Raw genomic sequence first — 60,948 nt, forward strand, 5'->3', positions numbered from 1 at the left:
CAGGAATTTCCTAAAGCAAACAGTAAAATTGTTTATTAGTTTATATCTTTATCCTCCTGAGCAAGAATTTCCTGGAACAAGTATTAAGTCAAATTGATATGGGGAATCTCAGCTATATGAATACAAAGGATCTAAACTAAATTCTTAAGTTTTAATTCCGATAAATGATTTGCTAAGTTGTAGTATGTACACTTAACCAAGTGATTCACTAATTTAAAATACAAAAACAAGTATATGTGACTAGAGAGTTTTACATGTGTATTCAGGAGTTTTGCCAATGTGCTGAACAGTATATGATACTTCTACATTCCCCTTCCAGTTTTCACTATGAAATATAAATTAGCTAATTTGACTGAAAAGTTATCATCCATACAGGTATTCAAAGGCCAGACCAAAGCAATTGTCACAGAAAACTACAACAGTGAATACAATATAATGGAAAGTGCTTTTGTTTTCAAGGAAAGGAGAGTAGCTTTGTATTAAAAAGTCTGGTTCCTCCACAATGTAAAAGAGGACTGTAAGAGACAAATATTTAGTAGATCTAGAAAGTTATAGTCGGGCAGAAAAAAACAAACTATATTTGTCTCAAACTGTAAGCAACAAATCTGAAAAGAAATAAAATGTATTCAAGTTTTGACAAAGTTCACTCAGTTTTGGTAGATTTATTTGTAAGATAATCTAAAAGCTAGAGCAGGGAGCTCATGAATCCTTTATTGCTAAATATAATGTTGATGCAAAACTAGAATCTGGTTTTCTATATACTAAACTGACAATTTATCTTGAACTATTTGGCCTCCTCTTAACAAGAGATAGTAAATAGTTATTCTTTCACATTCTCTGTGACCTGTCTGCACGGAAATTCTACATCTCATCAAAATAGTCTTCTATGTTTTGTGCTGACTTTGTCAAGCCCTTGATTAAAAAGCAACAAAAATACAAAGTTCCTCATTTCTGAAAGATCTAAAATTCCTCTCGATTGTGTCACCTTCTTCTCATTTAGAATATTGTATTGTCGCTTTGCCTTAATAGGTAGCCAATGTATTGTTTCTCAGGCACACCTGATCCTGTCATAATAGGTGATCTAAAGTATTCTGATAACTCTTTGTTTTTGCTTTCCCATAATCATATCCAAGATTCAGAAAAAAATAAAATTTCAGGATTTTTCTTTATATGTAACATTTCTTTAAAAATTTTTAACAAGGGCCCTGGAAGTTCGTGAAGATTTGGTCTTTTGCCTTATAAAAGAAATGATGCCCAAAATAGTTGTTTTCTTGACATATTCTATATTTATCGATTAGCTCAACACTACTGTGAGAACTGATCAAAAGAGTGGTCAAATTAAAGGTTAGTTTTATAGGTAAAATAATATTCATATACATGTTTCTGAGATTGTACACTAACAGAATGAATCAAAGGGCCCTGGAGATCTGTCAGTGCTCTCACTGTTCATAATACATTCTTACTCCTGGGAAAAATACTAATCATATTACTACAACAATTTTGTCCTGCACTCAAAAGAGATTGTACTCTCTTCAGTTTTGGCATTGCTCATTACCACAGTGAAATAACCATAATCACTTTGCCTGATGATTTCTATTACCCTCTGATGCTTGCCAAAAGGCACAAAGATTAAAATTTGTGTCTTCAGCAATGAAGGACAATCCCAGAATTTCACAGAAAGGACTGTATTGTATTCTTTTAATTGTTGATACTTCAACAAATAGGTTCATGAATTGCAACTCTAGAGCATAAAGATAACTTGGCCCACACAGTTATCAGATATACGTGGGAATGAGTTGGGGTTTCCAAGACCCTTTCTACCTCAGAAGCAGATGACTTCAAGAGAGTATACTGATGACCCAAGCTGGAGCAGAAGAAGAAATAAGTACATACTTGAACTAAATGAACTAAATTTCATTATAGATATTTGGTTTGGAATACAGATGGCAGTTATTTATCATCTATTTTCTGATAGTTGTATGAAGAAGTCTTTTCTTTGCTTGGTAATTTACCTCTAACTCTCTCTCAACATCGAGTGAAACATTTTTAAAATGGCTTCTAACTCTTGGTGCCTCCTTTAGATTTAAAGCCAAATACAGAGGCTCCTAGGTGGCTCAATCAGTTGAACGTCTACCTTCAGCTCATGTCATAATCTCAGGGTCCTGGGATTGAGCTTGGCATTTGGCTCCCTGCTCAGTGGGGAGTTTGCTTCTCCCTCTGCCCCTCCCCGTGTACTCATGTGCACATTCTCTCTCTCTCTCAAATAAACAAATAAACAAACAAACAAACAAACAAATAAATAAATAAATAAAATATTTAAAAATAAAATAGAGCCAAATATGTGTACTGCGTCTCTATACCTTCCATGAAAATAAACTTACCTGCATAGGGTCAATAAGAAGCTGTTTTCCTTTAACCAGGTATCAAATTCCTATAAAATATAATGTGTCACTCCAACAGAGAGTTTTTACTGTCTTTAATTGTGACACTGTCACACAAGGTCATAACTGAGAGTCACATTTAAAAATAAGTGACATTTAATCAGTTATAATAATTCCATTATTAAGGAGTAAATGTACTTTACGTGTAAAGCAAGAAACCATAAAGCATACCACCCAAGAACACTGATCTGGTGCCTGTTGTATGGTTAAAGCCTCATAGGTCACCGGCAGCATCAACCACCAGCTGGCCAGGAACTAAAGCACGTTTGGGACTTTGTGTAGGAGTTCTCCAGAATCTACACATAATGAAGATGAAATCTTGGTGGATTGATTTTCTGGGGTTTGGTTTCCTAATCTTGGGACAGAAAAAACAAAGGATGCTTTTTAATGATTGAATCCTATATTCCTTAATGAAGTTATTCAGCAGAATTTAATCATTTGGTCTATATACTTGCTCAATACTGAATGCTCAAGGAGGAACATGTGGTTAGTTAATACCTTTTGCTGAACTATATAAACAAACATAATGAAACCAGACTTCTGTATGTGTAGATCAAAAATAATCTCTAGAGGTTATTTATGATCAAAAGAGTGGACTGTTAAGCAAAATTATTTAAAACTTGGAAATAAAGCAAAAAGATGGGTAGCAGGACCTTTTAACATACTGGGGTACTGCTTAACAGACTAAAGGAATGTATCTGTGCTGGACTATTTTCTATTAAACACCTAGTCTCTGTGACATATATCTTAACTTGTAGATATTGACTGGTAGAGAGCAAATTGAAGAACAATTGCTTGTGAATTTACCAGTGACAATGAACTTTGAAGGAAGAAAGAATCTTTTATTGAGCATCCCCTAAGTGTCAAAAACTATACATTACTCATTTAGTCATAAAAACAACCTTGAGTGATAGGTATTATTATCTTCATTTTACAAGTAAGAAAGTTGAAGTTCAACAGGCAAAATGATTTGCTACATTATTTAGCTAGTAAATGGTGAAGCCAGGTGTCAAACTCTGAACATTCTTTCAAAACCTACGCTCTTTTTACATTATTCTACCCCCGTACTATAAACTTTTTTCCTAACGGCCACAAAGTTATACCTGCCACTTCTGCAAACCAAAAATGATACCTAAATGTCACCAAAAAGAAAAATATGCTAGTTAAAAAGGCAGAATTTCATGATGGGAAATATAAGTATATGTTCTGTGTGCATAGAGTAAAAGATCTATGAGTCATCTCCTGCAACCCACTAAGTGTTTAGTTGAAGATTGCTCTTTATCATCTAGCTAGATGGCAATTAGAAGCGTGTGAGACAAAGTATCCCTTAGGAAAAACTGGCTCAAGAATAAATCATTTAAAGTGCTTTACAGACGTTACCTAATACATTTTCACACATCCCTGTGAGCTACACAGCCCCACACAAAAAGCGATTCTAATTTGTTTACAGACCTTCAAAGGTGATATAGCGTAAAGTGGAAGGCCAAGATGCTACTAACAACATTAGACTTACCTGAGGCCTAGGGCAGTTTCGGCCATTTCAGCTGAAACACCACTAAGTTAATTAACCTCTATTGTTTTTCTTAACCTGCTTAATGAAAATGTCAGTACCATTTGGGCCAGAAGGCTGTGAAACCAGGCAGGTCGTTTAGAATTTTTTTCTCCCCTTCAAGCTGCTCCATTCTGATTTGATCAATGGTTAACACCCTTCACCTTAGAAACAGTGGGAGATATTCATATTCTCCTTCCCTAAGGGACAGGGTGCCTTTTAAAAAGCAGTGAACTGTGAATTTCCAGCTAATTTAAACAACTCTTCTACAGAAAGAAGAATTTGTCTTAGCCTCTGAGGAAGACCTAGGGCAAAATAATTGTTACATTCCCATCCCTCTCCCCCTTTATCTTTAAAAACTGTTTACGAAAAAAATGTTGATTCCGCCTGGAAAAAAAAGGTGTGCAACTTGGAACAAAGTGGGAGATGCATTTTTCTGTTTTAGAGAAAGAATATTGAGGGTGGTGGATGAAGCAAATTTTCACACATGAAAATTTAGTACGTACTATATTTTCTGGGTTTTAATTCTTAAACATGCTTTAGTGTAAACAAGAAGACACTGAGAACGATGTTATGATAATCTTTCCCAAGCTTGTTGCCACTTGTCTCCCCATGTCAGTAAATGGTCCCTGAAGCCACAAGTTGCTCAAGCCAGAAACAGAAGTCACCCTTGGTTCTCCCTCCTCATCTTCCACATACAATCCATCAGCAAGTGCTGTCTACTTCTAAAGTCTGTCTCCAATCTGTCCACTTTTTTTCTCATTTCCTTTGATTTCACCTTTGTCCAAACCAGTAAAGTGAGTGAGGCTCCAAGGGAGTGAAGAAGAGCTTTCTCAGAAGTACGGATATTTGAGAACACTACAATCAGAGCAGAAGGAAAGGAGATAGAAGAGAAGCTGGAAAAGTGGGAGAAAGAGAATACAAATGGGATATGAAGAGAATTTAGTCCAAAAAACCCAGAGACCTGAGGATGACTCTCACACATTTCCTAATCTGAAGACAAGGACAGATGTGAACATAAGGTGCATTAGGGATGTGTTTTGTATATTTAAATTTATTATATCATGTGAAACTTTTACTTTATACAACTTCCAAATGATTACTGAGAAGATTTTTGTATAATTTTTTTCAAGGTGAAATCTTCCAGACTAACAAGGGAAAAAAAGGCAACTAAAACATATAATAAAATAATTGAGTAATACTTTAGAATTCTTATTATTTTTTGTATCAGTTTTTGAATACTTGAGTAAACATGAATTGGATATTTGGGTTTTGTTTTGGGTACACTCAACTTGATCAAAGAATCCAAAGGCCAATACTCAAATTCACTGTGATGAAAACAAGTTTTAAATCTACCATAGGAAATTATTCACTTGTTCAGACAAGCCAAAAGTCAGTTTGGAAAATATTTATCTATTCCATAGTCTCAAAAATTCTTATTAGAAAAGTATCTCAATTTTCTCCAGTGTTCTTCATTAAATGGCCTTTAACTTGGATTTAAGAAACATTAATATTTATTAAGTTCAAGGCATATTCATGTATTAAAAGATAATTTTTTAAGAGGATATAGTATAACTTTCATACAGATATAAAATGAACATGTGTCAAAGCTTTTATTTAATTCATTATTAATGAAGGAACCAGAAGATATTACAATTGGTTCAAAGGAGAATTAAAAGAACCACACATATATGACATTAGGAATGGCGAAATAAATTTGGTTAACAAATGTAAAACTTCAAAACTGCTCAATATCCACAGAGCAATAATCAACTGAATCCCAATGAGATGCAATTTGCATTTCTATGGACAAAAATCATTTGCATTACTATAAGTATTATATAACTTAGAGCAATGTAAAATAACTCAAAGACAATAAAAGATTCAGAGACCCGATAGAATCAGATAATCTGGACAATGCCTACTTTTCCATTGAAGACAACCACAATATCTTGGATTTCTAAGTCTTTCACAAGTTTTCTCTACAAATAACACAAAAAGTACTAACTCCCTGTGCCCCAATGCATAAAGTCTAGAAGGAGGTGAATGAAGAAGACAAAGATAAACATAATAACTGAATAGATTATAAAGCACAGTGGGATATATCCCAAAAGACTGGGCTGATAATTTCCCAATACACACAATATGCACAAGTAAAGAAGATATCTGTTCTGATTGGATAGTGCCAGTGCTTGATGCATACTTAAACACAGACAGAAACAAAGTACTATGAAAAATCAGAGAAAGGAAAGAGTTATATTCCCATAAGGAGCCATGGGCTTACTTCACAGAGGAGGCAAAATGGAACAGACTTTAAAGAGGAAAATTCTTCTGATTCTGTTAATCATTTCACAGACTGCATAGATCAAATCATCACATTGAACATTAGAAATATAAACAGTTGTATCTGTCAATCATACCTCAGTAAAGCTGAAGTGGGGAAAAAAGAAGACAGGTTTTAAACAAGTAGAATGTGAGGTACAGGGAAAGAAGTATTTTAAGCAAAAGGAAGAGTAGGAGAAAAGTTCCTGGCTTGTAGGTTGTTAGCATGGTTGAAGGAAATGAGAGCTAAATAGAAGACACAGCAGTTTAGGCCAAACCACAGACAGACAACCCTAAATACATGAAGACGCTGGGAATTCTTTGTGTCCAATTGGGAACCCCCAAAGTTTTTAAGCAGGGAAATGATAAAACCATATATAAGTCTCAGACAAATAACTCTATCAGCAATTGGCAAAAAAAAAGAGATTGAAAAAGTGAGACATTAGAAAACAGAGTCCAGTAGGAATCTATTACAACGGTTGGTTGGAGCCTGAACCAAAGCATTCTGGGGAGAAGGAAGGAGCTTTGAGGAAGCCAGAATAAACAGGATATGGTGATTCACTAAGTAAGTGATTTGGGGTTTTTGACTGTGCACTCAATATTAGTTAAAATTTGATCATGCACCCCTCCAACTAATGTATATTTATTTAGTTACAAAATATGTACTGCTCTACTAATAAATTAATATGATACTTATAATTTGAAAGATTCATATGTGGTTACAAACTGTTTTTGCTCTTAAAAAGAGTGGAGTTTTCATGTTTGGATACTTAATTTCCAAATGTCTTAATTTCCATGGCTTCAGATCAGTAGTAATTCACCTCCAAGCACCACAGATTTAACAGATTTACCACAAGATCTATGGTCTACAATGAGCAAATGTAAATTCTCATTTCAAGCAGTCTTGATAATTTCAAAATTGTCTATGATTTCTTACAGATTTAAGTTGTCCATGTCTGTGTATGTCACAGTGATATATATAATCTATGTATATATCTGATATATTTACATGTGTGTGTATATGATAGATATGTGTACTTTTAAAAAACTATGTAATGTAGTCGATGAAGAGCTACATTAGCAGAAGATTCCATTCCATACATTCTTGTTGGCCAGTGCTTTTATAATTAGAACCATCTTTAATTCCCATTCACAATAGGGATTTTTTTTATGTCACCTTCTATTTTGTGAGTTTAAGTAGATAATACAATCTGTGAACGCATTTGCTAGGCTCATAGGCATAATATGCCTAATGTCAACAAATAAGTGAGCCCCTGTTGATCTCTTCACAAATGTGAATTCCCAAGTGCACTTGACATTATTTTACATATAGACCAATTTAGACTACCAGGGAAGTATTTATATGAAATAATAATAAAACTTAATTTTATTGTAGTTAGGAATGTTGAAATAACTTCCTAGGCCCAAGATGAGCCATTCCTGCCCAGGGATGCCATATCAGCAAACCAAAACTTATCTATGCTTTATGTCTCTGTAAATGCCCCCCACTTAACCAGAAATGTGGTTACTGATCCCCAAATGCCAGGCTAGTTCTGGGCTGTATACTTATTTCCTTGTTTCTTCTCATTCCAAACAAAGTTGACTATGTGACTCCAGCCTATTAGATATTTTCTCTTTTTACCTTCCTTGGTTCTTTTTTTTTTTTTTAAGCCTATAAAAATTCCTTGCCTTCCATACCATTTTGCAGTTCTGTGAAAGGGGCTATCCATTCCATGCGGTGTTAAGTGAAGTTTGCTTTTATCATCTAATTATCTTTTTAAATCATTCTTAACAGGAATTCACTATAAATGGAAGTTTGAGTACTTTGCTCTGACTATCCAAAGGCTCATCTGTGATCATACCTGCAACTGAAAACCTGTACTTTAGATAAAGCAGTGGAGAAAGATGAGCCAAAGATTAGCAGGCATGACTTGAAGGACAGTAATGTCAATAAACTAAGTGGTAAACATAATAGGATGAATGGGATTATAAGGAAAATAAAACTGATCTCTGACACACTGAGTCTGAGGTTACATAAAGTACTCAATGAAGCTATCCCTGAGATATATGAAAGAGGTCTGGAGCTCATGAGAGGAATCTAAGTTGCATGCACGGATCCAGTGGGATAGTTGAAGCCAACCTGTAATGTAGGTTTGCCAAGAAACAAAGTAACCAAACAAGAAAACTCTGAAAAGTACTCACTTCCAAGAATTTTAAAAAGCAAGAGGATTCTTCTTGGAGATGCATGAGAAAAGAGAGAGAGAGAAGGCTGTAGTGTCACAGAAGTCAAAAAAGAGAAGATTTTAAGAAAGCAAATATTCCAAAAATGCTGTGCAGAGAAGAAGGATAAAGCTAAGATAAAGACACTGGATTTGGTAATTTAGGATGTAGTTGACATTTGAGCAGGCAGTTTAAGTAAAGTAATAGGAGTAGAGGTCAGTTTTCAAGTTTTTAAAAATCAGTAAGTAGTAAAAAAAAAAAGAAGAAGAAAGAAAGAAAGAAAGAAAGAAAGAAAGAAAGAAAGAAAGAAGAAAGAAAGGAAGGAAGGAAGAAAGAAAGGAAGGAAGAAAGAAAGAAAGAAAGGAAGAGTAACCACAGATTTTTCCTTCAAGAAGTTTGATAGGGAGAAAAGAGATTGTGTAGTGAATTAAGGAAGGTGTTTTAAACAGAAAACACTGAGCTTATGTGTAGGGCAAACAGTGAAGAGGGATAAACTAAAGGTAGAAATAAAGAAGGGAGACTTATGAGACCAGGTTCCCAAATGAAATAATATACCAAGACACAGATGAAATAGACAGCTTGGGGAAGAGGAAGAAGGAATTTTTCAAGTCAGAAGAGAACTATAGTTACTAATTCCATATTTCAAACTTGCTAAGAGAGATCTTAAAAAAAAAAACAAGCAAAATATCTTGTAACCATGTATGGTGACTGATGTTAACTAGACTCATTGTAGTGGTTATTTTTGTAATACTGTACATATAAACGTCCAATCATTACTTTGCTCAGCTGAGATTAACATATGTCAATTACACTATAATAAAAAATTAAATCGGTATAAACAGTAATGAATGAATACAGTGAAGCAGAAACAGTTTATACCAGAAGATTCTCACCTCAAAACTGCTCCTCCTACTATTATGGCTGCTCCATTGTGTCTCCTTTTCCCGTCCTCTTTATCTCTATTACCTCCTGTGGTATAATGGGAAGTAGATATTTGGTTAGAAGAAGAAGGAAGAGGAGGAGGAAAGGAGAGGGATAAATATGGTAGTTTCTGTTCTTGCTTCTGTTTTTAAGTAATGCACAGTTGCAAGTGTTCCTATCAGATGGTTTCTCTTTTTATCAGATTATTAGGGGGAAAGGTAACCTGCAAAACATTAGTAAGCCTTCTGGATGGTTGAGGGGCATGCAAATAAACACGGAGCCACTAGTTTTTAACATCACCAGATTTGAGTTTTGAAAAAGTTTAGTCCAGTTAGAGGTATGGCAGAGAGGCAGTCAGATTGGATTTTTGAGGTGGAGTTGAGGAAGATGTTAAAGGAATAGGAAATTTAGGCAAGAAGTCAGGGCTTAACCAAGGCAACAACAAGGAGATAGAGAGGAGGGAGCATATTTGAGAGTTTTTTAGAAGGGAGAATGGGAGTGGAGCCAGTGGAGACCTCAAAATCAACTACGCTTTCTAGACACTTGTCAGAGAAGAAAAGAGAGATGCAGAAGTAAACACACAGAAACACAGAGTCCATGGATGTATTTCACTAAAAAGAGAAACTTATTGGTGGAAGGGAAGCAGCCAGGAGAGAGGGAGTGTTTAAAGAAGACACGGATAGAGGACGATTGACATAGGGATGACTGATGGAGTCATCAACACCCCAAGAAAAGGGGATGGGAAGAGATTTAGAGCAGAGGAGAGGGATTAGCTTTAAACTAGAGGGAAGGAAGAATGAAGTCCACAAGCTATTTACAATATTTCAGAAAGCCTTCTGGAAATTGCAATTAAATAAAATGTCAAGTTTCTTTACTTTTGGCAGGCATTAAATCAACCCTGCGGGCTAACACTGGTTATCACACACTGATCAGAAATTCTAATTTGCTGTTGATGACATCATAGAAATTTCTAGGATGTTATTGGCGGACCATATGCTGTTAGCAGAGTTATTTATCTGGTTTTTACAATATCTGATTTAATTCCTTCAGCATGTGATCAACCCTGGACCAGAAGAGTGACAGCCAAAATTAAGCGACCATTTCCAGGGAACAGTGCCTAGTGTTTGTACACTTATTTAACTTTATTGCTTATTAGCATTACATCCATGACAGTGATGTATGTGATTTCATTTAAGTGACAAAATCTTTCAAGATATGGGGTCCACGGATGAAAACATAATAAAAAGAGTCCTTGGATGAAACGAATTGGGATGACAAGATCTCGATAGTCCCTTCAAATCTAACATTCTATAATTTTAAGAGGGGCTCATAGACACAAGTTCAGGAATGGCTAAATGGGAAAGTTTTAAAGAATACTTGAAAACACCCCACCTAACCAGTGGCTCACTTTAAACAAGGCAAGTAGATAGAAAAGCAATGTAAATAACCATTCCCATCTGCAGGGCAGCTCAGGAGAGATGAGGGGGAAAAAAAAAAAAGAGGGAGAGAGACAGCGAGAGAGCTGAGTGAGGGATAACAAGCGCTTAACAAAAGCAAAGACATGCTTGCTTTATGGATAACCACAAACATTAACCCACTTCAAGAGCAGGAATGATGGTCATGAGCACACTTTTTAATGTTTGGCGCATCCACCTAGCCAGCCCTCGCATAAACACAAAGGAAGGGTGGGGGATCTCCCCCCCCCAACACCTACACTAAGCTGGGCTCATTCTGTCCCTTCTGCTCTGTACTTTGGTGTACCTTCGCCTACTGGAATTGAAGTCTTTGTGGTTTTTTTTTTATTGTTTGTTTGTTTGTTTGAGTTTGAAGAGAAATGGGCCAAGAGAGTGAGTTTAAGAGTTAAGACTGGTCTTCTTCGTGGGTCGGTGCTAGGGCTAGCAGCAGTTTCAACACCTGGCGAGCAGCTAGGATCAGCAGACTGGACCCGACAGGGTGACCATAAGCCCCCCCGCCCCCCGCCCCGGGACATCACATCCAGCCGGGCAGGTTGGAGGGGGGAGAGAGCTCGGAAAGCGTGTGTTGGGGAGCGAGGGCGTGCAATAAAGTGTATTTGTCTCCGGAACCGCAGTTCTGCGGCCCCAACCTGGGCTCAGGTAGTGGCCAGTGGGAGAGGAGGAAGCCCCAGGGCTCGCCTGCGGGCCAGCTGCGACCCCTCGCCCCCTCTGCTCCCCGTCCCCATGTCCCTGCCGCTGCCGCCGCCCGCCAGCGCCCGTGACCCGGTGACCCCGGAGGGCCGCCCGGGGCCCGTGACCCCCGAGCGCTGGGCATCCGGACCCCCGTCGCAGGCGCAGCCGCTATTAAGGCAGGAGGCTAAAGGGGAGGAGGAGGAAGGGGAGGAGACAGGCGTCCAGGGCGCCTGGGGAACCGGCGCCGCCGGGCAGGGGTGGCGAGGCTGGGGTGAAGCCGCCCGGGCGGCCGCGGCCGAGGCCGAGGAGGGGCAGGTGGCGGCCCGGGGCGCCGCGGCGGCGGGCGCGGGTGGCGGGCGCGGGGGCTGGCGGCGGCTCCTCGCCTGGCTGCGGCGGCGGCGGCCCCAGTGCTGCCCCTGTGCGGCGCCCCTTCCCCGCTCCGCCGCGCACTGTTGTCATGGAGGAACCAAGATGGCGGCTGTGGCCTACAACCTGGGCAAGCGGGAGATCAACCACTACTTCAGCGTGAGGAGCGCCAAGGTGCTGGCGCTGGTGGCCGTGCTGCTCCTCGCGGCGTGCCACCTCGCCTCCCGCCGCTACCGAGGTGAGCGGGCCCTCCCCCTGCCGGGGCCGGCCGGGGGAGGAGGCGACGCGGCGGCTGGAGGCCGCCCCCCTCGCCCGACACACGCCCACGCTCACGCGGTAGCCGCCCGCCGCCGGCCGTCAGTCCGTCCGTCCGCGCGCCGGGCCGGCGGGGGAGGCGGCGCCCCCACGTGCCCCCCGGCGGCCCGGCGGTCCGGGCCGACCGCGCGGACCCCAGGGCGGGCCGCCCCCCTCCCCCCGCTCAGCCGCCCGCCGTGCGGTCGCGGCCGCGGCCCCCGGGCCTGGCGCGAGCTCCCGCCGGGGTCCGGGCTCCCGCGCGAGCTGGGCCGGGGGAGCCGCGCCGGGCCCGGGGCCCGGGGCCCGCGTGCACCAGGTCGGACCGCGGCCTCGGGGGCGGCCCGGGGCGCCGAAGAAGGAAGGCAGAGGCCGCTCTGCCCTGCCGCGGGCAGCTCTGCCAGGAGTTGGGGTCGTCTCTTCTGCGCCCTGGGGTCCGGCTCTTCAGCCTTGGTTCAAGGCGGCCTCCTGCCCTTGCCGCCGAGCCGAGCTGTTGTTGGACAGCGGCAGGGGCCGCCCCATTTTCCCCTCTGCCGCCTGGGCGACAGCTGGCGAAAGATGCCCTCGGCCAAATGGAGGAGGTGTCACCCAGCCTCTGTGGTTCAGAAACGTTTAAAGGGTTCTGGTGGCACACTTTTTTCTTTTCTTTTCTTTTCTTTTTTTTTTTTTTTTACAAAGTAAAGGCACTGACTGGGGCAGGTATTTGAAAAGAAGTTATGGGTTGACAGGAGATGAAGGTGGGCAAGGAAATCACGTTGCAAAGCCGTTTGAAAGGAGGCCTTCAGCGTGGGTTTTAAAATCGGTGTAAGGAGGAAAAGGAAATACGACCTCCTTACTTCAGGACGCATTATCTTTCAGTAATCAAGGGATATTTACTTGTCCTTGTTGATTGATTTTTTTTTTTTTTTAATTTTCTCTGTTAAAATGCCACTAGGAGAGAGGCTGCCAAGCTGAGGGAAATTAATAATGATAGGATCTTTTATTTTTGGCTCTTAGTATTATCGAAGCCATTATCCGGACAGATCTTGGTGACTGTGAGAGTAATTGGTCAAGATGTAACGTGTAATGGGCAGGTGCACGTTGAACGCGGTTCCCACTGAACTTCGGCACCCGCTTTGGCAAAATATCCAGTAAATGGGTACTGGAATCTGAGTTCTGTTCTCTTCCCAGGTGGTCTTTCAAAGTGTAGGACATTTTGAGCAGTTTTGCTGCTTTGTTTTCTCCGATTCTTGAGGATGAAAAAAATCTCCACTCTAGTACCATACTGGATGAATAGTTCTCTGTCTCTATAGATATACACACTAAATTGACTTCAAAAGATAAACTGTTTATACCCTTTTGGCCTTTCTCCTTCAGCCTCCCATAGGTCCCAGCCATATGATCTGGCAGGCCTGGCTTTGGCTCATCTGCAGTGGCTCCAACAGAAGTCAGCCACTTTCATGTGTGAAGGAGAACCAGCAGTATTGAAGCATTAATTTGTGGTCATTTTGAAGATGATTTTCTAACTATCATTAATCACTTTATGTTAGTTTGGTATAAGATGAGAGTAATCTAACTCGATTTTGTCTCTGTGAAGTAGCAAAGATAAATGTCATAACTGGTGCTATAGTGCTAAAGGTAAATAGCTGGTTCCCTCCCTTTTTTATATGGTGGGTTTTTTTTTTATCTTTTTATAAGCTTGGATACTAATTATTATGTTTAGGTTATGTATTTCATCCTTTCAAGATCTGTCATCAGCAGGGAAAACAGAATGTCAGATGGAACTGTATGAGTCAGTGTAGCAATCTGGGGTTGTTTGTAAAGCCTCCTCCAGAAGCTAGTCATCAGCTTCCGTAGGTGCTTCATGTCTTCAGTGTGAAGCAGTACACCTGGTGTGTGTACTTACCCAGACTGAATGTCAAGAACTTGACAAACAGAGACTGTTTGGGAAAAATAATGATCCTACCAGGAAGTTTTTAGACATCTTCATGCTTTGGCAGAGTCAACCTGAGTGAAATATAATGCTCTTCACACAAAGATGATGCTATAGTTGAACCACAATACAGTAAATCTTTAGAATAAGAAAGGACTTTAGATACAGAGGTTTATGCTTATATTAAAATCTTCAACGTGTAGGTGTGTGTACGCTTCAGGCAAGTAGAGTGAATGCAGTTTGAATACACATATTAAAGCATCTCTTGCTTTACAAACCATAGAAAGTAAAGAAAGAATACATAGTACAGAAAGTGAAGCTTGGCAGACACACATGCTACCTTAGAGCACTTATTATATGCCAGGTGCTATTCTACTAAGGGTTTTACAGGTTTGAACTCTTTTTGTCTTTACAGCATTCTGGGAGGTAGATAAAATTACCATATTTCATCCTCCATCCCAACCTCCATTTTCAACATTTCTGTAATCAGGATGAATTTTTTTAAAACTTTATTGCATGTCAAAGTTTAATTGATAACATTTTTTCTAGTGTTACATAAAATAATGATGTGTCTTATAATCAGTGGTCTTAGATCCAGCGAATTACGGTATTATTTACATTTTAAAGATGAGGCATGAGAGGTTAAGTTGCCTGAGGACACACAATTAGTCAGTGATTGAGCTAAGATTTACAACCCAGTTAGTCTGCCTCGTACCATTAGGTTATAGACTGCCTTTCTCAGAGCTTCTTAGACAGTTGGTGATGTATAGAAGATGGAGTAAGAAAGCATTTTCCAGAGAGACATGGATTAAATCACTTAAAAATAATAATTCAGCCTCACAGTACCAGCTAAGACTTTTCCTTTTCTTTTTCAAATAAAATGATTTTCTAAAAGTTACTTGTGTAAAACTTCAAAATCTGACCAGCTTACTTTTTATTACCTATGTTTATCTTTTTCCTTCTTTCTAAACTTCAGGCTCACAGTCTCAATATGCTTTGCCCTTTTACATATCTCACCGATACCTGACTTTCTCTGCCTGCAGTGACCTCTCTCCTTAAAAGAAAGACCAGATTTTTCTTTCAGGGTCCGATTCAAATGTCACCACCACCAAAAAGAAGAATTAGAAATTCAGTGTTTCTATAGCAATTAGTATGTGCTTAGGTTGTATTGTAATAATTTATATCCATCTTCCCCACACAAACTGTCAGCTTCCAAGGGTATTTTATTCATCTTTAAATCATCAGATGTAGTTGAGATTCCTACTCAACACAGAGTAGCAATTCCATAAATAATAATTGGATAACTAGATTTTCAAAGTCTTTATTTCCTTCTGTTTTTCTCCTTTCACTTGGTTCTTTTGGTTTTCATTGAATTCCAAATTCTAATAGTATGTTCTGATCTCAACTTTAGAAATTAGAGGGTTTTTTTTTTTATCATTGATATTACTTTCACATAAAATATTAGAACAACATTTTAAATAATAATCCTATTAACTATATTTTGTCTGAACTTTCTCAGTCTCCAATACTACCAGATCACAAAATGTCCATTAATATTGTGATTACAGATTGAAAACATCTTTTCTGTGACAAGAGGCCAGTATCTGTGGCCTTACGGATAGTTCCAATCTGGATACATTTTAATTTTTTAATTTGTAAAGTAAATGTGTCTTAATTTTGTTGAAATATAATTCCTTTCTGTCACTAGGCATACTAAATGCAGTTAAATATTATTGCATGTTTTGGAGAAAAGTGAGTTCAAAGCTTCAGAAATTGAAGAAAAAAAGAAGCAACTCTAGGTCTCTTAGCCTTTTCTCTCTTTGCCAGGAAGATCCTGATCTATATGACACCACTTGTCATGTAGGCACTCCTAGTTTGTCAAAAGAAAAATGTAAACGGTGATTCTTTTCAACATAGACCAAAGCGTAACCTTGCTGAATTTTAGCAAAATATTCTACAAATCATGTTAAAAACTTTATGATCTGATATTTTCACAGTTGGTGGTAAGAAACAGATAGCTTTGGTAGGATGATTCAGCCAGTCTAAGGGTGCAGTATGCCAGAGGTATTCTATTCAAAGGGAAATATAAGCTATGATTTATTTAGAACATTAGATGTTTTCTTTAGTTATATTTTGTTTTTTAGCTTTTTTTTTTTACACGTGTTTATCTTTTTACTTATTTTGTTTGCTTTTAGTACCTATTACAGAAAAAAATTATGCAGATAGCTTTGGTAGGATGATTCAGCCAGTCTAAGGGTGCAGTATGCCAGAGGTATTCTATTCAAAGGGAAATAAAAGCTATGATTTATTTAGAACATTAGATGTTTTCTTTAGTTATATTTTGTTTTTTAGCTTTTTTTTTTTACACGTGTTTATCTTTTTACTTATTTTGGTTGCTTTTAGTACCTATTACAGAAAAAAATTATGCATAAAAACCTGAGACTTTAGATTGACAAAACAAAATGCTTATGGTTAAGATAATAGAATGAAGAGGAAGACAGGTATTCATCTAGATAATCTTAGTATTGGAGATAGCCGAAGTAGATAATTGTATCCTTTTAGATGTTTTTTTTTGTTTTGTTTTGTGTGTGTGTGTGTGTGTGTGTGTGTGTTTGGTTTTTTTGTTTTGTTTTGTTTTTATTGTGTCCCTGGCTTGATTTATCTGAGCACTTGGCAACTTGCATCTCACATTGGTTGTTTTAAACTAGCTATCAAAATATATGAGGCAATTGAAAATAACAACTGGGATTTTTTGTTTTCTTTTTGTTTGGGGTTTTTCTAGGTAGATTTTGAAAGGGAAATATATGTGCCAGCAGACATTTATGTATGTTTAATATACATCATAAAGATACTAAAGATCATAAAGATGTGGGACTTTATCTTATTTTAACACGAATATTACATTTAGTGATTTTATCCAAAATTACTTCCTTCAAGGAAAAGAGAATTTGTTTTGTTTTGTTTTAGGTTTGTTTTATTTTAGGTTTTTATTTCTTCATTTGAGAGAGAGAGAGAGAGAATGCATGAGCAGGAAGGACAGAGGGTGAGGAAGAGGAAGAGGAAGAAGCAGACTCCCCACTGAGCCTGTCCAGGGTCTCATCCTAGGATCCTGAGGAGCCTAAGGGAGAGGCTTTAATCAAGGAAGCCACCCAGGTTCCCCCCCCTTCCCTCCTTTTAAAGAACTTGTTTTAGAGTATGGAATTTTCTGGGAGTTTTCTAGATTAGGTTAATTTATTTTCAATCAGATTATAACAGTAGTTGAAAAGATTATAATAGTAGTTATTGTCACCCCTATATTATTTTTCAGACAAGTATAAAAAAGTCTCTTGCCTTTTTGGTTGTCTAGTTAGCAGTTCTTTTACTTTCCTAACAGTTCTTTATGTTAGATTCTTGCTATTAAAATAGCTGATACAATTTCTATCTTCTGATGGAACCTTAACCAATATGATACAGAGGCTATCGGTTTCAGATACCAGGATTACCAAAAAAACTTTGCATCATAAAATACATTAAGAAGGATCGTCATCAACTAGCATTCATTAGCAAATTTAAAGTTTCTTTCCTGGAAAGACCAGTAGTTTCTAAATATGATGTTTATAGTGCCTTTTGGTTAGTGGCAATTCCAAACCTGTTTTGTTGGGGCGGAGGTCGAGGGTATGGGGTGAGGGTGTGGGGATTCTAATATGGATTCATCAGGTCAGAGCTTCGTTTCCCATTAGTTGAACTACTGAAGAACAATGTGTGAATAGTAGTATTGAGGAAAAAAAGAAGAAATTTGCACTTTTAAACACATTTTCTGGTGAAGAAAAGACAAGTTATTTTAAGATCTTGGTATTGTACTTCCATTTCCATAAAACCATATTGATAACCCTATAGACACTTAACAAATAACATAATCCCACATACTGAATATTGGTCAAGATGTGTTTCTATTTCAAGTTCTACTGAAAAGCAAAAATCAAGTAACGATAAAAGAAAGGGAGAAAGAAGAAAAGGAAGAAAAAAATCCACAGAATTAATACCTAGTTATTTGTAACTTGTAAGTTTTTTAGAAGGTAGATATTACTGACTTTTTGCTTGGTTTATAGATATGTTTATACAGAGGTGGAAATGCTATAAATAGGGAATTTTCATTCTAATTTTAAACGTTTACTGGATTTTTAATAGGATTTTACTATAGAACCATTATAAAAGAATGAAGCAGAAGGATTTTTTAGAAAAATAATTGTGTGTTCCTATAGTCCTTTCCTTACTCCTTCTTGATTATTTATGTAACTTAATTTTGTTTTTTTAGAACAAGAATTAGTTTTTAATAATTAGAAAGAATTAAGAACTGATTATTTATAGTTTCCTTAGAGAGATGTTATTAAAAAATCTTTGAAATACAAAAGAAAAAAAACCTGTGCAGGCTACATATATAATTGCAAAATTTTAATAATTGATATTCTGCTTTTCCTATCCAGTTTTCCTATCCAGTTACTGCACAACAATGCAGTATTTTCACTCTTCCTTCCTGTTCTATTTTAGAATTTATGACACTGAAATAACAGCACTTTCATTATTTATGCATACCTGTCTTGTATTTGTATCACGTTTTATTTGTATGTTGGCCAGATACATGGGTAACCAGCTGAGAAAAGAGATACGTTCTGCTTTAAATGTCTTTGGATTTTCTCTATCCCCTCCCTAAATGGTTCTGTACCATTTTTGTGCTTTAGTGTTCCTCTATCCTAACCTTACCTATTTGTGAAACAAATAGAGCTTGCTGTTGACTGTTAATAAAGAATTAGAGTAATTTAAATGATATGTATATTTTATTGTAACCCCATGGTTATTCTAAATATCTCATTATTCCCTTATCCATTTGACATATATGGATTTTCCTTTAATGCATCCAACTCCCTTTTAAACTCCTTGATCATTTAAGCTAATATCTGATAAAATGGCCAAAGGAAATAGAGGGACCATCTGTCCCGGTTTACAAAGGATTGAGGAGTTTCCCAGGTGTGGAACTTCCTGTATGAAACTGTGACAGCTCCACCCAAACTGGGAGGAGTTAATTGATCATAAACGAACACAAGAACATCAAGAGAATGTTCATAAGAGAATATTCAGAGACTGAATATTAATGACTGTGAAATCTGCATTTACTATTGATACTGATACCATGTACCTTCAGCCACTATGTAGCTAACATAGTTTTTAAGTCTTATCTTTGTAAATTATAAAAGGATGAGATTTTAGTAAACTCAATAGGAAGTTCTTGAATAAATCTTTTTCTCCGTTTGCACATTTACAGAATATGGATAACATACTTTCTCACAGGGAAGTTGTGAAAATCAGGGAGTAGGTTTATAAATATCTCCATTACTGCATTTCCAATTGTGCAAATTTATTATACATTATCATAGTTGAGTAAGAAGTAATTTCCAAAGTCTTTTCTCTTATTAAGGAATAAGAATTTCTTTCCCAACTAGGAATGGTAAACAGATATAAAGACTAGTTTAAGTTTGAGACGATGTTCCTAGGAAAAAAATCTTGAAGCAGAAGGAACTGCTAAGAGTGAATATAGCATTTAAGAATTAGGAGTCTCAAAAAAAAAAAAAAAGAATTAGGAGTCTCATTTATGGGAAGCATCTGTGATTAGTGGCTCTTAACTCTTGAATATTAATTTATTGAAATTTACAGTGCTTCTCATGGATGAGTCATATGCACCTAGAAGGTATAGTGAAGCATAGAAAACTTTGTGCTTTCTCATCTCAGAGTTTACATGAGGTCAGATAATCAATATATAAAAATATGACTTGTTGACAACACTTTGTTTAACTGTACAGGCAATGATTCATGTGAATACCTTCTCTCAAGTGGCAGATTTCTTGGAGAGAAAGTTTGGCAACCTCACAGTTGCATGATGCATAAATACAAAATCAGGTAAGGTTTCTTCATCTTGTTGTTTTCTTTTTTAGGATAGGTCTTCATATCTAGTGGAAAGGAGTTAGTGAAACAAAGAAAATACTATATGGTACTTCTCTATATGATGGTAGAGAATTGCTGATGGGAGGTGGAAGGAGGGTAGGAGGTGAGTACAAATGAAGATTCCTGCCAAACGCATTGGGGAAAGAGTTTTGTCCAAGCTTCTTCATTTCAGGTGAGAGAGAACCAGGCCCAAGGCAATAAGTAGCCCCTGAGTGAAGGACTCTAGCTTTAGGACTTGGAGAGCTACATCATGGAGTTATTCTGAGATAATGGCTATAAAGCACTTAATATACTTAGAGTACCTCTTGAACACTTAATAAATGAGGGCTGTAACTATTGATCATTGTAGTCAGTTGATCATCGATGGGCTGGTTGGTTAAACAAACCTGGCCATCTATTTCTAAAGTAACATAACTGTGTGTATGATAATCCTGTACTACTTTCTTCACAAACTGTGTGCTTTGAATTGCCAACGTGCTGATTTTACTTTTTAATTAATGTTTCTTTATTGATTTCAGTGAAGCAAAGAACTGTCTTGTAGATAAACATATCGCATTTGTTGGAGATTCCAGAATTCGTCAGTTGTTTTATTCTTTTGTAAAAATAATCAATCCCCAATTGAAAGAAGAAGGAAATAAGGTAAAACTTATCTATTCTCTTTATTGTTTTAGAAGTTAATCAACTGGTTAATTACAGGAGGATTATGCCTCCCTGCATTAACAAAGAGAACTATAAAAGTTTTACTTTGGTTTTGGGAAAGGTGGAGGGAAAAAAGAATGATAACCATAATGCGGAACATAAGAAAAAGAAGTGGTGGGTAAGGTATTGGTAAAGCTTTTATTACCTTAAACTTTGAGTTTCCGGAATAATAAGTTCTTTCGATAGAAAAACTTCTTAGAATTTCTTAGAAAGAAAACTAAGAGCAAATATCCCTTATGCTCCTTTTCATATTTTGCCATATTTCTTTTCAGCCTCTTTTAAAAAGTAAAAATAATCTTGTAATCTTATAATGTACAATTTTATATCTTCATCTCCCACCCCTTATCATAATTCACCATTTTATTATATAATCAATGTAAGTATCTTCATAATGGCAATGTATTATTGAGTACATGTATATATGTATTTTATATATGTAATTTTATATAATTCTTTCTTTCTTAGTTTTCTATTTTTTCTTAATTTTACAGTTTAAAAAAGGACATTCTTGATTACACCTTTGTGTGAAAACTTTGCTTTTTAGATTATTTCTGTAGAATAGAATCTCTGTAATGCAAATATTCAGTTAAAGAATACAAACACTTTAAAAACTACCGATTATATTGCTAAACTATTTTAACTTATACTGTTATTAGCAGTGTCCATCAGGACCTAATTTTCTGCAGTTTTTCTGGCACTGCACAATTATGCTGTATACTTAAAACAACAATTTTGTGCTCTTTTTATAGAAAATTCTGATTTTAAAGATATATCTTTCTTTGAAAACTAACAAGAATGTTTCACTGTCTATATATATATTTGTTAATTAATTTGTTGACTAGTTAATATTTTGTGAATTATCATATCTTTCCTTCTGTACATTTTTAAGTGATACAAAGTTCTTTTTTGTGTGTGTGTGTGATACAAAGTTCTAATCCCTGTCTTTAACTGCATATGATTGGGAGTGGGCAATAGCAAGGAGAGAAAAGTAAAATACAGGAAACTTAGAAGTGTAGAGAGAATGGGTCTTGATTTTATGATGAAAATCTGCCTGTTCCCCTCAACTTGTCCTGTGGTAAGGAGTTGAAAAATGAGGGACTTCACAGCTAAGTATCTAGTCACATAATCACTACATCCTCAGGAACTATTCCTTGTGAGAAGAGTCCGTCAAATACTAGCGATTTTGTCCACTAGGAAAGGCAAGTATAGATTTTAAATCTGAATAATGGAAAATGATAAAGTCTACTTTTCATTTAATTTGGTATCTGTAAATGTATTTTTAATTTGTATTTATACACACAAAATTATACAGAAGTGTCGGAATTGTTTAATGACAAGAGGTTGTCACTATTTACAGTAAAAGGCTTTGAATGAACTTGTAGAGAGATTTCTGATTTCAAAGAAACAGTTTTAATATTTCTACACTCAGAATAGTGTGAGTTTCTGAAAATTGGAATAATGGATTTGGCAGCAGTTAGTTGAAAAAAACTATAATGATTTAGTCCACAGCCAAAAGTAGGTAGAATGGAGTACATTGTTTCTGAGCCCTAGTTATAACACTATGTTTCTAATCTTTATTTTCTAGAGGTCCCTAGTTAACCCACAATTACCAAACAAGATACATTTAAATTTATGTGCATTTTCAAAAGAAATAAAGACAGTTTGTCATAGTCTAAAAGAGAAAGTTACTGAGAAACTAGTTCAAACTGCTAGTGGAACATTTGCCAAAATGTATTTTGCTTAGCTCTTTTGTCTGAACACCTTGAAGACAGAGATTATGTATTCTCATTATTATTTTTTAAATACATGTCTTGGGCTTCACACAGCCTGGTATCTTGTAGAAGCTGATTATTACTATTATTTTAGCATTGTTAGGGTTTGTTTGGGTAGGATAGGAGTATTGGTAATTCTTTATTTGAATTTTTTTCTTCTCTGTGTTAAAGCAAAAACCCCCCCAAATCTTAAAGAAGCTATAGAGCAGGACTCTTCTCAAATTCCATTTTGTAGAAGACTAATTCTGCAAGAAGCTCTGGTCATAGAAGTTTGGGCAGAGCTAGGTATCCTATCCCCCTTTTAGATGGTTTTAATTTAGGCTACGATATTAAAAAACTTGAGAAGTCTTGCAGAAACAACAACAACGAAATTTAAAAAAACAACAACACATGTTTGTGTTGCTTTCAGCCATAGAGCAAACTAGAGACTCTGGGGGTCCCTTCTATCTCAAACCAGCTAGATCCTATACTTGCTGATGTATTTCTAGACTTTGAGGAAATGAGAGATGCTCCCCCCAAAAAGGAACAAACCATGAGTTAAAACCAGAGATAAGGAACAATAATAGCAGACACTCAGTAGGTTTAGGCTGGCCTGAAGACAGATACCAATAGCTGCAGTACTCTGTGTATAGAAGACTAAGCTTTGGGCCAGCAGATTTCTCAGTGGTAATATTGAAAGCCAGAGGACACTAGAATAATAGCTTTAAGCTTCTGAGAGAAAGGACATTTCAACCTAGAATTATGTACCTAGCATACAAATGTCTATTCTTGAAATTTAGAACATTTTCAGATAAATAAAAGCAATAAGGGTTTACTGCTGGTTAGATTTATAATAAAGGATTTTCTAAAGGGTAAACAGGAAGAAGGGAAATAACTTAAGAAAAAAATGATCTGAAATATAAGGAGCAGTGGTTAAAGAAAATCCTAAACACGTACGTGTAAATCCAAACAAAGAGTGTGTATAAAATAAAAATGTCTTTTTACACGTATTGAAGAACTGGCCAAAAATAGCATGTAAGTCAGAGGGACGTGATTATGAAGTTTTCTAATATCCTCTTTATTCTTCAAGGTATTATTTTACTTTAGAACTTAAGTTAAAGATGATAGTAAAATATCAAAAGCAAGAACTAAAAGGATAGAATTAGGATGCGTGAATTCCAAACCAGAAGAAGAAAAATTAAAAAAAAAAAATCAAACCCATCTAATGCCAAGTACATGTCCCACACATACATAACCTGCACACACGTATATGCTCATACACGTACATTCATACATACATATACAAAAACATGTATATGTAAAAATCACTTTTATATATATTCCACATATATTTTTAAAAACCTATGTGTGAGGGAGCTAGAAATTAAAAAGTAAGATAGTAGAAACATTTATAGTCAAAATAAGTATGAGTAGTCTAAATTGTCAGCTAAGCACAGATTTTCAGGTTGGTTTTAAAAAGAACTTTCTGCTGCTTAAAAAAGATATCTAAAACAAAAGAATATGGAAGGTTTTAATTAAAAATGAGAAAAGATTTACTAGACAAATGCTTATTAGAGAAAGATAAGTCATATTAATATAAGACCGAATAGATTGTAACACTAAGATTTTTAAACTCGTGGGCGTGAAATAAATTAACCTTAAAATGTGTAAAGCAAAATTAATATGATTACAGTGAAGGGTTGACAAATCCTCCATCAAGGTGAGAGAATTGTTCACTGCTCATGCATTTAATGATAGGACAAGCAAAATTACTAAGCATATAGTTGACTATCAACATGCTAATTTTATGAACTTAAACTCAAAGAATACACTAAAAAATCAGAGAATATATTTTTCTCAAAGCACACTTGGAATCTTTTTTGACAAAGTATTAGGCCATTAAGCAAGCATCAATAACATCAGAGAATTGGTATCATTTCTTCTCTGTTAGATAAGTTCCTTTATATCTAACTTAACCTGATACAAATTCTAGAAGCCTATAGTAAATGTTCCTAATGGTGAAATGTTAGACATATTTATGTTAAGTTCAAAGAGATGACAAGGATGTTCACTATTGTTGCTTCTATTCAACATTGTATTAGAGATCCTTACCCAAGGAAAGATAAAGATGTAAAGACTGGAAGGATACAGACTCAGAATTTCATATGGTGCAATTATCTACAAAGAAAACTCCAAAGAATCTATAGATAATTACTAGATGTAATAAAAAGTTTAACAAGATAGTATCTATTGAGATATAACATACAAAAATGAATTGTAGTAACTCAATAAAGCTGTTAAAAATGAGTTGCTTATCTACACACCAGGAATATAGAGTTCAAACTCATTTAAAAAATACTGTGTAGAATAGTTAACAAAAACCATAGCATACATAGGAATAAGTCTAGCAAATGTGTGGAAGGTCTGTATGTAGAAAACCCATAAAACTTTATGTAAGCACCATTTAAAATGATAAAATTAAATGGGAGATATACACTATATTCTGGAATGGGAAGAATCAATATTGTAAGGATGTCAGTTATTCCTAAATTGATCCATAGGTTCGGTGTAATTCAAATAAAATCTCAGCAGGATTTGTTATGGAATTTTACCAGTTGATTCTAAAATTTATGTGGAAGGGCAGCGGACCAAGAATAACCACAACAGGTCTAAAAAACAAGGTGGAAAAGACTTATTTTCCATTATCAAGATTTATTTTAATTCTGTCGTAATTAAGACAGTATGGAATTGGTAGAGCTAAAACAAAGAAACCAATGGAACATGATAGCTTTAAAATTAACATGTGGGGCACTTGGGTGGCTCAAGCGTCTGGCTCTTGATTTTGGCTCAGGGTCATGAGACTGAACCCCACATGACAAAAAAAAAAGTGAAATTGGAACCCCTTATCTCACATCAAGTAAAATCGTTTCTAGATAAATTTGGACTTATATATGGAAGCTAAAATTTTTAAACCTTTAGCAAAACAAAGCAAAGCAAAGCAAAACAAAAAAATCTCAGGGAAATATCTTCATTACTTCAAGTAGGGAAAAGTTTCCTACATAAAGTGCTAACCATAAAATAAAAGATGGATAAATTCACATACCTTAATCTTAAGAGTAAGATAATCTGTTCATTAAAAGATACCTTACAGAAGAAGAGACAAGCTATGAACCAGAAGATACATACAAGAGATAAAAGGACTCACAAATTAATAAAATAAAAAAATAAAAAGAAAACCCAATAGAAAACAAGAGAGGAAAGGCATGACCAGGCATTTCACAGAAGAGGAAACATAAATCCCAGTATAAATCGGAAAGATGCTTAAATTCATTAGTAATCTGGGAAATTTAAATGAAGATGGTAGTAAGATACCATTATAGACTTAGTTTAGTGACAGAAATTAAATTTTACAATGGCAAAAAATATGGAGTCTGACAAGATTTATTAAAGACTGTATCTCAAACTATTGGTATGAGTATAAATTGTTACAAACAGTTCAGAAAATAACGTCTCATGTGAGGGTGAACCTTTATAGCCTGTGAACCTACAGAACTATTATTAGGGAAACTTATTATTACTCATTTATTAAGAAACAGATACAAAGGGTAACTTTCAGTGTTTATAATCTAGATTTGGTGCATTGTATCAACTGACCTAGAGTCTACAAAAATAATAAATACAATATTTTATATATATAAATAAAATAAATTGATGTAGGAAACTTTTAAAAGGTCAGAAGGCATTCTAGATTATAAGAGATTAAAAGACTTGATAACTAAATACCTGATTTTAATTGAATTCTAGATTAAAATAGAAGACCTATGGGGAGGATGTTATTAGGAAATGAGGGAAATTTGAACAAAGACTGTATATTAGATTAATAATGTTTTATCAATGTCATTTCTTAGGTGGGATTATAGTATTGCAGTTATATAAGAGAATGTTTATGTTCTTAGGAAATAACTTGCTTTGTGTGTTTAAAGGTGAAGTGTTATGTCTGCAGCTTATTTTCATATGGTTCAGTAAAGGAAAAACTATGTGTATGTCTGTGCAGAGAGAGACAAAAAAGCTAGTGTAGAAAACATAAACAATTGATAAAGGGTGGTTGGGGTGCTCATAATTTTGTCAGTTTTGCTCTAAGTTTGACATTTTTCTTTTCTTTTTTTTTAAGTTTGACATTTTTCAAAGTTGAAAGTTGGAGAGAAAGCCAATTACGTGAAACAATGTAACATTTAAGGATGCATATGCATGTGACGAAACTATATAATAAAAGAGAAAACAAAATATAAAAAAAAAATTCAATGTAGCTTTTCCTTTGGGTGAAGCAAGGAATTAAGGAGAGTTCCATACAGGTCACTCACTGTGTTGGTAGTGCTCTGATTTGTGCCATGGACTTGAGCGCTTATTTATTTTTACTGTGCTTTGTGACTTACATATGTGACATTCTTTTGTATATATCAAATGTTACATTAAAATGATGTAGAGAAAGAGTTGGGTGGCTCAGTTGGTTAAGTGTCTGCCTTTTGCTCAGGTCATGATCCAGGGTCCTGGGATGGAGCCCTGCATTGGGCTTCCTGCTCAGTGGGGAGCCTGCTTCTCCTTCTAGCTCTCCCTCTGCCTGCTTCTCCCCTGCTCTGTCAAATGAATAAATGAATGAATGAATGAATGAATGAATGAATGAATGAATAAATAAATAAATAAATAAAATCTGTAAAAAAATAAGTAAAATGGTAAAAGAAAAGAGAGAGATTGAGTTGAATTAACTGAGCTATGCAAAAGGAGCAAAAAGTTCATGATGCATTATTTCTCTGAAGAAGAATCTTAAGGAGATTGGGATGGGATAGGAGGAGGAAACACGTGTGTGATTTTGTTTGATCCAGTATTTCCAAGATTTATTTGACCAAAGGAAACTAATTCCATAGAACACACCTTAAGGTAATATTGGTCCCAAGAGTCCTTTTAGGAAATGATGCTTGAATTTTAAAAGTTAGCCTGCTGATTAAAGCAAGGCTTATTTCAGAGATATAAATATAAATACTGTTTGGTTAAATTAATGAAGACATTTCAACCTTGGTTTTAGGAAGAGAATTAGCTTCTTTATTTGACCACCTCCACCCCCCACCCCCCAGCCTTGATTTTTAACCCTGAAAGGATTTCTATTCTTTATATGGAACACTTGGTTACAAGAGGTTGTCTCCAAACTTCGTTTTTTTCTTCAGCTGGACCACATATGTACGGTTTCAAGGCGAAACTCAAAATAACCTAGAGGCATATATGTGCACTCCTGTTCAGACAGGACTGGTAACTAGTATGCTGGTGAGCACGGACTTGATGTTGCTGCAGCAACAAACCACTCTACAATCTTAACAGAAGTTTTTTCCTCACATAGTGCTGCATGTTGTAGGTGGACTGGCAAGAGGCTTTGCTCTATGTGGCCATTCAGGGATTCCTGTTTGTTGGAATTTCTAGTTGTATCATTTGGAACATTCTTCTTCTGCAGTCTGGCATTAGGTGAAGCCAGAGACTAGAAAATTGCCCTGGGAAGTGGGAGGTGACCCACATCACATTTAAATATGTAACATTGGCCAGAACTAGTTATGTGCTTCTGTCTAATAGTGAGGGCCAGGTTGGGGTGGGGGGGAGGGGTTAGGAGGACCAGAACTCAGGAATTGCAGAGGAGCAATCCATCCCTGCTATAGATAATGATACTAGGACTAAAGCGGAATGTGGGAACCTCGGCAAAAAGATAATTTATGTAGGCATGTTTACATATCTGCTTGTTTGAAGTTGAGGTTTTATCGTTGAACTATATCTTAGATATTAAAAATCACATATTAACAATGTAGTATCACTTATTTTTTGGTATTCTATGCAGGTCTTTTTCCCTTCAGGTTGAATATAGACAATTGAGGTGTGGAGCATAAATAAATCAACAAAAGCAGCTAAAGGGAGAATTATTGACATAAAATTAATTTATACATTAATATTTCTCTGTTCTCTCTTTAATGACAGCATGGAAACATTCCTTTTGAAGACAAGATTGCATCAGTTAAAGTGGTACGTTCATGTAATAGTAAGCTAAATGTTGTGTTGAAACTATATTCGTTGGCTAATTTATTTGTAGGTCAGCTAATGCTTTGTGTATACTAAATATATTTCAGTGTATTTAGAATAGGTAAGAATAGTTCAAACGATTGAATAAATGTTTGCACTGTTTTGTGTAGTAAAACGGAGAATTTGGTCTCATTTTTTTTTAGTCCAGAAAAAAAATAATCTTTATGTTAATTTGAAACTAGTAGGTGTTCAGGATTAATATTCATAAGAGAATACATGTGAATTTTCTGAATTCCTAGTTGCAGTGACTTCTAGATACTCAGAATACAGTGGGGATCAAGACAAAGATGTCCTAGACCTAATGGATTTTGCGAGTCATTATAATTCTCTACATGCATTAAATGTGGAATAAGGATGGTAAAAAGGAAAAAGTGGAGCATTAGGAATGTACAAAACAAGGAATTAAAAATAGTTTCCTTCTTGAGGAAGAAATATTTCAACTGAAGCTTCAAGGATCAGCAGGAGCAAGTTAGGCTCAGTGGAAGAGTTTTATGAGCATTTTAGACAGAACAGCATGTGCAAAGTCCTGGAGAAAAAGAAGCACATAGAACATTCCAGGAGCTGAACAAGAACCAAGAGGGTATTTAGAGTGAAGGAGAAAGTGGCAGGAGAAAACGCAGAAGAATGTCTTGGTAGAGGCCAGATCCTATACCTCTTTATTAGTGTTAAGGACTTTGGAATTTATTCTGAGGGCCATAGAAAGTCCTTGAATATTTAAGCAAGAATGTGGCAAGATCGGACTTAAATTTTTAAAAGATTACTACAGAGAGTAATTTAGAGGAAAGCAGAAGAGGATACAAGCAGAAGCATCTGAGATAAGAGTGGAGATGTTACAGACAAGTGGTGATGTGCTCTAGGTCCTCTGTAAGACAGAGCTTTGTGTTTATTTATTTTTATTTTGTGTGTGTGTGTGTTTATTTTGAATGGCAGATAGAAGTTTCTTTGACGTTTGATTTTCTTATGTTTCTTTTTTTAGGATTTTTTGTGGCATCCAGAAGTTAATGGTTCCATGAAACAGTGTATCAAAGTGTGGACCGAGGTCTGTATTTGAAAATATAGGCCTTTCTGGTTTTAAGCAACCAAACTTAAAAAGCTCATGAACATGCATTGTTTTTCTCTCACTTACTCACCTGCCCCACTCTTCTGTACTTTATGCCAACCTTCTTAATAGTGACTGAATTGTGCTGGATTGAACCTGTCACTTTACTGAGAAGAGGGAGTTTTGATCCAGTACCTTTGCTGCCACCACTCTGACCCTACAGCAGTTATGTTTATAGCATGCTTTCCAGACAGAATTTTCTGTTACTGCTGTAGCCCAGTTAATTCAAACCCAAGTCATCTTCCTAGCACAACATACATTATTTTGAGTGTTTTCCCATGTTGTCCTTCAGACTCATGCCCAACTTCTTCAGAAACCTTTTTTGTTGTTAAGTAGCCTGTTTTCTTCCCTTTATTCATTACATTTGGGACCGAAAAGTCAAGCCTGGTGTATTTTGGCTTGTAATGTTCAGAGATAAATTAGATATAAGGACTAGCATGCTATTAACCTTGAAAACCCCTAAGTCCTCACAAGTCTATATTCTAGAATCTCCATAGTAGTCTCCATATATATATAGCTCTTGGTCTGTCCTTTAATTAAACCTCTATTCTTTCCTAGAGGTGTTTGCGTTCAGGATGGATAAAACAATATTCAATTTTGTTCATCTGGTTTTTTTAAATACTTGTGCCACAATGGTATTTTTCTTTGCTTCTTTTCACATTACATGTTTAGTACTCAACCACTTCATAAGCTTCTATAGTCAACATTTCTAACTTTGTCTCTTTGACAAAATGTGTTTAAGTTTTCAAAAAACAAAACATGTAGACAACTTCTGGAATTCAACTTTCTGGAAAATTGCAGTCTCACGTAATTGTATTTTGTTTTTGTTATGTTCATTGCAGAAGTGTAGAATAATGTTACATGTGTATTTCAAATGATTTAAACATATGTTTTATATTTGTGCTGGACCTGAAAGTGTATCCATTAAGGTAGTAGAAATTCACAGTTAAATAAACATCAGTGTAGTATAATTTACAGGTCCTGCAAAATCACTGAAAGCCTTTATTATTTACTTACCTGGAGATATATTGCATATCCAGATTTTCGGTTCTTATAATTTGCTAAAACTAGTTTTTGGAGCTTAGCTTCTGTTGTAAAATTCCATAGGACTATTTAGGAGAAAGGAAAGATTCAACTTATTTAGGGAGATGGCCTTGTCATTACCTAAGATTGAATAGTTGATTGATGTATTTAAAGAGTAAGTATATGGGCAGCCCCGGTGGCTCAGCGGTTTAGCGCCACCTTCAGGGCGCTATCCTGGAGACCTGGGATCGAGTCCCACGTCAGGCTTCCTGCTTGGAGCCTGCTTCTCCTCTGCTCCCCCCACCCCCCAATAAATAAATAAAATCTTAAAAAAATAAAAATAAAGAGTAAGTATGTATACATGTAGTTATGTATTTATTTTTGACTTTTTTCGTAGTAAGCTGCTAGATCCAGAGATACAATGATCCATATTTTTATGATTTTTATGTAATATTGCTAGCTTTATACTGGGTATTAGGAGTGTGGCTAGAAATTAACCTCAGTCTCAAACCTCAAAAAATTTGTAATATCTAGTAGATAGTGACTTTCTGATGAATAATAAGATGGTAAAATGAAGAGTAACTACAGAATTGAGCACAAAAGACTATAAAAGCACCATGGATAGAGGCACCTAGCATGGGGCTTGGTTAGGTCATGGTTTAAGAGAGCTTTACAGAGGAGGTAATATTTCCAGAAGAACTGTGGGCTTAAAAAGATAAACTCATGAACTGAAATAGTATTATTGAAGCCTACAGGCATAAAAACAACATTGAATTAGACAACTCTACTGTGATTCAACAGATATTTATTAATCACCTGACATTTTCTAGGTACTAGTCTAAAAACTGCTGATACTCTGGTTAACTTAATAGAGTTCCTCTCCTCAAAAAACTTCCAGATGAGTAGCAGATTAATTAATTAAGAAAGTAAGATGACAAGTACCAAAATTGGGGGGAAGGATAGGGTATAGCAAGATTAGAGAGTAGACACTAACTAAGTTATCAAAACTAGTTTTGAGATAAAGTGATCTTAAGGGTGAGGGCCTGGTATGAGAAAGGAGGGTTGTTTCATGCACAGGAAATAGCATTTGCAAAGATACTGAAGATAGAGCATAGCCCATTCAGGGAATCTTACCAGCAGTTTTAGTGTGGCTGGAGCTTGAATTCAAAGTGCTCCTTTAATTATGTTTGGTTTTGACTGTTAACTCCATGTGCCTCATTTGGGGAAAGAGTTGATAAGAGGTGAGGTAAGCGGATACTAGATTATGAATAGTATCCTAAGCTCTCTTTGGTATGGTACAGATTTGCTCTATCTATCTATCTATCCATCCATCCATCATCTATCCATCCATTTTTATGTTACTTCTAAATACATCGCAGTTTATTTACTAAAAGTAAGAATATTGGATTGAATTTATCTTGAGGGTAATGAGAACCTCTGAAAGGTTTAAAAAGAGAATGATAACATATAGTGGGGTAGTCGTGGGAAATTAGGCTAAACTGTGAAGAAACCAACAATTTAGACTTAATTCTGTAAATGAGTAGTAGTCATGAAGAAGTCAGGGCCTCTCAGGTGGATTTGGAGAATCTGGGTATGGTGTGAAGTGATATGTGAAGTTACTGGAATAGAAGATATTGAATAAGCAAAGAGTTTAGAGACTAAGAGAAGAAGGCTCAGTAATGGAACAATTAAAAAAAAAAACTTGAGAAGGGGCAGCAAAAGGGGGAAGAGGAAAAGCAGGAGAATAACTAATGTAGCACACAGAGGAGGAAAGTGTCTTTAAAAAGTAGACAATCAGAAGTATCACTTTAGGAACTAGACAGGGTAGAATTAAGCTAACAGTGTGAGGGATCCAGAGTTCCTTCATGGGAACGTGAAGCCCCAAATCCAAACGCAATCAAATGAGGGATAAATGAAAGATAAAGGAAGTTATCATAGCGAGGGCAAAATGCTCTTCCAAGTAACCTGTTGGCTAACAGTGTGAGAGGGAAGGATTTGAGAGTGAGGCAGGATCGAAGGAACACTTTTTTGAGGATAAAGATGATTTAACATTTTATAGATGGGGTAAGGAAGGAGGCTAGAGCATGAAGACAAGATTAATGAGGGTTGGAGAGCAGTGATTCATGGGTATAGCCTTGGATGTAGAGTGAGGCAGCAGAAACACAGAGTAAGGATTAGCTACTAAGAGGAGTAGGGAGATAGTTCTTGACTCTGTGACTTAAGGAAGATAGGCTGGATGAGGTGGTAAAGATGGAAGAAGGAAGGCTAGAGCACACAAGCCATGTAAACTCTGTTTTCTCTATGAAGTTTGAGAATTAAAGGTTATATTGAAAGTGAGAAGGAAGACAAGAGGACCTATAGAAGGGAAATAAGTCTTGGGATAACCAGGGTGAAGAATGAGAAAAGGTGCCACCTAGAGATGCAGAAAAAGTTTCACTAAAATAACAGTGTAAAATGAAGCATGCTAGACTGAAAATGAGAATATCTATGAAGGAAATTATTGTTCTTTTTCTTCACTTTCATAATCTACACTAGCACGTATTACTTTTATAATGAGACAATATCTGTCATTTTTATAGATGAGTCAGATTTTTTCCTAATCAGATTTCTTGCTTATTTTTAATTGTTCCTTATGCACATGATTATAATATCAGGTGTTTGATGTTGTGGAAAGTACACTTCAGGGGTCATAAGGCTTAAGTTCTGGCTTTGTCCCGAAACAGCCTCAGCAATACCCTATAAACTTTTCTGAGTCTGTATGCTTAATTTTATAAGAGATGTATAATATCTTCTTGCCTGTGTCACAAGTGGCAAGAATCTATATTAAAATGAGCTAATTTAAGATAATTTAATAAATTACTAAGTACTATGTAATTGGTGGTATTAGTACAATTTGCATTTGGTGAGGATTTCTACCAAATTTCCTCTGGGGTTGTTTTGTTTTGTTTTGTTTGGACAGTGTAGTCTGTAATAATACTGGATTTTGCTTTCCCAAAGATGACATTCTTTGTATTTTCTTTAACATTTATACCATGTACCCTCTAGGTTTCCCTGAATATTTTTTAACTTACTGACATAATATGCTTGAGCTTTACTCTAAACAGTTTACTCAGAATTCAGAACAATATTAGGCCATATTAGATTTTAGTGATGTGTTTTCTTTTTTTTTAAGAACATCAAAGAATTAAACATAACCAGCTTCATGGCATCCTCTTAACCACATAACCATATAAGGCTTTAGGTACTAGATGTTCCATCTTGTTATAACAAGAATCCAGTAAGAAACTCTATAAAATTAAAATGCATTTAGAAGAAAAAACTTAAATTTAAGGCAAAAAGTAAGTCATGTCACTTATATTAATTCCCTTAACTGGATAGAACACTATTATAAAGATTTTTCTTTCTTTAGGATTCTGTTGCAAAACCCCATGTGATTGTAGCAGGAGCTGCCACAGTAAGTTATTATCTGTATTCTTACATAATGATTTTTGTTTCATACTTAAGGACATGCTAAGAAACAGTTAACTTATGTTAAATAGAATTCTTGATTGTACTTATATTTCAATTCCCATTTCTATTATAATTAATGAGGCTGATGAATTTTCATGAAGAAATCTGAGTGAACTTCGTAAACTTGGTGTTAAATGTCAATATTATTTTATATCTAAAATTACATTCTTTTAACTCAATGTTATACATTGAGTGTCTAATTTTACATTAGCTTTTTCTAATTGCCTTCATAGATTTCATGAAATAATTTGACCAATTTTTATTCTAATGTTGAATAAAAATGGGAATTATCTTAAAATAATAACTTCTGCTACAATAGAGCAAATTATAATTTTTCTGTGATAAATACTGAATTAATGCCTAATTTTTACTTCTTAGTGGTCTATCAAGATTCACAATGGTAGCAACGAAGCGCTTTCCCAATATAAAATGAACATTACCTCCATAGCCCCACTTTTAGAAAAACTGGCAAAGACTAGTGATGTTTATTGGGTCTTACAAGGTAAGGAATGAGTAATGAACAAATGTCATTTTGTATATATTTTGAGGCATGAGTTTTATTGTTTCCTGTTTCAAGAAGCAAAATTACTCCTTTATGAGAATAAATCTTGAAATACGGTTTGTAAAATTAGAATAAATTTGAGTTATTTGCTTTCCTTTTTTGAACTTTAGGAGTGGACAGACTAATAAATAAAATAAATAAAAATAAATAATAAATAAGAATATCCCTCAAGGTCGGGACGCCTGGGTGGCTCAGTGGTTGAGCGTCTGCATTTTGCTCAGGGCATGATCCCGGGGTCCGGGATCAAGTCCCACCTCAGGCTTCCTGTGAGGAGCCTGCTTCTCTCTCTGCCTATGTCTCTGCCTCTCTCTGTGTGTCTCTCATGAATACATAAATAAAATCTTAAAAAAAAAAAAAAGCCCTTAAGGAGCCTCCGCATACAAAATGGCTGCAGAATATAACAAAGAGAATAAGTTCTCAAAGGCAAATGAGATGTTTAGCTCTTTTTTTCTTTTTATTTCTTACAAAATATATTTATTGTAATTGGGGAAATATAAAATTATTAAGTCTGTTTCATAACATTAAACCTATTGGAAGTAAATGTACTTTGGAATTAACAATATATTTCTATCATACCATCTAGCTTATACTTGGTAATGAAATTCTTTAAGAGAAAGTTGACATTAGATCAAGTCATTTCAGGAGTTTATTAAATGTCCATTATTTAATGCCTAGCATAATATGATATCGCCTTGGATATTTTAGCAACTCAACCTGCTTGTTAGAAATTCTTATGATTATTTCCAAATTGAATGTCAAGTTGAATGGAACAACAGAGTGGTGATAATCTGTTCTGTATATTATTTACAGACTCATTGTTAACCTTTTTCTTACTAAAATGAGAAAAAATTAAATTATTTATGGTAAGTGATAAGGGACCTTGATCCTCAATAATATTACTTCCTAACTATGTCAAGAAAGCAGTGACAGTAGAAAAGAAAAGATTGACTGCTACTCTTAATTAGGCATTCTTCCCCAATCCAGTTTTAAATTCCCATTGCCCAGTAGAACTCAATATCCCCAAATTTTAAACTCTTAATACATACTAGAACATAAAAATGTTTCCTTAAAGCTGTGTATGTAAGAGAAAAAAAGGGATAAAAGTTCTTTAAATTTGAAGGAGATACTGATTCAAAGCATTGGAACCGTAAGAACAAAATATGAAATGCAATCAACTAACTTGCATGATCACAATTTCTACTGATAGGGACTTTTTAAATGTGTTTTAAAAAATATGTGTTTCATGTGCAGATCCTGTTTATGAAGACCTATTAAGTGAAAATAGGAAAATGATCACTAACGAGAAGATAGATGCCTACAATGAAGCTGCAGTCAGTATTTTGAATAGTAGCACCAGAAATTCTAAATCAAATGTTAAGATGTTTAGTGTTTCCAAATTAATTGCTCAAGAAACCATCATGGAATCTTTGGATGGCTTACATCTCCCTGAATCAAGCAGAGAAACTGTAAGAATTCTTGTATTTGTCAGAATATAGAAACTATAATATCTTATTGGTTATAGCTATACATCACTATAATATGGTTAACAAATAATTTATTTTATTACAGTCTTAATTACTTGTAGTTATTCTGTCTAAACATATATCTATAAATAATTTTGCTTTCCGTCTCCTCGCTGAATATAAAAGAGGGAAAGAGGTTATGGAAGGGAGGAAATGAAGCTTCATTTATTGAGTGCTAATCACTATTAATATACCTTATCTCCTAAGAAGCTTATACGTTCTCAGCACGCTCATGTTTAAAAACTATTACTTTATGTTCTCTTTGCCTTAAACTTTAAATTTATAACATTAAGCTTCTGTGAAGAGCACATTTTTAACATATGTAGGATCGTTTTTATTATTTCCTTATAGTCCTTATACCCTAAGTATTATTCAAGGTATGTAGTAGTTACTGCACAAATCCAGATAGATGAATGGAAAGGGATTTTAGGTTAAATAAAGAGAACTGCATAATTGTAACTTTTCACACACAGTAGAATAGATATTATGTAGTTAATGTTTTCTTATAAAGCAGTGATTCTTAATCTTTTTGAAGATCACATAACCTCTATAAATATTCAGTGAAAGGCAATGATTCTGTTCCTGACATGTAGAAAAATGCATGTTTGCATAAACACACACATGGTTCTCCATATGCTTTAAGGGGCTTTTTGGACCCCCCCGGAACTGGTTAAGAAGCTCGGTTGGAGTTTGTAGGCTAGTATCTTCAAGAGTGCCAGATACAGAACTTCCTGAAGTCACAGGGCTAAAAGGATGAGATTTTTCTAAATAGTTGAGTATTTTGAATGCTTAGGCTTAAGTAATCATTTTAGAGTTCCAAAATTCCCTAAACTATAAAATTTTTATAAAACTAGATTTGACTGAATCTTCAACTAGACAGAATCTTGGCAGCTTGTCTAGAAGAATTTTATTTTACTGAAACCATGTTGAAGAGTCCACATTTTATTTGACATTGGAAATCTTAAAACTTTAGACCCGTAAGTGGTCTATAAACTGTAAACCAAATGAAAAGCGAATCACAAATATTGTTAGCTAAGAATTAGTGATTTTTTTGGCAGACATAATTTTACATCTTTTTTTTTTTTTAAATACCTAAAGACTAGGACTCTATCTTAAGTATCCTTGGTATCTTCTGTGTTGAAAGTCTGCTAATTAGAATTCTTTTGGCTTTGACATCTGTCAGTATTTTTTTCACCAAAGGTCATGGCCCATTAGCAACCATGAAATCAGTATTTTTTTTAAAGAATAGAATAGAAAAATGTTAGTGTGCATTCCAAGTAGTAAGGGTAGATATTGTTTCCTGTATATGTGTTCTGGGTCACATTATAAAATGAATCGTCCATTTTGGATCATAGTCCAGGAAGTTTGAAAAACCCTGAACTGGCTATTACAGCTTGAAGGAATATCATTATTTGCATGAGTGTTTGGGAAATGGTAGCAAAAAAGTACAAAGGCATTTTGGTTTCAGTGCTGAAAAGTCAGTAGTATTCACAAGAGAAAATCTAATGCAAGATATATTACTGACAAGATAATAACCAAATAACTTGATTTGTTCACAGAGTGCAATGATTCTTATGAACGTGTATTGCAATAAGATTTTGAAGCCTGTAGATGGTTCCTGTTGTCAACCTCGGCCTCCTCTTACTCTCATCCAGAAGCTAGCTGCTTGTTTTTTCACTTTATCTATTATCGGATATTTAATTTTTTATGTAATCCATCGTAATGCTCACCGGAAGAATAAGCCATGTACTGATTTGGAAAGTGGAGAGGAAAAGAAAAATATTATCAATACCCCTGTGTCTCCATTAGAAATACTTTTACAGTCTTTCTGCAAACTTGGCCTGATAATGGCTTATTTCTATATGTGTGACCGTGCGAATCTATTTATGAAGGAAAACAAATTTTATACACATTCAACTTTCTTTATTCCAATTATCTACATCTTGGTTTTGGGAGTATTTTACAATGAAAATACTAAGGAGGTAAGAGTTGTTTCCTTTTTAGCTCATGTTATCCTTTATATCTCACTATAAACTCTGGATTAAATAAATAATATCATTTTTCATGCCAAAATATTCAAATATGTATATAGAAGACAAAGGGATATTGTAGTTGTACTTTGCCTGGTGGACTCTTAACAGTTGCCTTTTTGAAACAGCTTGGAAAAAGTTCAGAGTCACGTGAAGATAATTGAAAGTTGGTAAATAATGATCTGTGAAAAGATGTCATAACTTAGTATTATTTGTCTGTTTAAGGATGGAGAAAGTGGAGGTACTTCCGATTTTATGATGGTCTGCAAAAATGAGATATTATTATCTATATAAGGTTGAAAAAATAAGTGAAAACATAATTAACAAATGCCTATATTGCAAATTTTGTATTTGTGTTTTTAAACAGCCAGAGATTGTATATACACAAATTCGAATGTACATAATAATGTGGGCACTGCTTACAATATTCTGAATTTCCTATTTTAGAATTACTGTAATTGCTCACAGTGTTAGTGCAACTTCTTTATAAGGCATGATTTATTTGAATTAATAAACTCTACTGTAAGAAATAACTCTTATATGAGGATGACTAATCAGTTTTTTCATCTCCAGTGAGAATATCCTTGGGAAAATAAACTATAATAATAGACCCTTTTTTCACAATAAAGTGTAAGAGAACTGTAAGGTCTTTTCTAACTAAAACTCTAAGATTTTTTTTTTAATTATAAAATGCCATTTTTTAGCTTTACAAACATATCTGTCATAGTTTAAATGTAATCTTAATATAAAACCATGGGTAGCAACTTAAATATTTAAAATCTCTCTTAGGGGATCCCTGGGTGGCGCAGTGGTTTGATGCCTGCCTTTGGCCCAGGGCGCGATCCTGGAGACCCGGGATCGAGTCCCACGTCGGGCTCCCGGTGCATGGAACCTGCTTCTCCCTCTGCCTATGCCTCTGCCTCTCTCTCTCTCTGTGTGACTATCATAAATAAATAAAAATTTAAAAAAAGAAAAAGAAAAGAAACTTTAAAAAAATCTCTCTTAATTTATATTAATTTTCAAATTCATGTTATATCTTAAATAGCTTTATATATCTTTTATCAAATCAAATGCCAATCTTTGTTCCCCCCCCCCCAAGGTTCTTTTGACAGAAGCATTAGCTTTATATCCTATAAGAAAAATTTACTTAATAATAGCTTTATAATGAATTTTTTTATAATGAATTTTAAAACAGACTTTGGTTCTTTCCACAGACTAAAGTGTTAAATAGAGAACAAACAGATGAATGGAAAGGCTGGATGCAACTTGTGATTCTGATTTATCATATCTCTGGAGCAAGTACAGTAAGTATTTTGAATTTAAGTTCAGAAATCATAGGAAATGGTGGGACTTTACTGTTGCTTTCAGGGCATCACCTCTTTTGTGTTTTATATTCTCCACCATTTAGGGAACCATTTTATTTCCCACCCAGTCTTTATGCCTTAACCATTCTTCTCCTACCACCTGACTCTTTGAGAATATATAGTTTTAAGGCAATAATTTATTTATCATACCTTGCCTTAATTTTAATTTATAGAAACAGCTGATAACCTAGGAGAAATAATACTCTTATTAATACTCTTAGGTATTATTTCATGCCACCCTGTAGGACAGCTAATGTAAACTCAGGGAAAAACTATATAGATGCAAAGGATTTCAAATAGGCAAGTTACTATCAAAAGAAATCAAATTAGATGATTATATTTACATTCTGTTCTTACTTGCATTTTAGGACGTTTGGCCAACTATTTTTACTCCTTTATAGTTTAAAACCTTAGACCTCTCTTGCCTCAGTATTTACAGAACTCCAGTACTAATGGATTGACCATTGTACCACCCATGTGCCCTCTTTCCTAAGTATTACCTCCTCCATGAACTGGAGGACCATTTCTTTGCTCATCTATTGCCTTCGGTACGTGGACAAAATCATTTTTTCCTTCTCCCAGGGCATCTTAAAAGTCGGAATTCTCATGGTCTCAGAATACCTTGGATTTGTCAGGGGTATAAAAAATGTATCCCCAGTTGTAATATTCCAGGTACATTGCAGTTAAGGTCAGCTTTTGAGGGTGAACTTAGGTATCTAATAACCGCTTTTCATGCAAGCTTTACAGTGAAGATACAAACTAATTTCTATAAAACATGTTTTAAAAATTTAAGAAACTCATTCATAATTATGGAACTACCTGTTTTTTTATTGCTTTGCTTACATAAGGCACACATCTGTAAATAATATTTGAATCAATGATAAATTGAGATAGGAGGGAAGTATTGTCCAGACAGAAATATTTTGAAATTTCCATAGCAGCAGTTAAGGTTTTTTTCTCTAACAATTTTTCTTTAACAGGTATCTCTAACAATTTGAAAATAGTATTATTCTTCATTGAGTCTTTTAATCATTTCCAAAAATTGTCAGTGATTTTATGGATGGTTTGTTTGAAGGGCAGAAGATAAAAGAATGAAGTATAATTTATAATTTATACGGAAATTATATGGCTATGATACATATATATGTGGCAGCAGTGAAATTCTCGTAATGCTGCAGCTGAAGGGGACCTTGTGCATTCAGGTGGTTACAAAAGATCCCAGACAATAGAAGAGATCCAAGGCGAGGAGAGATGAGGATAGTAAGTAAGACTTAGTTTATGAGCCCAGTTCAGAATTTGGAGGATATATTTGTCAGATTCTCTAAAAAGTAAGTAGAGATGAATATTGAATCCTAGAAATCTCTCTGACATATGAATAAAGATTAGATTAATTTGAGAGGGAAAAATGGCTTTGTTTTAAGAAAATGCCACTTAGAGACATAATTAATTGCTGACATATTAAAGGGTGATACTCCTATTAAAAAAATCAGATAGAAAGAATTAATGGCAGATTAAGTTCCTCAATTCACTGGTTCCAGAAAGAATTCGGATCATAAAAAGATGAAGGCAATTTGGCATTCTATTATAATCATTTGCCAAGCTAGCATTCTAATTCTAATATATCTTAGACTACATCCCAGTATATCCTAAATTGCAATTTAAAAAAAAAAATCCCTGTTCTGGAAGGACATACTTTTCATTAACAGATCATTTGTTATGATTAATTAACATATTCCTGTTCTTTTATATAATAGGATTTTGTGGTTAAAAATTACCTGTATCTACATTGGCAAAGCATTATAAGAATGGGTTATAACGTATTTTGAGACTTGATTCTTGGATATTTGAAGGATTACCCTCATTAAAAACATTTTAACTGCCATGGTTATCTTAATTATCTAATCTTAATGTTTTTTATTTTGAGTGAAATATGTTAAACTTTAGTTGTGCCATGTTTTTATACCAAAATAGAAACTATAAAAAATTACAGAGAATTATTAAAATAATCTGGATGGTCTGGCAGATTGCAGTTGTTGGTATAAACATTACTTTAAAACATAATTTATAGAAAATATGGATAAAGTACTGTGAATTTAATATGGAGAGTACAGTGAGTTGGGTTTATGCAGTAGATGATTTTGTGTTATACTGTGGGTTTTTTTTTTCCTTTGGGAGTTTTTTTTTTTTTTTTTAAGATTTTATTTATTTATTCATAAGAGACACAGAGAGAGAGGCAGAGATACAGGCAGAGGGAGAAGCAGGCTCCATGCAAGGAGCCCGATGTGGGACTCGATCCTGGGTCTCCAGGATCACACGCTGGGCCGAAGACAGGCGCCAAACTGCTGAGCCACCCAGGGATCCCCTCCTTTGGGAGTTTTTAAGCAACTTTCATAAAACAATCTGAATAAAAGATCTTGAGGGAAAATTTGTGGGACTAGAAAAAGACCAGAATCAGAAGCCAACCTAGCTATTAATTATAATGCAGTTGGAATTCCAAATATATTTTAATACTAAAGTTTTGTTGTAATACTTGACTCATGAAAGATAAAAAGAAAAATAATTTGGATGAAAGGAGACTAAAGAGGAATGACAACTAAGTGCAATGTATGATCTTTGATTCAAGATTGTTGTAAAAGGGGCACCTGGGTGGCTCAGTGGTTGAGTTTAGACCAAATCCGCAGTGGTTGGCTTAGACCAAATCCTGCACTGGGCTCCCCAGAGGGAGCCTGCTTTGCCCTCTGCCTGTGTCTCTGCCTCTCTCTCTGTGTCTCTGCCTCTCTCTCTGTGTCTCTCATGAATAAATAAATAAAATCTTTAAAACAATTACTAAAAAAATGTTTTAAACCGTAAAGGGTGTTACTGGGACAATCAGGGATATTTGAATATAGATTGTACAATAGATTCTGTTATTTCATATTAAATCTGGGGTATGATAATGATAATATGGTCATAATGGTCATATAAGAAACTATTCTTAGAAGACACTTGCTAAAATATTTAGGAATGATGTCATGTAGCCTGCCACATTCTTTAAAATGGATCAGCTTGGTATATGGGTGTCCATTGTAGTATTCTTGCAACTTTTCTGTGGGTTTAAATTATGTTAAAATAAAAGCTTGGAAGAAGTATTACATGTAATAATGCAACATTGGCAGGTACTTGGCAGATTATTATGATAGTGTTTAATTTAAATGAATAGTATTTTCTATTTAAATGTAATAACCAGGTCTTAACTCTGTAGGTCCAGCCCCAGTCTTGAAGGGATTTCAAAGCATGTTTTATGGACATGGTTAATGTAACTGGGAATAGTTAGCCTAGGTTTGACAGCTGTCAAATACTTGTGGAACAATCAGATAAAAGAGTGATAAGTGTGTACAAATGACTCTAGAGTTAGACTCCTCATTTTGGAAGCCGCTAGCCCCATGTGGCTGTTGAGCACTTGAAATGTAGCTGGTTGGAATTGAGATGTGCTGGTTGGGATTGAGATGAAAGACATACCAGTTAAATATGATTCATTGTGGTAAATGCATACTAAGTTCAAAAAATTAGTGTAAAAAATATAAAATATTTTACTACATGCTTATTACATGTTGAAATGATAATATTTTTGATATATTCAGTTAAATAATGTTATATTTATTAAAATTAGTTTCACTTGATTCTTTTAGCTTTTTAAATATTCTGGTAGCCATATTAAAAATGTACTATGTGGCTCTCATTTTATTTTGATTGCATATCACTGTTCTTGAAAGCTGAAGTTGGTAGCTTTTAGGCAGAGTTAAACTTCTCAACTTTTCTTGAAAAGGAACTTTATGATAGTGAATGATCATCTGAAAATGGAATGGAATGCCTTGGGAATTTGTATGTTTTCTGCTATTAAAAAGTATTCAAGGGGGCACCTCAGTGGCTCAGTCAGTTAAACATCCAGCTCTTGATTTCGGCTCAGGTCATAGTCTCAGGGTTATGAGATCAAGCCCTGTGTCAGGCTCCTCAGTGGGGTGTGGAACCTGCTGGAGATTCTTTCTCGCCCTCTCCCTGTGCTCCACCTTTCCCCACACTCTAAAAAAAAGTTTTCAGGTACTTGAAGGGAATATTTTAGAGTGTTTTCAAGAGTAAGTTAAGAGGCTTAGATTTGATAAATCCTGAGGTTAATATGACGTATCCTACCTTCATCATCACTGTGATTCTAGTATGTTACACCTTCATTGAAAATTTCTGATTTAATGATAAGACATTTAAAAAGAACTAATGATGAAGGGCAATAAATAAAAAATATTTATATAATAAATAAAAACTATGTTTGATAGATTGTCCATGCTTTAAGAATGCCAAAGAGGGAAAAATTACTTTCATCTGAGAGTAAAGACAGAAAATTTTGAACAGTGCTCTAAAGAAGAATAGTATTTGAATAAGCAAAAAATGGTCTCAAGAACAACATTCCGGGATAGAATAAACAGATAAACAAAGGAAATGTGACAAGGAGGCACAGGAAGGACCAATTTAGGAGACAGAGAATCTTAACAGTTTAACTAGAGTGGAGGCAGTATTGAAGGATTTATAATCTATTATAAATTCAGAGGTTTTTACCTTCTCAGAAAAGGAAAAGATGTGTTCAAGGGTGCATGCAAGGATATATACAAAAGATGCATACATTCAAGAACTTATAAAATCTATTTAGGGTGTCTACTTGATTGTTTTTTCCTGCAAAGTATCACTTGGGAAAGACACATTAACCTGAAGTAGCCATAAGCAGTGTCAGTCCTGGATAATTACAGAGGTGATCAGATGAGTCTATAAAATAGAAGCCAAAAAAAGTTTTGTATAGATTTAGTAATTATCCCTGAAAGAATGGTTTTATAATTGCAAGGGTTGGACTTCACTGAATAAGGCTTTTAAAGATCATTTTAAAAAACAGGGCACAAGTTGTGTTGTGGAGCTCGTGAATATACACGTAATGGACCAATGGCTGATGGACAGAGTGAATGCCAGTGTTCAGGGTTATGAAAATTAGGACTTAAAAATGAGGCAGTTTTCCAGTGATTCCCATAAAATGTGGATCAGAAATGTGTTACATTTCATTTAACTTTGGAGTGAAGCTAGGATGCTCTGGAAAACCATTGTAAATGATTCTCAGGGTCTTGGTCACGATGTAACATTGATGTGGGAGAGTAGGATAAAATTGTTTTATAAAAAAATTGTTTTATAAATCAAAAGTGGGAGGAAAATAATATTCCTAAGCTATGTTTGCATATGTTTTTACTATATATATTTTTGCTAAATAACTATATATTGTAAGTAGTTATATGACAATTTACAAATCTAGAATGTGTATTTGAGGGGGCCAAAAATGTGGGATTTTTGTTATGTTTTTCATCTTCTGATTGGGAAAATGTGAAATCTGCAGTTACCTTGTATTCAGCATATCTGGTGACTAATAATTATGATATCATATATTAATTCTTAGTGGGGGCAATGTACAGAGTGTTTCACATTTATTAACTCCTGCATTCCTCATAAGAACTTTATTTTGCAGTTTAGAAAACTCAGACTTAGTTAGCTAGTAAGTGGCAGAACCAAAATTTGAATGAGGTCTGATTCCAAAGTCTACATTTTTTTTTAACTCTTGCTATGCTGCCTAAGTTTTGAAAATAAATCTTTTTATTGACCTCATGCCAACAAGTAACAATGACCCATTGTCTTGATTAAATGTATTGGTTATGACAACTCAAAGTATACTTAGTGTCAACATATTTTACCTATTTATTTTTGTCAACAGTTTTTGCCTGTGTATATGCACATCCGGGTTCTAGTTGCTGCATACCTATTTCAGACAGGGTACGGGCATTTCTCATACTTTTGGATCAAAGGAGACTTTGGAATTCATAGAGTCTGTCAGGTAGGAATGTATTCAGTTTTCTTTCTCTTTCATTTTGGTGCAGAAATATAAATATGGTCATTATAAGGACTCAGATAATTTGAATTTATGAAATTACACTCTAAAGTTGTGTTATCTCTGTGTTCTGTGGTTAATAATTTGAGATAAATAATTTATTACTGAGGGAAGAGAAAATGTAATTTAGATGAGTGTCTAATAAAAGCACTAGTACACAAGGGACAACATTGCTAATTCACTTCAGTTTTGTAGAAATGTACAGTTACCTGGGATTATTGTAATATGTTTTCTTTAAGAAGATTAATACTTATTAAGTTTCTACCTTGTGCTGGGCACTTTTTGAATATTAGTATGTTTATCCCTCATTACGATCCAGAGTTGTGATCTTCATGTTTACAGAAAGAACACTGAGGCTTAGAGAGGTTAGATAATTTGCCTGTGGTCACATAGTAAGTGGTACAGCTCTGATATCAATCTGCTCAAATTCTGTGTTCTGTGAATGACATCACACTGTCTGAAATGACTGTTTCAGGGGTCCCAAAGACACTTTTTAATTTGAGTAATATTATTTTGTATCTATGACAACTCTCAATTTAATCCTAACTGGGGTAAATCAACATCAAACAGATGAAATGGACACCCTTTGGTTGAAGTAATCTAATCTCTGCTTATAAACTGTAGCCGTAGGAAGGAGGCTTATGATTCTTTCCCCACATTTAACAAGATGGCACTTGTAGCCAGAGGACAGCTCAGGCTGGTGGTTTGCTTGGATTTAGTTAATATAATGATGCATAAATATTTTATATTCAACTCTTTACAGTGATTGTAGAACAAATGTAATTTTAAGGATTAGTAAGATATACTTGTACAGTTATTACTTTTGTCTTAAATAAATGTTTATGCTCTATCAGAGAAAATCTATCTTTTTTCTTCATGCATACCTGGAATGAAAACCATTTTCTTCTCCTTTTTAATAGGTCTTATTTCGTCTCAATTTCCTGGTAGTGGTGTTATGTATAGTAATGGATCGACCTTATCAATTCTATTACTTTGTCCCCTTGGTCACTGTATGGTTCATGGTCATATATGTTACTCTGGCACTATGGCCACAAATAATCCAAAAAAAAGCAAACGGTAAATATGCTCTCTTACTGTTAAATATAAATATATCCTTTGAATGCACTAAATTTCTTTTTAGTTGTTAAAGGCTTTTATTGAGACATAGGCAGTTAAATTTATGTGTAGTGTTTGTTGACATTTAAAACTTTATTCTTAAACTCTGCTTTGAAAATGTTACAGCTAATTCAAATAATACAACAGGGCAGATGAATAGTTTGCATGTATATTGTATGTGCGTTTTCTTTTTTTTAATTCCCCCCCCCCCAAAAAAAATGGCCACAGTTTTCAAACTGTCTTATAGAGCGGGAGGATGAGTACTAGAAGAGAGAAGAGCAAGCCAAATAGGGTTCCAGGCCTCTACATCCTTCTTCAGTCTTTGATAGCTCTGCTTTATTTGATTTTTTACATTATTGAGAATTTGGGGCAAGCATTCATTTGTAAAAAGGCTTTTGGTGTTAGCTCAGCATAAGAGCACTAATATAATTTATCTTCTAGATAATCCTTTACACAGTTAGTGTCAACCTGTTGTACACAAAGGAAACCCAAGTTCCTGGAGGGTCATCACCTTCAAACTCCACACAGCCAGTTACTGATAATGTTCAGAGTGAGGCCGCACTCATTTATCTTAATACTTTTTTCCCCTCAAGATCATATCATTGAAATAGAAGTTTCCCTCTTTTGGAAGAAATCAAAGTTGTTAGTTTTAATAATTTTTAACTTAACTCTTTTAACCAAATACTGTATATCAGAAATATTTTCCACTGGCCTCCATAATAATGTCAAATAACTTTTTCAGGAAAGAGTTGAATTCCAGCCTTTAATCAAGTCCATGAATGTCTTTGAACAGCCTCTGTAGCTTAATCCCTTGACACCAACCTCACGTATTAATCAAATGAAATAAATATATATATAAACTATGAACACATAACTTAAAATATGCCTATGGTAAAATACATCTTAAGGTTAAACCCTGATCCATTAGAGAGTTCTCAAGCTCTCCCCTTGGAACTTGAATGTTTAAGCAGTATTACCAAGGTATATTCAACATGAGTGTTAGAATTATATGATAAATTTTGTTCCAAATTTTGTACTTACTTTGAATAATAAACAGGTGTAGTTGAATCCAGGAGGTATTTTCAGATATATTTACAGTGGATAAACGGGAGATATGGAGGGTTTCAGGGTATGTTGTGGCCTCTTTCCTAGCAAGGATGCTCAATCTTTTCCTTTTGCCCTTCTTATAATTTATATCACTTACATATATTTTATGTATCCTGTGTGCAGCCCTCAATTATTCTAAGAATTGTGCAGGGTATTAATATGTTATGCAGAGACTATTAATATGTTTTCTAATGTAAATTTATACTTTTTAGTAAATTAAATATTTTCTTTCTTAGGAAATTGTTTCTGGCATTTTGGCTTACTGTTGAAACTAGCCTTCTTGCTGTTATGTATATGTTTTTTGGCATATTCTCAGGTTTGTACAGTCTTTTCAGTTTATATTTTGTTCTATTTTATTTTAAAGTTCAAGTCTATTAAAGTATGTGAGAAGAGTCAGAGCTTTTTTTTAGCTTCATTTTTTAATGACTGTAATAAAAGTGTCACTCTGTAGTTGACTACTCAGTGTAGTTCTTTTGAGACCTATCTACTTTTGTTACCACTGTTTTTGTTGTAAGAGCAATTTGAAGCTCTTCCTCTGGCAATTGTTCAAAATCCATTTTACTTGACTTTGATCAATCAGACGTTTATTGAATGCCTCTTATAAGACACTGCTCTAAGTGGAGATCAAAATTCTCTTGACAGAATTTGCAACTTGGTTTGTGCATTATTCATTGCATCAAAAGTGTTACTTGATTTTTCCATAACTGCATAGAGTAAAATTTTGGCAGTTAGTAAAACCAACTTAGGAGCAAATGGGTTTGCATATATATAAGTATGTTGAATTTAATAAATTTTTTGGATATTTTCTTATTTCTACTGTTTTATCCCCCATTATGATGGTTGAGATCTTCTCAGCTACTTTAGCAAGGTGACAAACTGCTATCTGCTGGTCCGTCATCAGGTAGACATATTATTTGGGCAGCATGATATTTATAACAAAATATTTTAATTTGAATGCCTATAGTTGTGACATATTCTGCAGTTTGCTCCCATCTCTAGTGTTCCCCGTCTTGGACTTAATCTGTGTCAGGTGCAAATGCCATATAAACATTGTGTGTGTGTGAGTGTGTGCGTGTATGTGTGTGTGTGTGTGTATACGTGCATGTGTGATCCTATAAAGCTGGGTTTTGTTTGTTTGTTTTGTAGACTTTCATACTTATTTTCATACTTAGAAGTAAAGCATTTTTATTTCTGCCTAACCTCCAGGGTTTTTTACAGGAGATTTATAAAATAATAAGGAAATGATAGCAAATGTATAAAGAAATAGCCAGGTAACTGGAACAGCTATTTGACATTTACTTATTAAAATTCCAAACCCTCTGCAGTGCATCTGAGGGAGAGAAGGGAAGGTGAACCACAGGTTCAATAAAAAGACTAAGAAGGTTTCCCCAGTTTTGGATCAGTGCACTTGGGGGTAAAAAAAAGTATGTGGCCCAGAGTAGCCCAGTGTCTTGTACAAAATGAATGCTCACTAAATATTTGCCCATTGATCACTTAATCAGAAATAATATTTTAAATGATAAATGCATCACATATATATGATCTCTTAAGACCATGTAACTTATAGATACTATATATTTCTGTTTCATATCGATATTGTATTTATATTTTTGTATTTCATTTCACTATATATGTGATCTGTAAGTACTTTATATTGCAACCCTTGGTAAGAATCATCCTGTTTTCTGAGGAATACATTTTGACTTCTATTTAATAAACAATAAACTATAAATATTTAAAATTCTTAAATGGTTAAATGGAGAATATTGCATTTTATTAAGATAATAAGGTTTCATAATAAGGTTTCAGCATTACCTAAAATACAATGCTATTTTCTTTCTTTCTTTTCTTTTTCTTTTTTTTTTTTTTTTTGGTTTTTAATAGCCTTTTTAAAAATTGTTATGTTACATTTTTTTTGCTGTGGCATTAGGTCTAATAATGGAGCTTTCCTTAATAGAGTTTGTTGCCGTTCTTTAGTCTGGAAATTTGAAGTTTTTGTTCTCTACTTTGAAAGACTTCATTAATGTGCAGGAATGCACCCAAGACTTCTGCCCCTTCATTCCCAGATTTTCCAGGCTTGTCAGATTAATAAGAGGGTACCATTCACTAACTTGACCACAGCAAAATTGTAAACTTTGTTTCAAAGGCTAGTAATGGCATTTGGGTATGGTTGATTGAGTAAGGTGACTAATTCAGAGGATTCTTTTAACTCAAATGGTTAATTAGAGATTATTGAGGACATTTAGAGAAAGAAAAACTGTATTCTAACCTTAACTATCATTCTTTAGAATATTGATATCCTATTGGCTGAGGTCTTTTGTATTTTGGTATTTTGATTAGTAAATATTAGCTGTTTTGTGTACTAGATTAAAAAAACCTTAAATGGAAGAATTTTCCAGTTACTAGCTTACTTTTTTTTTTTTTTTGATTTTGCAATCTCTGTAACCTTTCATGTGCAGTGAAATAAGTTACCAGAAAGTTTTAAAAGACATATATGTTAGCCTTTATTAAAATAAATTTCTTTTCAAATGAAAAAGAATTTTTAAATTGTGAATGACTCTTATATAATCATAACTTTAGAAAACTATAATTTATAATAGAATTAGAAAACAAGTATTGACTTGTACCATCTTAATTTGTGTTCTGGATTCCTTTTCTTAGGGTGCATTTGAGAAGATCTTTTCTCTTTGGCCATTGTCCAAGTGTTTTGAACTGAAAGGGAATGTGTATGAATGGTGGTTCAGATGGAGGTTAGACCGTTACGTATGTATTTACCTTGTGATCCTTTGCCATTTCAAAATATACTTTTAAAAATTATTTGGAAAATTATTTAGTTTTGGAATAAGGAAGCATGTTGACTTGATAAATTAAAGCAGCCCTACTCCTGTTTTTTTTTGTTTTTATAGCAGAGAAAGGGTATGCATGGATATGTATATCAGCAGGAAAACTCTCTAAAAATGCTGTCTATAAAGAGGCCTTTGTTTGAGTCCTAATTTTGACTTATAAATGATCCCTCATAGGGGTGCCTGGCTGGCTTAGTTGGTAGAGCGTACAGCTCTTGATCCCTGGGTCATGAATTCAAGCCCCACATTGGGTGTAAAGATTAGTTAAATAAACTTAAAAAAAAAAAGATCCCTCGTGTATATGCTTCAGCCATACAATACAATATTTATTGAGCCCTTAGATGTTCATTTTGTGAGGAATATAGTAAAGGAAGAAGACATACCACCAGGCTTCTAAGCCTTACAATCTAGTATAAATCCCAAGATTACTACTTATAATTAGGTGCTAAGTTATGCAGTGTGGATTTTGTGGTAGAAGCGTGCAGAGAAGAGATACCAGTGTCATGGGTCAGTCCATAAATTAATCTTAAAGGAAAGTTAAGATTCAACTGGCCAAGAAAATATAAAACATCTAGCACAGCATTTGGAGAATAATGGACAATGAATAAATAATAATTACATCTCTTCTCTCTTTCCGCTTTTCCTTCCATATTTCACTCATCCTTTGTTTCATTCAACAAATCTTTTCTTAATGCCTATTCTATGCCATTTCTGGTTTTCAATACCTATGTACTTTCCAGTGTACTACATGGCATTTCAAAACCACATATGACTAAAAAGCTTTGCTAAAATCTTGATATCAAATAACTTTAAATTCTCAACTTTGTCATTAGAGCAGTGTACTGTGATATGATAGTTCACGTTAAGTCCTTGTTTAAAAAAGAGAAGCTTTGAGGTGACACCTGGGTGGTTCAGTCAGTTAAGTGTCTAACCCTTGGCTTCCAGTTCAAGTGGTGGTCTCAGGGTACTAGGAGGGCTCAGCAGGGAGTCTGCTTGGAGATTCTCTCCCTCTGCCAACCTGCCTCTCCCACTGCCATGTGCATACTCAGGCATGTGTGCTCGTTCACTCTCTCTTCTTCCCTCTCTCTAAAAAATAAATCTTAAAAAAAATAGGTAGCAGCTTTATGTGCTTTCTGGTCCACTGTATTTTTTTTTCCTTTGCATTCTTGTGTGCATATGCTTCTTTTTAAAAGCATGATCTTGGTGCTGTTAGTGTTAATTTATTTGATTGAAAGTATCAATATAAAATGTGTTTTATTTTGGTTTAATATTTAAGTTTTATCATATGTTTCCATAATAGTTCTATTAATTATTTTTGTTATTCTTTTTTAATTACAGTATAGTTGACATAGTGTTATATTAGTTTTAGGTGTACAATATAATGATTCAGCAACTTCATACATTACTCAGTGCTCATCATGATATGTGTACTCTTAATCCCAATCCCCTGTTCCACCCATCCTTCAACTCACCTCCCCTTTGATAATCATCATTTTGTTCTCTGTAGTTAAGAGTCTGTTTTGATTTATCTCCTTTTCTTTGTTTATTTTGTTTCTTAAATTACACATATGAGTGAAATCATATGGTATTTGTCTTTTCTGATTGACTTATTTCACTTAGTATTGAACCCTCTAGATCCACCCATGTTGTTGCAAATTCATTCTTTGTATGGCTCAGTAATATTCCATTGTGTATATATACTGCTTCTTTTTCCATTCATCAGTCAGTAGACACTTGGGCTGTTTCCATAATTTGGCTAGTGTAGATAATGTTGCTGTAAACATTGGGGTGCATGTATCTTTTTGCATTAGTGTTTTTGCATTCTCTGGGTAAATATCAGTAGTGGAATTACTGGAGAAAAGTTCTACTTTTAATTTTTTGAGGAACCTCTATACTGTTTTCCACTGTGGTTGTCCCAGTTTGCATTCCCGCCAGCAATACAAAAGGGTTCCTTTTTTCTCACTGACACTTCTTTTTTTGTGTTTTCATCATTATTTTAAAATTATCTTTATTTTTTTGCTTGCTGCTGAGACTGCTCAAAATGAACCAGCTTATCTCATATTGATGCAAGAGCTGTTTGCTGTCCTATTGCAGATTGTTTCTAATAATCACTGACTTTATGTCATTTCTTGAAGTTTAAGTCCTTCATAGAAACTTCCAACCTTTAAGCTTTTAACCTACTTACTTTAGTACTTATTGTCCTCCTTTACCAAATATTTATGCTATTTATTGAAAAGTTGCTGTTTAAAACAAATTTTCTCTTCTTATTTTTCAGGTAGTCTTTCATGGAATGTTGTTTGCTTTCATCTATCTAGCTTTACAGAAGCGTCAAGTACTTTCTGAAGGAAAGGGTGAACCTCTTTTTTCAAACAAAATTTCAAATTTTCTATTGTTTATTTCAGTAGTTTCTTTCTTGGTAAGTTTCAAAATGTAATCTTGTAATTTTTCAAAGTCCTAAATGTACAGAAAATTAACTTTAGGCAATAGGAATTTAGTCAATTGTTTTTAATAAATAAAATCTTTACTTTAAAATTCTTTTTCTCTGTATTTTTCTAATTGAACATAGATGCTAAGGCAATATATTAGTTTAATAAGAAGAATAATTGAGAACTCAGTGAAATAGAAATTTTCAAAGTTGTAATAGGGAAAAAATGTAACATAAGGTATTTAACAGAAAGAGCCATCACTGCCTCATGATCACTGTTTCCAGAAAAGCACAGACCTATGCTCTTCTCTCTCTGCTTTCTTTTATTTGAGCAGTTGAACAAACCATAACAAGTGATGACCAAATGAGTGAGCAGTTTTTACTGAACATTTTTAAATAGCATAATGGAATATAATGTTATAAACAAACAAAAAACATGTAAAGATCCTGAGAAAGCTGCCTTGTTCAGGCATAACTGTTTTCATGAACTGATCCATGTGTTTTTTGTTTTAGACCTATTCCATCTGGGCTAGCAGTTGTAAAAACAAAGCAGAGTGCAATGAACTCCACCCATCTGTATCTGTGGTACAGGTAATTATCTTGATTTAGGAAAAAAAAATTTTTCTTAATTCTTATTAAGAATACAGTCTTTACAGGCAGTATGATTTGAGATCAAACTATAAAATATAGGTATATTACTTAATCTTCCTAAGCCCTACCATCCTTTATTGTACAGGGACTTTAAAATCTCTTTTAAAGGATTGTTATACTAAATGTATAGAAATGATTGGTATTGGTCACTTAGTGGGCACTTAGAAAATGTCAGTTCTCATATTTGCTTTGTTTTCATTTACTCATATTTATTTACTTAATCATTATTAATGTGTTAAGTACTATGCTATAAGTACACATACATACATGTGTAAGAAGTTCCATGTTAAGATGCATACAGCTCCTGCTCTCATGGAATGAACAGTCTGATAGAGATATGGACCAGTAAACATTCATTCATTTAACATTTTTTATTCATTTAACAAATACTTGATACCTACTATGCACTAGATATGCTGGGAAGATACAGAGGAAACCAAATCAGACTTGGTTCCTACCCTTTCAGAGCCTTCATTCTTTTATTACAGATAGTAATCATATAATCACCATGTAATTAGAAATAGTAGTACATGGTGCTACAAGAGAATATAATGAGGGGATATGACCTAGTTGGAATTGACGCAAGGCGTGGTCAGGGACAGAAATTATTTCCCTGAGAAAATTAAGTTGAGAATGGAGGGATGCAGGCAGACAGCAAGAACTCAGGCCCTGTAGGGGAAGGGAGCATACTTAGATTCGGAGAATTTGAGGAAGGCTGTTCGAGCTACAGCTCAGAGAGTTAGGGTTGAGAGAACTATGTAGTAGTGACCAGGAAGTGGGCAGAGGCAAGGAGTATCTCAAATCAGATTGATGGTTTGCAGAGATACCTCTGACTGCAGGTGGTGACAGGACATTTGATAGTGTGCTGCTAGTTCAGCACGGGTGCTTTGGTAATATGTGGGACTTCTTCCTGACCCATCTTGGTATCAGAGCAGGATTCTTGGAGATAGAAGTGTCTAAGCTGACACCCAAAAAATGAGTAGTGTGGCCAACAGAAGCAGGGATACTTTCTAGAGGAGCTTCTTTTAGGTCTTATGTTCTCTTCAGTGCTGGAACTGTTTTGGTCCTCTTAAACGTCTATATAGTTAGCAGAACCCAGCGTGTGACAGACTCTTGAAATACAATTGATAATGAAATTTTAAACATTATACTGTACTTATGTAGCATTTTTATGACTTCTGTAGACAGTAGCAGTGCTTCCCAATAACTTTTTGCATATCATATCTGGTATCACTTATGTTACTGATGATGGAAGGGAGGTGTTACCATTCACTGTGCACCAGTATGGAACAATATAAAGAGAGCTAAGTGGATAGACATAGAATAATACTACACGAGCACTCCTGAGCCTATCATCTTCCTTTCCGGTCACCACCCTTCACACACTCCTATTCCCTTAGTACTTTTTCAGTGAGGGCCTTAACTCCTCTGTTGCAGAATGAAAGAATGGACTGGGAGCACAAATTGAAGCAAGTACTAATTTCATTGGCAGCTATTTCTTTTCAAGGTCACTAGCTTCCTGTTGTAAAAGTAAGAGCATCCAGAAAGCCCCAAATTTTACATCCTTATCACATTTTACTCTTATTCTCAGATACCAACAGGTGGTGTAGGTGTGAGGGTGTGGGTGGATATGATCATTAATAATTTATATATGATTATATATTCTTAGCGTGCTTATCTGAGGGGGTTTCTTAAGATTTAACATGTACAAGATTCCCAGTGTTGTTCTGTTAGAAAGTATTTTCCCAGCCTGACCCAGCAGAAAGCTTATGGATCAGTCCTTTTTTTTAAAATTCAGGTAACAATTAACAGTTTATTAGTTTCCTCTGTACAGTGTAATAGTTCAACAATAGTTCATATATTTCTCAGTGCTCATCAAGATAAGTATACTCTTAATCCCTTTTATCTATTTCACTCTTATAGATCAATCCTTGAATCCTGACCTTTTAGTTTGCCCATCAGTCTGGATAGAAATTTCCAGAAAGGCTTGCTGTAGAACAGCATACAGGTGATTAACCATAAATAATGTATATTAAGTCCTAGCATAGTACCCAGCAAGTTACAAATGCTGAACAAATTTTAAGTGTTGTTATTATTTCTTTATCAAGCTAATAAAGATGACTCCCTAGACCCCAGCTGTCTTCTCCATGGCTATCATTTCTTTGATTTTTCTATTCCCCTAATCATATTGTTTACTAAGTGTATGACGAAACACAGACTGGAATATGCTAAAGAAATAAGTACACATTGAGAAAGGGTAGATTAAACTCAGTAAAAAGGAAAGTGATTTGCTTAGGGCTATTCCTAGATTTTCTGCTGCTCGGACTAGTGATTTGTATGTATCTGTGTCATTCTTTCTAGCATTTTACAGTTTGTGCAATACTTTAATTATAATAACTCATTAAATGGTTTTGTGTTTAAGGGATTTATTTACTTATCCCACCTTTATGATTTTTACCATTTATGTATACTGCCTGTGCTATTAATTACCTAATATGTTTCTTTAATGGCTCACATTGCATGCTATGATAAGTACCTTATATATGTTTTCCCATCTAATGTTCACATCAACCTTCAAAGTAAATCTTATCCCTCTTTGTATGGATGAGGAAACAGACCTAAGGGAGTAAAGTACTTTGCCTTAAATCCCTGGACTAATACAAGGCAAAGGCCAGATTCAAACTTGAGTTTCTTTGATGCTACTCTCCATGAAGATCACCCAACTTAATAGTACCTGAGTATTTCACTTTGGTTCCTTTTTCCCCAGTGATAAAGTGACCCACAAATCTCCTACTCACTCATCCTGTATGCATCCCAGAGGGCTCTTCCTGAAGCCTTAGACCAATGCCCATAGTGATGAACACTGAATATGGGATTTTCTCTGAAGTGTAAATAGATTTTTCAATCTTTCTATGAGAAAGTTTTTGAAAGGTATTTGTGAAAGTGTAAACAGTTTTTTCTTTACAATTTCTTCCTTATAAAGAGAATAGATTCTAAAGAGAGTTCTTTGCTTGGTAAGGTAGTTACTGAATGTAACACTGAATTAAAGATCTAGAAAATTCAGGATTGTTCCACCTGGTATAGAAGGATGAGGGAGAGTGGTAAAGGCCAGGTGCTCAAAAGTTGGAGATTGTCATTAGGGAGAAGAAATCAAAAGGGAAGATGTATGACATGTGAATGCATTTCGAGATGTCATTTTCCTGGCTATACAGAGCAAACATGAGGACATCTTAAAAGTCATACCATTTTTCATATTTACATAGCTGTTAAGTGGAAGGAGGCTTTTGAGGAATACAAGAGGGGGGTGTTATGTGGCCACCAATAAGGCAGATACTTTATGGAAGACACCAAATTGTATCATGGGATTTTTTTATTTTTGCTTCACAAAATATGATATCCTTTTTTTCTGTACAGAAGGCCTCAAGTGGATTTATAATTTTTCAAATACACATAAAATTGTTCAGCCATGTACTACCTAAAATCTGCACTGATATGGAGTATACAGACCACATGTTGAGAAATCTAGCTTGGACAGACTCTAGAACAAAAATAACTTGCTGAAACTTTCTCTATTGAAAAAAAAAACATTGTGTATGTATCAAATTCAAGAACATAGATAATAAAGTTATCACTTGAAGGAAAGCAATTGCTTTTAGTAAATAGATTATTTATTTTGCCTTTGTGGTTTTTCCTTAGATTTTAGCTTTCATCCTAATAAGGAATATCCCTGGATATGCCCGTTCCGTTTATAGCTCATTTTTTGCTTGGTTTGGAAAAATTTCATTAGAGGTTGGTACATTAATATTTTATTCTCTCCTACACAGTCAAGTGTTACGTGTGTGTGTGTGTGTATATATAAGTCCAAAATATATTCTTTTTATATCAAAGCTATGTTATTTATGGAAACGCAGAAAAGAAACTCAGAACTTTCAACAGCAGTAGAGTAGTATATTTTTAAAGCCTTATTTGAATGACTAGAAATAGATGATTTTCAAATATTCTTTATATTGTCTTAAGCTTTTAAGCACAACTAAGAAGCTGAGATCAGGAAAGAAAAAGTTAAACAAATATAAATGAAGACAAGCTGAGGGGATTTTGATTTGTTTTTCATCTCCATAATTAAATATTACTGAATTTAGTTTATCAATACTTATCCTAATAGAACTCACCCTTATGACTGGAAATTTCGGGAAATTTTTTAAACATAATTACATTTTGTATGCAGTACTGAGTATGACTTACTTAAAACCTTAAACTAGGTTTTAAAAAACATTCTGAATATTCTGAGCTCTGTTATTCAAAGTAGGACATTTTAGAGCAGTAGAATTCATATCATAATCATAAAAGATACATTTTAGAGTGTAAGATTTATTAAGTTGTCCTTAAAATAGAGAAAATAAATTTTCCTTTGAGTTCTTTAATAAATGTTATTTTGTTGTCTCATAAGTGAGACTGAACAGAATTTAGAATTATTAATCAAGAATAACTTACCAAACCATTCAATAGATAAAGGAATGCTTGTTGTGACATCTCCATAATATTTGGAGTATGAGAGTTTTTATCAACTTTAGTGAATGCATTTATAATTCAGTATTTCTAGAAAAAGTACCAAAATTGTATAGTTTCCTATTTGAGAGGTAGCTTATAAGCATTTTTCTACTCTCTGCTATTTTAAGCCAATGTGATGAAAGAACCACATTTGTAATCATAATCAAAAGTTGCAGTGGTGTCCTCTAATATGTATACTCAAATTGAAGTTGAAATATGCTTTAGAAACATGAGATGCAGTTGAAAACATTTGTCTGGCCATGCAGAGCAAACTTGAGGGCATCTTAAAACCCATACCATTTTCTGCTTACATATCCACATGCAGAAATATATTCACAAATATATATAAATATGGATTATGTGTGTGCACACACGTGTAGTGATTCTTTATTTGGGGTCTAAATACCAGAATCCAGAAAGCCTTCTGTCAGCTGTCTTTTGTGTCACGCAAAAAAAAAAAAAAAAAAAAAGTTTTTTAAAGTTATAAGGTTCCTATTTCATTTCTTGGGGACTTTGAAGCAGTACTTCAAGTAGGAGTTCTGAAGAGTAGACTGCAATAGACTTTTCGGGACCAACAGTGAAACAGAAGTATATGGTTTGGAAAAAGTCTCCTAACATAATTATGCAATGACATGTTTAGGCAAAACTGTGATATAGTTGTGGACCCTCTGGGCATATCTAACTTTAAATACTTTCCTTCCAGCTATTTATTTGCCAATATCACATATGGCTGGCAGCCGACACAAGAGGCATCTTGGTACTCATACCTGGAAACCCTATGCTCAACATCATTGTCAGCACTTTCATATTTGTTTGTGTGGCACACGAAATTTCTCAGATCACTAATGATCTTGCACAGATTATTATTCCTAAAGATAACTCGTCTCTGTTGAAAAGGTTGGCATGTATAGCTGCATTTTTTTGTGGACTCCTCATCTTATCGTCGATTCAAGACAAATCAAGACATTAGGTTACTAAAATCCTAAGAAACTTAAACTCTTCAGGCTAATTTTGTGTCTGCCTAGAGGAGAAATGCATCTATCTGGAGATATAAATGTATATGTAAATTAAAAACTTGTTTGGCAAGAGGACAGCTCAGTGGCGTCTGTTGAACATGTGTGGTTGTATATAGTGGAAATGTACATCTCCAATGTGAAATACCGAAAAAAAATTGAAGCAGAGTGCGTTGTATAGGATTGCATGTGAAATGTCTTTTCTACTGGATCTATATATCCATTTATAAATCATTTTAAGTTAACATGAAGGCAGGGAAATAATTACGTTTCCAGTAAAAACATAATTTAATTAGCTTAGTGGCACCACTGAGTGTTTTGATATTTACTAAATTTGTGGTAATAAGATTATCTATATTATCTATCTGTATTCATCATGGAACTTCCTACTTAGCTGAAAACTTTCTTACTCAAGAATGACTGCAGTATTGTTTTCTTACCATAAGTGCAATGATGTGGGACGATAAACAAGTATGCCTTTAATTTATATATGTTCACGTTCTGATGTTAGCTGTTTCCTGACATGATTTTTCTTCCCAGCCTTGGTTTTTCAGGTATACCTACATCTTTGTACCCTTTGTCTCACAGAGTTGTTCTAGGCTCTGTGACAGGGTTTTGTCACTGTTGTTGCTTCTTTTTATAAAAGGCCAAATTTTCTTTCCAATCCAGACATCCATCTGTTTCCTTTCCTTAAGCTATACCAATGTAATACCAGTTACCCTGTGGATCCATCTAGTATGTTTTCCTCCAACTCATTAATTTCTCTCTTATTTCCAATGTTTGGAAAGCTCTTTATAATCATCTTAGTATTTCCTATTACTCCCTCCCTGCTATTTTAAAAAGAAATATTTATCAGTCTAACTTGTGCAGTGTAGTAAAGATTCAAGCTGTTGATGGAGATGTATAGTCCTAAGTAGAATTTTAAGTAACTGGGTGACAATGGGCATATGTGTTTTTCATTTTGTCTTGTTACAAGCTAACTGTTAGAGGTATAAATTTATTTATCTGTTGTACAGATTTGACTATAATGTTTAATGTCTGAAAGATTGCACTTGTTTGCTCTTATTGTGCGTGGGATAAAGTATATTTTCTGTTCCTGGTATATGAATATATGGAGTAATTTAAACAGTAAATAAACATTCTGTGGATGCTTATTTTTGTATTGGCAAAGTATCAATTAAACTGTATGTGTCCTTTTTTAAAAAAAATCTGGATCCATCAATGATTGGTTCAAATTTCTAATGCACTTCAGCTTAAATTGACTTCCTCAAACACTCAGTGTGGAGGGAGAGGTCCGCATGAGAGTCCAATAAGGACGCCTTCGTTAGCATCAGAGGGCATCTTGCCTTTCTACCCAGGAACTCTAAGCACTGTGGTTCGTTAGTGGTCTTGCTTGAAGATCTAAAAAATTTAATTATCATTTCCTTAGTACCGGATTTATGTGCTAGTGGTATCTTCCGATTAGTTGTGGAATA

At 34.9% G+C, this 60,948-nt stretch overlaps 1 protein-coding gene across 5 annotated transcripts; it reads left to right on the forward strand.

Moving 5' to 3' along the window:
* The first annotated feature begins 11,504 nt into the window (after positions 1–11,504).
* Positions 11,505–60,627, forward strand: CASD1 (CAS1 domain containing 1). Of its 5 annotated transcripts, none has more exons than XM_072764287.1 (18): positions 11,505–11,776; positions 20,004–20,100; positions 20,664–20,784; positions 28,608–28,652; positions 29,686–29,748; positions 34,241–34,285; positions 34,720–34,843; positions 36,155–36,369; positions 37,986–38,408; positions 39,671–39,760; positions 45,597–45,716; positions 46,691–46,847; positions 48,230–48,309; positions 50,655–50,756; positions 53,112–53,252; positions 53,775–53,852; positions 57,609–57,701; positions 59,164–60,627. In XM_072764287.1, exons 2-18 carry the CDS (start codon positions 20,078–20,080, stop codon positions 59,428–59,430), a joined length of 2,187 nt encoding a protein of 728 aa, XP_072620388.1. In that variant the 5' UTR covers positions 11,505–11,776; positions 20,004–20,077; the 3' UTR covers positions 59,431–60,627. The 5 variants fall into 5 exon arrangements, with proteins under 5 accessions (XP_072620388.1, XP_072620386.1, XP_072620387.1 ...); XM_072764285.1 differs by having other exon boundaries at positions 11,593–12,204; XM_072764286.1 differs by lacking the exons at positions 57,609–57,701; positions 59,164–60,627 and adding an exon at positions 55,836–55,961 and having other exon boundaries at positions 11,594–12,204.
* Positions 60,628–60,948: the final 321 nt, after the last annotated feature.

Source organism: Vulpes vulpes, chromosome 7 (genome assembly GCF_048418805.1).
Source record: "Vulpes vulpes isolate BD-2025 chromosome 7, VulVul3, whole genome shotgun sequence".
Classification (NCBI taxonomy): domain Eukaryota; kingdom Metazoa; phylum Chordata; class Mammalia; order Carnivora; family Canidae; genus Vulpes; species Vulpes vulpes.

Bases quoted from the DNA above. Each gene is read 5' to 3' on its own strand.
- CASD1 (XM_072764285.1), top strand. From the start codon at position 11,652: ATGTCCCTGCCGCTGCCGCCGCCCGCCAGCGCCCGTGACCCGGTGACC. The intron at 53,253-53,774 runs GTAAGTTTCAAA...TTTTTGTTTTAG, and splicing joins TTTCAGTAGTTTCTTTCTTG to ACCTATTCCATCTGGGCTAG. The intron at 57,702-59,163 runs GTTGGTACATTA...CTTTCCTTCCAG, and splicing joins TTGGAAAAATTTCATTAGAG to CTATTTATTTGCCAATATCA.